This window comes from Bidens hawaiensis, unplaced genomic scaffold (assembly GCF_021521415.1).
Source record: "Bidens hawaiensis isolate Kalapana, Puna unplaced genomic scaffold, B.hawaiensis_p1.1 tig00002977_1, whole genome shotgun sequence".
Taxonomy (NCBI): Eukaryota; Viridiplantae; Streptophyta; class Magnoliopsida; order Asterales; family Asteraceae; genus Bidens; species Bidens hawaiensis.
Window position 1 is genome coordinate 2,066,698 of NW_027491160.1, and position 72,089 is coordinate 2,138,786.

Sequence of the window (72,089 nt, forward strand, 5' to 3'; positions counted from 1 at the left end):
AACACCATGCCTCTGTATCTAGAGCAGGCGAAAAAGCTCATCGAGCAATTTGACTGCTTCAGAATCATTCATATTCCGCGCAGTGAAAACAAATCTGCCGACGCGCTGAGCAAGATGGCATCAACCAGCTTCGATCACTTTGGCAAAGATGTCAGGGTAGAAGTAATGAGCAACCCGTCGGTGGGAGCGAAGTCTGTCCTTGTAACTCATACAACCCCTTCATCATGGATAACTCCATTAATGGAATTCTTGAAGGAGGGAAAAGTACCGGACGATCGCGCACAGGCGAGGAAGATAAGACACAAGTCGCAGAACTATGAACTGCTTGATGGTACATTATATCGACGCTCTTATCTTGGACCGCTCATGAAATGCCTAGATGCTGAGGAAGCAAGCTATGTGATCAGAGAGATACACGAAGGAATCTGTGGAATACATGCTGGGCCGCGCATGGTGGTTGCCAAGGCAATGAGCGCAGGTTACTATTGGCCAGGCATGTACTTGGACGCTTTAAAAGATATCCAAAAATGCAAAGCATGTCAGAGCTATGCGCCAAACACCATGCGGCCAAAAACAACTTGATTCCGGTGACCTCCGCATGGCCTTTCCACAAATGGGCAATCGATATTGTGGGTCCCCTACCGCAAGCGCAAGGGCGAGTAAAATTTTTGGTAGTGGCGGTAGACTATTTTACAAAATGGGTTGAAGCCAAGCCACTAGCAAAAATCACAGCCGAAGCGATGAAGCAGTTTATCTGGAGCCACATCATATGCCGTTTTGGCTTGCCCATGGAAATTGTGAGCGATAATGGCAAACAATTCACTGACAGGAAGATATCCAACTGGCTCAAGGAATTGCGCATCAACCAAATCTTCACTTCGGTATACCACCCTCAGGGGAATGGCCAAGTGGAGCGCGCGAACCAAAGCTTGTTAAATGGGCTGAAGAAAAGGTTGGAGGGAGAATCCCATTCTTGGGTCGAAGAGCTACCTAATGTCCTGTGGGCACACAGGACATTAAGCAAAACCAGCAATGGCGAATCCCCGTTCAGCCTAACCTATGGAACGGAGGCTATGATTCCAGCAGAAATTGGATGCCCATCCCATAGAGTACTCATGATGAACAAGATTGGTAACGAGCGCGAAAGAAGGTTGGATCTCAACTTACTTGAAGGGCGCAGAGAGGCGGCTATCATCAGTGAAGCCAAATACAAGAAAAAACTGGAAAAATATTACAACCAGCGCGTGAAAGAATGCCACTTCAGGAAAAATGATTTTGTCCTTCGAAACAATGAAGCTAGCCGCGCGATACCCCCGGGAAAAATGTCCCCCAATTGGGAAGGACCTTATCAAGTCTCGGAAGAATTGGGAAAAGGCGCATATGCTTTAAAAGATTTGAATGGAAAGAAGATCCCGCGCGCATGGAACGCGGCACAGCTTCGAAAATGTTTCATGTAAAAATTGTCAAGTTTGTAAACAAGGCTTTTTAAGCCATTATGAATAATGATACGCGCTATCTTCTCTTAATGTGGATTCTATTACCTTTTGCATACATGTTTCACACTTCCCTTTATTAATTTTGAGCAATATGACAACATTGTATTGACATCAAAACGAAATAAAACGAAGTAAAACATACATGCGCGAGCTTCAAGCTCAAACGCGTTAACGAGTCTTAACTCTAAAACGTCAGGGCCTTAGCCCAATAATATGAGCCTTAGCTCAGGGCCTTAGCCCAATAATGTGAGCCTTAGCTCAAATCACTCACAACATCCATCCTACATGCTGCGCAGCCTGACCATAAAAATACCTAAGCACAACTAAGGCAAAGCAAATGCCAAAACATAGTTGTTAAGGTCTCAGGTCGAGGTCGCGCATGAAATTGTAATGGATATCTGAGTAACACATATTGACACGTAAAGGCTAAAAAACTCATAATTCCATATAATAAATGCGCGATAACGTCGCGCAAAAGAGGAATAATGAAAACGCCAAGGCACGTGTCAACATAATCAAGATATGGCAAAATCACTTACAATATGACAAGGATTAAGTATAATAATTTCCTTACAACCTTGTTCTTATTTCAACGTGCAAGCATATCTTATATTCAACAAGCAAATATGCAATATAAAGAGATGAATGGGGAATGCGCAAGATGCGAAGAAGGGAAAAACAAAATTTCATTCCAAAGCATTGAAATTTACAAGTTTACAAGATGATGAGATACAAACTACAAATAAAAATAAAAAACATGAAGGGCTTCTCAAGTCTCCACGTCGACGTCAGCCTCTTCATAGTCCTCATCACCGCCCTCAGCATCTGGCGCAGCCCGCTCCTCGTCATCTCCAAACTGACCATAGTCAAGTTGTTCGTCCTGAATGGAGTCTTCTATCACAACAGTGTCAGGAGCGGATCCTTTGGCCACGCCAGAGCCGCTAGCAGGGGCAGCATTCCCCGCGCCATCATCGCTGCCACCAGCCCCTTCGCACTCGTCAAGTAATTTCTTTAGCGCGCCGAGATCGGGCTGGTCAGCAAGCGCGGATATCTGCAAATCATAAGGAAAAATATGAGTACAAAAAGGCTTGGAAAATAAGTCAAGGTAATCTCATTAAGGTTAAAATACCTGCGCAAGGATGGGAATGGGAGTATTCAAATACTTCTCCCCCATCGCGGCCATGTCCGCGCAGGCAACGTCGCTCTGATAAGGGTAGTCGGATGGGTTCTTCTTCAACATGCCATATTCATAGCCATCCTTAAACCCTTCAGCTCGACCTACCAAGCGCGCGGCAGCGTTGCAATCCATCACAAGGGCCTGAAACTCGTCTGAGTATTTCATCGCGTAAGCGCAACGAGTCATACCCTGTGAGATTAGCCATTGGCGATCCTGCGCGAGGGAAGCAACAGACGTCTCAAGAGCAGGAATCTGAGAGTTTAACAACTCAACAGTTTCCTTAGTCTGTTTCAGCTCTTCTTTGTCGGACGCTGCTGCCGCCAAGGCTTCTTCCTTTTCCGCTCGCGCAAGCTCGAGTGCTTCCTGGCTAGACGCTGCCGTCGCCAAGGCTTCATCTTTCTCGGCCTGCGCGGACGCCAGCTCCTTCTTCAGGCGCGCAACCTCACTCTCCAGCGATGATTTGTCAGTTATAGACTGGACAAGAGCTTGGTCACGCGCCTCCACGTCCAGCTCCAAGTCGCGCACTCTACGCGCGTACTTGGCCGCGTCCGCCTCGGCCGCCTGTAGCTTCTCCTGCGCAGCCTGTAGCTCATGCCCGCGCTTCACGAAGGCGGTGTTGGCACTTGCTCTGTTCTCACTGAGCTCTGCTTGGAGCTTCTCAGCTCTCTCTCGAGCATCAGAAAGATGCCAAGCAGACACTTTAGCCTCTTGCTTGGCTTCCGCAAGAGCATCACGTACATTTATGTAATCATAGCGAAGCTCTTGGGAGGCAGCAAAGAAAGCCGACCCAGCAAACAGATGATCGTTGAGCAAGTCATCGCGAGCGCGGCCCTCCTGAAACCTCCTTTCAGCTGGAGGCACAGAATGAGCCCAGAAGTCCTCACACACACCCATGGACTGAAATGAGCTGTCCTCAGTAATGTTCCATCTCGGGCGGTAAATGTGATCGGCTTCCTGCAAACACAACGTAATGATCTAAGTCATCAAAACACTAATATGGAAGTCCGCGCAGCGGAGCAAAAACGAACCTATACCTGCGGGGATGAAGCAGAAAAGTCAGCGCCAGCCCCACGAGAAGGCTGCGCCGGAAAATCTCGTGGCGCTGCAGGGCTGGCGCGGCCGCCGTCGGAGTCCTCAACGTCAAACTCCTCATCCTCCTCTGAAACAGGCCTTTTCTCCTGCGACCTAGAACCAAAATCAGTCTCGCGAGGAGGGCTGTGCGCAGGAGGAGGTGAGGGAGGTCTCGACGCCGCCAGGTCGGCGCGTAAAACGGCCTCCTGCTCCTTAGTAATCCCGATGAGGGGAGATTCAATGCTTGCAGGAGCAGGAGCAGAACCAACGGCGCTGGCACCGGCGCCAGGAGTGCCGCCAGCAGCTTGTACACCAGCTATGACTCCTATGAAAAAATCAACAAAAAGATATGGTTCATGACTTGATCTAAAAGGAAAAAGTCAGAAAATAAAAGCGCAATACATACCTTGGTGCAACGCCGTTCGCGAGTCAAACATCGCCATGAAGTCCATTCTCCCCTTTTTTGAGGGTAAAACAGGGGACTTCGAAGCGACCTCCGGCGCAGCCTCGGCATCTTGTTGCGCTTGAGGTTGATCCACCAAGGTCGCCGGCTCTACAAACATTTGAGTGAGCAAAGATGCATTAGTAATTCGATCAGAATCGCGCTCATAGAACCATAAAAGATAACCAAAGGATAAGCAAAGTATACCTGTCGAAGGCGCAACGCCGCTTCCCTTTTCCAACGCGCGAAGGGAGGAGGTAGTGGCACCATACCTCGTGTGGACAGGAGGTCTGCCCACTTTTTGAGGCAGGGAAGACAAGGAAAACCCCTGGGTTTTCTCAAATCCCTTCGCCTGAGTAGGAGGATCCTGAACAACAGGGGCATCATCTTTCTTCTGTTTCTTACTGGCCCCTGCGCCAGTTTTCCCTTTAGCCTTACGCTTTAGTTGGGGCGCCTCCTCCTCCTCCTCCTCTTCCGCGAGCTCCAGCTCGTAGTTTTCAAGCGCATCTACAATACGTGCAATAGAAATGTTAGCCAAATTTGGTATTATAAAGGCGTAAGCATAAGTACAAAGGCTTACCAGGCTCATCGCTGTCAAAGAGAAATCCCAGATCAACAGGGATGAACATGTCATCGAAGCGATCGGGGAAGCCAACCTCCCCAGCGCCCAGCGCGACGGAGCCACCCTCCATATGCTCATCATAGGCGGCGTGGACATACTCCTTGCTGACTGCACAAAACAAGTCAAATGATCAGCAAAACGAATTATATTCGCGCAGAAGTAATGCAAGGAGATTAACTTACACAAGCGGTCAACTTGGATAACGGGCTCAGTCGCGCTGTCAGCCCACCTCCTGCTCATACCAACCCCCACCAGCGCCTCCTCACAAATGTTCTTGGCGGGGGATGGTTCGGCAGTCAACTTTTTTACCCAGACGCCAGTTGGGTTCTTGAAGACACCCACATCCGCAGGCGCAGAAGAGATCGCGCGCATGGTCATGCGGATGGGGATCACACCAGCCCTGATGTAGAAAAACCTCTCAGACCAGTCATGAAGGCTCTTGAATGAAACAGTGCAGCACTTGACCTTCTGACTGCGAGGAATAAATGAGAACCAAGAATCTTGGATCTTGGGCTTATAAAAAAACTGAAAGCGCCGAGGGGTGGGCTCCTCGGGCTGAGATTTGCACATGAACTCGAAATGAGTCATGCGCACGAGTCCAAACGGATGGACTTGGGATATATGAATCCCATAAAACTTAAGCAGCGCACCCACAAACCTTGTCATCGGGAGACGAAGGTTGCAGTGGGTGAAAAAATGGCAATACAGGGATATATAGCCGGTGGGCGGGTCCGCCGCCGTTTGCCCGGCCGCCGGCAGCATGCAGCCATACTCAGGGAGAAAACCCTGAGAGGCGATAAGGCTGTCAAAATCGGACTGCCTCAGCTTACAGGGGATCTCATCCCACTTCTTCACTGCCTTGGTTTTCCCCACGTCCTCCGATGAGGCCTCAGCAGCCCTCTTCCCCTTGCCGGTCTTCTTCAACGTAGACATTACTAATGATTTCACACGGCGATGGCTGGGGGAGGTTGTGTTGTCTGAGCTATCAGACATACAACTGTAAAATCGGACAAAGGATGCTTCTGAAGAACAGAGATCTGGAAGCAGAAAGGGAATCGGAATAGAATGAAAGAAAGAAAAGAGCTCTGAATAAACAAGAAGATGAAGGATAAAAAACTCAAAAGGGCTGGCTTTTATAGGCCCAGGAGAGAGAAAAATTGGTGCTGATCGGACTTCACGCGCCCCCACTCGCAGGTGTAAGCCAACGCGAGCGCGACACGTGTCCCTGACACTGTGTGAGGGGACACGAAAAGAAACGATACAGGTGTTGCCAGAGTTCACGCGCCACCACTCGCAGGTACGGACCAACGCGAGCGCGACACGTGTTACTGACACTATGTGAGGGGACATGAAGGGCAACTGTAGCACCTCGAGCACACGAAAGGTCTGACACGTCTCCATCACTGACGCATGTCAGCAACAACCAACCACGTACAGGGACGATTCGTTTGCAACAAAAAGGATAGAATTTCGCGCAACGATGAGTAATAAGAAGAAAAAGACAAACCCCTACTAAAAGAGCAAACTGTTAAGTCTAATATCTATCTTGCCTCGCTCGCGCGAGACAAGACACACATTAGACTGGGGGGGCTTGAAGAGGTATGTACCCGCCTCAACACCGAGCGAGGCGGGTCAACCCACAAGATATAGACAAGAGGCTTGAAATCAAGACATTATGAAGGCACAAAGCCAAAACCTATGCGCATGGCGCATATCACATATGCTCACGCATATCACATATGCTCATGCATCACATGCTCACGCATCACATGCTCAGGCATCACAGATGCTCAGGCATCACATATGCTCACGCATCACATATGCTCACGCATCACATATGCTCACGCATATCACATATGCGCGTGGCGCATCCGCGCGTGGCGCATATCACATGCTCGTGCATATCACATCTGCGCATGAAACATCTGCGCGTGAGAATAAAGAGAAGACCTCGCGCATCCTCAGGATTGGCGCATATCACACATGCACATAATCAACCTCGTCCTTATCCAAATCAGGATTAGGGCAACCTTGATTGTGCACGTCAGACAACCTTCCAGAAGGTATCTTTTTAAGGAATAAGGATATGCTGATGTTGACAGCTGCCAATAAAAGGTTGACAACTCAGCAAAACCCATGTGCTACCACGTGATTATAACCAATGAAAAAGCACCAGGTGTCTGAAGGACACGTGGCGCAAAGCAATTGGAGGAGGCCAAAAAGGCCCTAATTAGGTCTGAGCCCTATCATTGGAAACCCTAGCACTATAAATACCACATCAACTCCACAAGGAGAGACACCCACTTACAGAGTATTCAGCTATATTAAGCAATACACTTCATTTTCCTTACTCTCATATATTATTATCTTCTCCTACAAACTCTTATTCTCACACCGGAGGGTTACCCCAAAGAGGACCCCTCTGTCCCTTTCTGAGGGGTAAGTTTACGGTGCTGTTCATTTTGTAGGTGGAAGAACCCAGATCCCAGAGAACCATCGGTGAAATAGCATAATCACACCCGAGGAAAGTAGATCGTCTACCAGTGAGTCGATCCACGTTTCTTCAGTTTTTATGTTTCACTCAAACTCATATTAAACCTAGCTTATTAATAATCTAGGGTCACTTGTCGAACCAAACTTGTCATGTCGCTCGCTTAAGCCGCTTCACATCTCATATCTACGCGCTTACTTACATGCGAGTCAACCTTTTTCTCATTTTATTTTGGGGGTAGCATGTATACTCAGGGGCGGACCCACATAGTGTGGATCGGGGTCCCGGGACACCAATGTTTTTTAAAAATGTATTAGAAGCGGTATATTAAATTTTTTGAGGACCCCATAAGATTTAGCACTTGGAACCCATACTATTAATGTTGATGTGGTCTGGTGGAAAGTCCCTTGTTTTATCTTTGAAAGGTCATGGGTTCAAGTCTTACAAGGCTCAGTTTTTGGTTTTTTGTGTTAATTTTTAGTGTTAATCAATCATTTGATTGCTAATGTTGCAATGATAACTTTGGAAACATTCAAACACCTCTAAAATACATATCATTGTTTTCAACTTTATGCATGGTTTTCTTTAGAAACATTCAAACACTTTAAAATATCAGTTTTATTTTTCACTAGTTTAAGTTAATGGTTTTCAACACATGCTTATGAAAGGGTGGATCTAGGTTCTATCTCAAAAATGTTTAAGAAAGGGAAAACAAAGTGTTTATGTGTCAACCCGACCCATTTTGACCCGTTCAGGTAGTGATGATTGAAAAGAAAGTTTTATTATGATATTGTTTTTTATTATGTTCTTCGCCTCGACCCGACCTGAACAACGACCGACCCGAAAAATTTGAACACCGAAAATATGGGACCCCATTGGCAAAAAATCCTGAGTCCGCCACTGTGTATACTCTCTGTCAAAATTTATTCATGTTTTTGTCTCATTTCCTCAAACTACAATTCAACATCACACGTCACTACTAGAAAATGAGGCTAGTGTAATATTTTTTATGCAACCCTTTTTAATTGTGTTGCATTTGATTTAATACAACTCCATTTAACATAAAGGTTGCATTAGTGGATCAAATGCAATCTTTTCAATAAAAAGTTGTAAATATTATTGTAATTGCAACTTTTTCATTTTAAAGGTTGCGAATTTTACTATGACATAAAATATGAATACATGACTATTACAACCTACTTTCTATTTTAATTTATTAAAGTTAACAATAATTATTTTTTATTTCTTCTATTTAAAATCAGTAATTGCTATAAAAAACAAACTTATTTTATCTTAATTTTAAGATTATTTTTCATGATCCTATTTTTGTACGTAAACACTTAGGCTTTTATCATATGTTAATCTATCTATTCTAATAAAGTAAAATAAATGTGGACATTTGTCATATTTTGGTTAATTCTTACAATTTTTTCCTCCAAGACTAATTTACCCTAATATATGTAATAAATCAACAACTATTCACTTTCCTTTTACATTATATTTATATAATATCCATATATTTTTACAAATATAAATATTAACATATTATTTTACTACATATTTCAAAATACTTGGTGAATTTCAAAAATCAACAACAAATCATGTTTCTCAAATAAAAATTGGTTCGAGTGTTTTATGAAACTTAAATTTGATATTATGGGTCAAAAGTTGGTAAATAGATTATTTGGTATAAATGAACTACATTTAGGTCAAAATTTGTTACGGGTCAAAAATGAAAATTTTGAGTATTTTTAAAAGTTTGAAAATGCAAAATAGATTTATCGTCAAATTTGTTATGGGTTCAAAGTGTTAACTTTGAAATGTCAAAAGTATGAAAGTTGAATTTTAAACATGATTCGGGTTTAAAATTTATTTTTAAGGGCATTTTTAAAATAATCAAAAGGTTCGGGATTTGGCAAACTGACTATTTTTCTCTCAACTATTAAAATATAAGAAAAGACTGCGAACACTTTCGACATACCACCCCATGCCTATTAATGCTTCTAGCTTTTATCAATTTTGAAATATTTATGTTAACATTAATTTTTCCTTCAATGGTGATCAGAACGTTGTATGGGAAGCATGTCATGGAAAACTATGCTCAAATGAAACAAAATATTCACAAAATTGGATGGGTTAACATGTTATTTTTTATGTTGTCATTACAACAAAGTCGAGAAGCCATCTGAAACTTATGAAAATCTTTTTAATGATGTAGCTCAGAAAAACATAGCTCTTGAAGAACATCCATTGTTACAATTTAATGTTCTACTTTCCTTTAATTAGTGGTAAATTGATAAATATATCAATAAAGGTGACGTTTCTTTTGTATTTAGACTGAGTGGTTAGAAACTTAGAACTACTATCGTATGAGAAGCTTTATTTCTGAAATTGGTTCATAACCAAAAGTCTTTCAATTATACATATATGACACCGAGAGAAATATTCTCGGGTACGTTTTTGCATGAACATTTTTTTATTAAGTTCATTTAAAAAAATAATTTTGTGATATAAATAAAATCAATTTATGTACATATTGTATAGATACAAGCATAGATGTAATACATTTTTTTTTTCATATACGTTATGTAATTATTTGTTTTACTTATAATTTTATAATTTGAATTATCTCGTGTGTGACACGGGCTCTAAAACTAGTATATTAATAAATATAAAAGTAATTATTTTAATTTCTTAACCTAAAATACTAACTTTATCTGGATTTATAATTTCCCTATCAAACTATCAAGTATATCAATTTTCATAAACTCAAGACGGTTCCATCTCCTTCCCAAAATGTTCCCTCCAACAAAAGGTTTTTTTAATCATATGCCTCATTGTGTTTAATATAGCAATATGGTTCCTGAACCTGTATTTGCTTACGCTGCAGAAGTGCTTTTGTTGTTTTACATAGATTCATTGTACAAGAGACATCAATTGTGCCAATACACAGAGGTAGAATATCAAGTTTTAAATACACCATATGATTTTTTCTATCTTTTTGTGCTTGAGATAGTGAACAAAGACTGTTTACCAGAAAGGAAATCATCTAAGCACACCATTCAAATGTCTAGTTGGAGGTGATATATACAGAAGATCGGGGTAGAATTGAAAAGAAGTCAAGAAAAACGATTCAAAAGAAAAACTTCCTTTCACGTGATAGATCTCACATTGCTCTTTGGCCAATAGTTAGGGAGTGTACGAGTTAGCTTACTGAAAACAGGTTTGCTAAAATGTTTCTTTAGTATGTTGTTAGTTAAATCGCCCATGGTTGATATCTAGTTATAGTCCGTTCAAAAAGATATCTAGTTATAGTTACTCCCAAAAATATACAAGTTTATTATACTAACATCATATTTTATTATATGTGAATAGTCTGAAGGGTTGAATTAGTACTCACCATTATTTCTTAAATTACTTGAAATTTGTCTCTGGTTTAATTAATTTAGCTAAGCAAGTGCTGATTTGAGACGAATATTAAAGGTCACATGTTATAAGGTTCGGTTCTACGAGAGCAGGGCATATACCTAATAGCATATATGCTATCATGCTCTACAGGTTTGACCCTTTGATCATGCTATATAGGTTTGACCCTTTGAACCTCTTGAGATATATATTAATTTAATTATAGATGCAGTTGTGGATTACAGAAAAGACTCACAAGCAAGGGTTACATTACGCCTAACGGGAATTCAAAGCGAGCCTAAAGTCGAAGAAAACACACAACTGCTTGAATTGCGAAAATAAATTGAACGGGCCATAAAATGAAAATAGTTGAGCTGTTGAAAGATTTTGATAGCCAACAAGAAAATTTTGAAACGAGGATGCAAAATATCATGGAAAAGCTTCCTACTAAAATACTAAATTACTTCAAGGTCTTACAGATGAGCATAAGGAGGTTTTCATTACTTTGTATAATTTTGATTGACAACTTGTTTTTTAATTACGTTGCTAGTAGATTGGACATATGTTAATTTGCTAGTAGATTGGACATATGTTAATTTGCGACTACGTTTATCCATTATAATTATGTTATTACTTTGTTGGTGTGTTTTTGAGATACTATTTCTTATTAATAAAATTTATAGTACTTTAAACAATGAGCCATAGAGTTGCATTTGTGTATAATAATGGTTGTATTAGAGTGCAACAAAGGTTGCATTTTAGTCTAGCATAAGGTTGCATTTGAGGTGGAAGAGATTGCATTTGTGTATTGAAAAAGTTGCATTTAACAGTAAAAAAAAGTTGCATTAGCATGTAAAAATGTTGCATCATAAAAAAGTTGCATTAGAATATAAAATGCAATGCTTTAAGAAAATGTTGCATTATCTAACAAAAAGGTTACACTGGGTCTAATGCAACTTCACCTAATGCAGCCCTTGATAAAATGTTGCATTAGGCTTATTGCAACCTTTTTAAGGGCTAATACAACTTTTTACTAGGGTTGCATTAGCTTCATTTTCTTGTAGTGTGTATTTGTGTGATTACTTACATGTTTAATGTTTATGCCTCATTTATTTATGACTATTTGAATTTGCCCAGACATGAAAAAACAAAGATGGATCTAAAGAAAGATCACGAGACACTAGAGCTAGGAACTCAGTTTGTCGTAGACATGTCACATCTGATAAACATTGAACTTTTGTGATTTTTTTCTTATTCCATATGCATGCGATATAAATCAATATAAAGAGATGAGATCCACAATTAACTCCTAAGACTGTGGATCACCATCGATACAAAATCACAATTGATTTCTAGAAATACGCATCATCATAGCAACCAAATCACAAAGATAATGACTAAATTAATGGTAAAATAATATCAATACTAAAAAATGAGGCTAATGCAACTTTTTAGAGACAACCTTTTTCAGTCGTGTTGCATTCGACTCTAATGCAACTTTGTTTAACATAAAAGTTGCATTAGTATATCTAATGCAACCTTTTTAGTAAAAAGTTGCAAAATCTTATTAAAACAGCAACATTTTTAGCAAAAAGTTGTAAATTATATTAGAAATAGCAACTTTTGTTAAAAAGGTTACATTGTTAAAACTTATACGCAACTTTTATTTTAAAAGGTTGCATAATTCAATGAATATGACAAAAAATAATCAGAGCAAGTTTTTATTTGTAAATAGTAAAAAACTTCAATTATTAGTTCAGTGATAGTTGATATTTAATAATATTTTTTTAATAACATAAATGGTAGGATTAATGTATAAATAACTGAAACCGGAAAATAAAGGATGTGCTACTGATACTAAAAGAAATAGTACAAGGATTGACTATTGATATTTAAAGAAGTGATCGGTAGGGCTGAGCACGGTTCGGTTATTAGGCGAAACCCAAACCGAAACCTAAGTAAGCGGTTATTTGAATATGCAAACCGTTCGGTTTTCGGTTTTTCGGTTAATTTCGGTTTCGATTCGGTTATTTTCGGTTTTTTGTCAATTATGTGTTGACATTGCAAAAAAAGAAATTAAAAAATGAAAATGCATATTTTAAGCTTGTATAACAACGTGTTAGAGTACCACAGTCCACATATATATTGAATTCAAAACACAAAAATAGTCACGTGTTACGTGGAACTATACGAATACAAAGTTGCTAAATAGAGTTTAACAATTAAAAAATATTAAAAGTTTAGTCCCGATCTTCATTCATCATCTTATTTATTTATCTAAAAAAATTTATTCCATTCCTCATCATCTTGATAATCGTTATCATCATCAATCGGTTCGGTTTAGTTTTTTTCGGTTTTTCAAAAATAGATAACCGAATCGAAACCGAAATTTCGGTTTTTCCAAAAACCAAAAAATTAACCGTCGGTTAATGTTTCGGTTCGGTTTTTCGGTGCGGTTTTTTCGGTTAATTCGGTTTCGATTCGGTTAATTCGGTTTTCTGCTCACCCCTAGTGGTCGGTATGAATTTTGATCAGCAAGACTCGAACCCAAGTATTTTAGGAGAGATGTGTACCAACCAATTTTGCTACTGATTTACACTAATAGAAAATTAGACATTTCAACCATTCCAAGTTGATTGGAAATACATTTTGCCTTGATTTGCAGTAACAAAATTCTCTAGGTAATCCTATATATCATTTTGCAATTACATATTTGAATGTGAACGTAGCATTATTATCGATAATATTTGTGTTTGAAATATAAGTAGAAATCTAATTTGGCAGCTAAATGGCTCGTGTATAAGCATTTAAAAGGGGAATCATTGAGATGTTCTTACGGGTTCTTTGTTTATGGTAAAAAATGAAACTGGACATTCAACCTCCAAATTTACTAAAGTAAATACGGTGAAGACTAACATAAAAAAGTAACTAACTTTCAGATTTACCAAACTAAACATGATCATTGATGAGTGGAGCAGTGGTATTTCATCCTCGATTCGTACAGTAAAAAATTGTTCAGCAATAATTTGATAATCCAATTCCGCTGGTATTGAAGTACAAAAAATAAATAAATAAAATAAAATAAAAGGTTTCTTGTGACCTGTGTAGCAGCCCCAACATGGTATTTTGCCTTAGAAAAAATTAAGACTTGGCCTCACCCCTCTCAAAAGCATAGATCAATTAAGTTCAGCTTCATTATGGTTTGAGCTTTCGCCATATTAGAACTTAGCAAAGTGTTATGTAACATGGCATAATAATGTGGTCATTAAAGTATCAAACTAAAAAAATCTGCATATTTGCCACAATGAAGATTTAGACTGCAACCTCAGTAGTGAACATTAAAACTTAAGCATCTGTTTAGATGATGAATTGCTAATATGAATATAACATCACTAACATGTTCAATTATATAGGATATACAAGGTTGTAGAAAACAACGGTACCTGTTAAAGATTTTAAAAAATCTAAAACAATAAATATAAATTAAAGCAACTGTGATTAGATCATCCAAAAAGCAAAGTTATTAATGGCCTTGACTGAATTTGGAGTAGGCAAATTAAATCCACACAAAAGTCAATCACAAGAAATACATTCATAGAAATGTAACTATACTCAAACAATAATGCAAGTTTAAAACAAAGCATACAACAAGGATAATGATGGACTTAAACTTGAAGTCTTTAACATAAAAAAAGTCAAGATTAATATAAGTCATTTAAAACGCATGAGGTCAATATATACTAAAAATCAAACGGAGTGGATCTAAGTTCACCCTTATAAATAGACAATTGTAATTCATCTGTAGAATGATTCAATATATTAAGTGTGTGCTACTTGTTGGAAATTTGGGCCCTGTCCTACATTACTCTCTCTAAATTTTATACACAAATAGTGTTATTTTGTGGAGTGTTTGCTTATCAGATCCAACAAAAGACTGAAACAGCATTCAAAATTCAAAAACTAAATGCAGGCAAGATTTCATCATAGCTTCAAATTCCCCAATTAAAAACCTAATATCAAAGTCAAATTCCTCAATAAAATCTGAGAAATGCATGTAATTCTGGGTCGTAAAGTTGAGTCCTTATATAATCTTATTCTACGTCAAGATCAATTTCAAATAAATAGAATAAGAAATTAAAGTTTACCTCCAACTTAAGCGAATTTTTATTCCCTGCGGTTGCTCGATCTTATTCAAATGAATTATGATTTTATGCTTATATTTTAAAGTAGCTTATAGCTTATTTTCTATTATTTGATGAACTCTTTTTAAGTGTTTGGATTAGCTTATATTCTACAAGTTGATAATAAGTTGTTAAATCCATCATTCTTTAGTTTGTTATAGTAATAAGTTGCTTTAAAATTATTAATCCATCACCATTTGAGGGCAAATGAGTAAATTACACCCTTACACAAATAAGTTTCTTCAAATAAGCTTTTTCAAATTAGCTTATATAAGCTTATAAGCATAAGCTTAAAAAGCTAAACCAAACATCAGGTTAAGCTTATTTTGTAAAAAAAGCTAAAAAAGCTATAAGCTTTGTTAAAAAAAGCTAGGCCAAACAGGGTTGTATTTGCTAAAGCAATTGTATTTGCTCAAGCCTGGAAGTTGTCTAAGTAGAAGCTATATTTGTTGATTATCTACATATTAGGCAATTTAAGGGATTGCAGCAACGAACAATGAAGAATATGATTGGTGTTTTAGAGGGGATATTTGGAGGGAAATCCATTAAATTGGGAGGGAATTTTTATAAATTTAGGATAATAACTTATTTTAAATAGAGGAATTAATATAAAAACTGATTTTGTTTTAGTAATTAAAGTATGTATATATATAAAATTATAAAATGTAAACTAAAAAAAAAAATTAGAGCATTTACAATCGATCCACTATATTTTGTGAGTGAGGTTTTTATAATATCGGGAGTGGTTTATGGTGTCATGAGTGGAGTACAAAGAAAATGAATTGATTTTTTTGTATATCTGAAAAGTTTCTGTAGCACATTATAAGTTTTTTAATATATTTTGAAAGTTGTGAGTGAATGAGAGAGAAAATATAATGATAAAGGTGTAAAAAATATTATTTAATTGAAAATAAAAGAAAAAATGTAGTAAATTTTAATGTAAGTTTAGATTTGAAGATATGGAAAGGGTTTGAGAATGGTATTATAGCCATGGATCCCCATTCCTAGTGGTTGAGGTGAGTCGGTGTTCAACGAATCGAATTTCGAATATTCAATTTATTTTAATTGAATTATTATAGTTTTGAAATTTTGAGAATGGATTTGAATTCGAATATCAATTCAAGAAAGAATTTTGAATTCAAAGCAAATTCAAACAGATTCGATTCAAATTCAGTTAAAAAAAATCTATTTTATATCTAATTTCAAGATCACATCAAACTTGAGTTTTTTAACAACAAAAAATACAAGTCTATAAAACAAATAAATGATTCAAAGTTATAGCATCCTAAATATTCAAAGTGGAAACACCTGATTTTATGAATTAATAACCAAAGTTATGAACTTCCAAATTTTAGTCTTTATAACTTAAAAAGACTTCTCAACTTTATCTTTGTATAAATACGTACATTTATAATAAAATGTATAATTTGAATTAGAATTTTAAATCAAGTCGATAAAAATATAAATTCATATTCGATTTGAATTCCATTAATAAATCGAACTCAAATGATTGAAAATCAAATTCGAACCTTCAAATTCGAATGCCAGCCGAATCGAGTTTATGTTCCTCGAGTCTGATTCGAATACTAAACACCCCCAATGTGAGACACAAAGACTTCTACTTAAAAAAGGAGAGGTTTTGACGTTTTTGGTTAAAGGCTCCCATGTTACAAATATAAATATATATATATATGGGTGATCAGATGGATCAGTACTCAGTAGCCTGTTAGTGATCCAAATGACCGCTAAAAAATATAAGAAAAATAGTTGTATCAATATATAAATTAATAATGTGATATGTTTAACACACACACACATATATATATATATTGGGTTTCAAGATGGGTTAGAGGATTTTTCTCACCTATATATATACACTGTGTTTCCTCTTGAAAGTGGAATATGGGTGATTAGATGGATCAGTACTCAGTAGCCTGTTAGTGATCCAAATGACTGCTAAAAAATATAAGAAAAATAGTTGTATCAATATATAAATTAATAGTGCGATATGTTTAATAAACATATAAAAATTAATAAAGATGATATTTATTAATGTATTTTGGTTATACGCAAATATTTTTTGGATATACGTCATATTTATATATATATGGTAATGACTTATCTAAATCCATTATGATCAGACTATCCACGAGAGAAACGCCCACCACCATCTTCTTTATTGACTGAAAAAAGTGATGGCCCCACCTCACTACACCCTCAACATAAATCACTATGAATTACCACCATTCACAACCATTAACCATTATTTGATCTTATGTTTGACAAAATATGTTATATTATGCAATAATAAGTGTTACAATGGGCTGCTTAGAGTCAGAATGGGCCAACATGAGAGAGAACGAGTCATCTACACCTAGTTTTAATACGAGTCAATATATTTTACCATTATCACTATTATTTAACCTATATTAATTATGTTTAGCCATGAATGACCATCAATTTACTCACATCAGCTATAAGCTATCATAATCGACCACCATAATGCTAACCAACCAATATTGATCATAAATGAAAATCAATGACCTTAACTGACACAACTATATTTCTTTTAACATCAATGATCATGGTTCACATTTAATCCCCGATAACAATAACTCCCCTTGATTTTTACATCGCCTTTAATTGATCCTAATTAACAAATAATGACGCTAGTTGACCTACCCAACTGATATCATTTACCCTCATTGATGTATGACCGATATTTACATTAGAGACTATCATTAACCAATACTAACACTAATCTCGCTATCTAATCATTATTAATTAATATTGGCCATAATCGATACTCCTTGACCCTTGTCCATAATCATCATTGACCGATAATGACATTAGTTATGCATATACGATTAATCATCACTGTATAATATCTATTATAGTTACCCTTACACAAGTTGACCTTGATTGCCCATGGTTGCCCTTAAGGCTGTTCATGAGTTAAGCCAAGCCAATGCAAGCTCGGGATAAGCTTAAATATTAACCAAACTGGTTTGGCTAGGTTTGAATTTAATTAAGTCAGCTAAACTTAGCTCGGTTTTAAACTAAGCCCTTCGGACATCCCTGATTGCCCTTAATTAACCGTAATTAGTCATAATCAACAACTATTGACCCTAGTTAATCGACTTTTACTTGTTTCTTCCCTTTAATTATACTATATATTGAAACACAAACAATTGTTTGGTGTCATAAGAAATATTTAGAATTTGTTATTTAAAATTTTTAATGCTTCTTTCTTTTAGTTTTTTTTGGGGTTTTCCTTTTTGTTTTAGATTAAAGTATGTTTATTTTATAAATATGTTTTTTTTGTTTGTTGGTACCCCTAACAAACCTAAACGACAAATCGAATTCGTGTCAAAAAGCCGTCGCAATGTTCGAATTTTACCAATTTTTGTTGTAGTAATTGATTTTTAAACATTAAAGATATTATGTATATCCAAAAGATATTCAAATTTATATTTTATTCATTTATGTAATGCTCGAAAAAAGTTAAATAAAGATTAATGAATATTTTTAAAGATTAACTATAGTTAATAATTGAAATTTGAAATTTTGGATAAAAGAAAATTAATGATTAAAGTATATGATAACATAAAATTAAATAGAAGCCTAATAATTGTTTCAATCTCTAAAACGTGTGATCAGCGGTTCATTGAGAATCCAAATACAAATTATATCAACCGTCAATTGTTCGCGTTACCAAGTTATTTGGGGAGTGAGTCGATTCTAGCATTGGATCGGAGCAGCTGTGAGTCCACTTGTCCAGGAATCGAACATTCGAGAGTTTAGTGAATCGAATTATTGTTGTTCTGTTATATGATTTATCAGTTGTTGATTATTTCTTGTATCCATATTCATTTGTTTGTATTTATAGAATGTATTGCTTATTGTTGTTCTTTGGTTATACTTCATATATTGGCTGAATTAGTTCATATTTGTTTAGAACCAGCAATGATTATTATTCTTGGCAACCCTATGGCTGAGGTATGGATATAGTTTTTTTTATATGCTGGACAGATGAAGTTGCCAGTAACATCGAACAAATAAAGGGAAACTAAAATCATAAATGATAAAAGGTGCCAACAATTACGGTAACAAGTTGACTACCAACCATTATTATTCTTGGTTCCTACTGTATCAAAAGTTCAAAAGAGATTTTGCAATCTCTACCTGTAATTTTACTGATTAATTAAGTTGTTAGGAATATTATTTATGCAGTTTTTTAGGGCTGAGTGCAAGAAAGTAACCATGTAAGTTGATCAGCAGAAAATTTACTTCAAATATGTTTGACGTATAACTGGGGAGGTTAGACAACACTTCTGCATATTTTCAATATCAACTCTACTCGGTTTTATGCACTTCTGCATGTTTTAACAACACTCATAACTGTTTCTGCATGTTTTAATAACACTTATGACTGTTTTTAATAGCGTTTGTTTATAAATTCAAGTTGTGTCTGGATTCTGGAAATGAGAGTTTGTTTTTTATGTTACAATTTAAGTTACGTTTTTTTGTCTACCTATGTTAACATTAATCGTTCCAACATGATCCATTGCTGTACTTTATTATGTTTAGAACATGCATTAGTACCATCTATTGGCAGTTCGTTAGTAAAGTCTATTCCTATTCATCGCTATTTAGGTTAAACACTAACAATTTGTTCGACGACCAGACTCATGCAAGTCGCCACACATTGGATGTCTTTAACTATCATTTCATTTGCTTAAAGTAATTATATTGGCATCTACGTGCCGTTAAAAGTAGTTTTATGTCTTCAACCAAAAAAATAATAGAAACCAAATTGAGAAATCTATAAAATCTGTATATCTTAACTTAAGGGTTCCAATTTTTAAGGGTGTTTAATTCATTTGTTTTACAGCAACAAATATGATAGGCTTACTGTAGTTTTCCCGTTTCAGTCTAAACTTCGAGTGTATCATACTATAGTTATCAGGCTTCTTTCCGGTTTGTATTCTTTTAGTATTTATTTCTATTAGTAGAACTATTGCCATGAAAATAAGCATTGACTTGTTTTTTTATTTCATATTGATTGATTGCATGTTTGTTCATATTGATTGTGTAATCATACCTATAACATATAGTAACTTAACTTTGTGTTGGTCATTGCATATTGGCTGGTCTTTCACTGCTTTTTTTTTTATTTAGATGCCTCTTTAATTTATCTCACATATATAAAAGGTGAAGCCAGATTTTTCTATCTATGATTTAGTATTAAGCTTGAAGTTGTATACCATCTAGCTTTATTAGGAGTGCAAAGCTGAACTTTATGGAGTGCAGGTTCTTAATTACTCCCAACTTTTTTGCCAATATAGTGTGTGTAACTGTGTCTTTCATATTAAAGTTGGTATCTTGGTATACAAATTACAGAACCTCATGACTACTACCGAGTTTTGTTTGACCGAGAACTTGTTCTTGGCTTGAAAAAGTATGCAATCTTTTTTAACACTGAAATAAATCTACTTGGATTTGTTGATAAAAATAATTTTGAGTAATTAATAATCCAAGTTGCATTTTGAGTTGTTTAATTTCTTTTATTTGTTTATTATATCTTTTTAACTAAATTATAATATTTCTTACAGGAAAAAGACGTCGTTCCTGTTGTCAATAAAACTTGAGTTTTAAATAGTATTGAACGGTCGTTTAAGGTACGCAAATGTAGGTTTAAGGATACACACTTGTATCAACATAAGGATAACGAAACATGATGTAAGAACATACCTAAAATTATTCGTAAAGATGATGTTTCACAATGGTTAAGGTTATGAAATAAGAGAGATGTGACGATAATTTTCTAGACAAATTATTTATTACTAGTATTTGCTATTTAGAGTTTTCTTATATTAATCTGTATCCAAAAGCGTTTTTTGTGGGCCAAGGAAATACACGTCTCAAAAAAATATGCACACAGCCAGCCAAAAAGTTTTGCTAAAATACTTGTCGAGACGGTAATATGTCTTGATTTTGCTTGTGTTTTGTGTTATTTATTGTTCACGAAGCTGATATTTTTTCCATTGATCTATGTTATCATGAATATAGAGAAAAGAACCCAAAGCGAGTCTTGAAGTTGTAAAAACACAATTGGTTGAAATGTGAACATAAGTTGAAGAAGACCATCAAAGGAAAAAAAAAGTTGAGCTAGAATGAAAGTTTTTGACAGCCAACAAGGAAAAACTTTAAAGCTACGATGCGGAACATTATGGAAAAGCTACCTACTAGAGATTTTAGAGACGAGTAGGAGGTTTTGGTTACTTTTTATAATTGTATTTGACAACTTTACTTTTATTACATTGTTAGTTTGATATTGAAAATATGTTATATTGCGATATACGATTATCTATTATATTTATGTTATTATTACGCTGGTGTAATCGAGATACTATTGGATATTAATAGAAATTTAGTGCTTCAAGATTGAGCTATTGAGTTGCATTTGCTTGTAAAGAAAGGTTGCATTTGTTATAGCTAAAATATTAAAAATGTTGCATTTGATATAAAGAAAGGTTGCACTTGTCTACTAAAAGTATAAAAATGGTTGCATTAGAGTGTAGCAAAGATTGCATTTGTGAGTTGGAAAAGTTGCATTTAAATGTAAAAAAGTTGCATTAGCACGTCAAAAATATTGCATTCTAAAAAGGTTGCAATTGAATACAAATTGCAACTCTTTCAAAAAAGGTTGCATTAGGTCCGATGCAACTTCACCTATTGCAGCCCTTGATAAAAGATTACATAAGGCATAATGCAACTTTTTAAAGGCCTAATGCAACTTTTTAGCGGGGTTGCAATAGGTTCATTTTCTTGTATAGTTTCCTTCAATATTCCCCCTCAGCTTGAGCGTGGACATGTGGTAACGTTCAAGCTGGATCTGAATGTCTCGAATAAGTATCTCGGTAAGCCCTTGGTGAAAATGTCTGCGTATTGTTGTGGTGATGGAACATGGAGCACTCTAATGTGCCTTATTCGAACTTTTTTCACGAACAAAGTGGATGTCCATTTCGACGTGCTTGGTACGCTGGTGTTGCACGGAATTCCCGGTTAAGTAAACGGCAGAGATGTTGTAACAAAATACAATTGTGGCTTTGTTTGTTAGAAGTCTTTAGCTCAAGAAGAAGATTTCTAATCCATGTGGCTGCTGCACCAGCGTATGCTACCCCTCTATACTCGGATTCCGCACTTGATCTAGATATGGTCGGTTGACGTTTTGAGGACCAAGAGATCAGGTTCTCACCGAGAAAGATACATACCCAACGTGAAGCGTCGAGTGTCCGACACCCCCCCCCCCCCCCTCAATCTGCATCCTAGTAGGCAACTAACGAGTGACTTGGTGAAGCGGATAACCGTAGACCAGATCGATGGTGCCATGAATGTAAAGTAATACACATTTCATAAAATCGAAATGAATATCTCTCGGCGCATGCATGAATAGGCAGATTTGTTGCACCACATATGATAAATCGGGTCGGGTGATGGTGAGATATTGAAGTGCTCCGGCTAAGCTTTGGTATAATAAACCATCCGATAGTGGAGTCCCATCGGTGGCACTAATTTTAGAGTTAGTATCGACGAGAGTGTAACATGGTTTGCAAGCGGTCATGTTAGCCCTATGAAGGATGTCTTGAGCATACTGAGTTTGAGAAAGGAACAAAGATTGATGATCTTGGGTAACCGTGATGCTGAGGAAGTGATGAAGGGATCCCAAGTCAGACATGGAAAATACAATGGATAGTTGGGAGATGAATCTTTTGAGAAGGTTAGGCTGGTTAGTCGTGAGAACAATATCGTCCACATAAAGTAGAAGATAGGTTATGTGGTTACCATTGTGGTAAATAAATAGAGACGTGTCACACATGCTGTTGTGAAAGCCTAGGACGTGATGAAAGCTGAAAAACGAGTATACCATGCTCTCGGCACCTGTTTTAACCCGTATAGTGATTTCTTTAGCAAACATACGTGATTGGGGTGAGCAAGGTTAACAAAATCGGGCGGCTAGTACATGTAAACGATTTCCTGAGGATCGCCATTGAGGAAGGTGCTTTTGACGTCCAACTGATGTATCGACCATGATTGTGACACGGGTAATGATAGAACTGTATGAATGGTAGCCGGTTTGATAATCGGGCTAAATGTCTCAGCATTCAATGCCAATGAGATTTTCCATTACACACGAGGAGAGATTTGTACCGCTTCAATGTTCCATTAGCATTAAATTTGGGATGAAATAACCACATTGAGTTGATGACCGGGCTGTTTACGGGCCTCAGAACTAACTCCCATGTATTATTAGCCTGCAAGGCACTAAATTCATTGTTCATGGCACATAGCCAGTTCTGGTCCGATAATGCTTTGGTATGTGAATTAGGGATGGGTGAGATGTTTGTTGTGACCGAGAGATTGTATCGGGGGTTAGGTTTGGAGACACACCGACTTTAGAGCGGGTTTGCATGGGATGATCATTTGTTGGAGGTTGGGGTGGTGTCGGGTTTGATTCTGCATATTGGTTAGAGGGGTTTTGTATGGAGGATTGGGTTGTTGGTGGGTTTGCATGAGGTTGGGTAGTGGTGGGTTTTGCATGGTTTGCATGGGATGTTGGGGTGGTGGTCGGTCTTGCTCCACAGGTTGGTTTGAATTTGGAGTAGTTGAGTTTAGGGTAGGTTGATTGATAGTATTAGTATTGGTATTATTGGCGGGTGTGTGGTGGGGCAGTAGGTTAGGATAAGGGAAAGAAGTGACGGTTAATGGGGTGGGGTCATCAAGGAAGGTGTAAGTAGCGCGGGGGAGGTTAATTCAGCGAATGGAAAGTTGTTTTCGTCAAAGATCACATGGCGTGAGAGGTGTATGCGACCCGTGACCAGATCATAGCGTCTATATACGCGAAAGTCGGATGGATGCCAAGAAAACGCGAAAGTCGGATGGATGCCAAGAAAACACACCGCACAGACCGCGGTAAGAGTTTGCTTGGTTGAGTGGTGGACATGTCGGGGTATCACGCACAACCAAAAATACGAATGTGATCATATGTGGGTTGGCGGAAATATAAGGCATAGGCGAGTGATGGGTAAGATGCTGTGGAGGTACGCCGCTGTGTGGAGCGCCTCAACCCAAAATTGGGGTGGAAGGCGGGCGTGAACTAGAAGAGCCCGAATGACATCGTTTAAGCGACGAATCATCTCTTCCGATCGACCATTTTGTTGGGAGGTTTGGGGACAAGAAAAGCGAAAAAAGAGACCATTTTTGTCAGCGAACGTTTTGAAGTTATTATTATTGAATTCACCGCCGAGCGGGGGCGGATTTAGGGCTTAGTTAGGGTGGGCCGGCGCCCACCGTACGCCTGCAGGAGTGCCGTTTCTGCAGGTATGAGTTTTCATATGACGAGTCAACAATCAACCAATGCCCACCTTCGGTTACCGTTAGTTACGACATGAATGAATACTTAAAGTGCAGAGAGAACGAATTGAAGATCTGTTGGTTCATAGTTTTCTGGGCGCCGGTGATTGAGATCGGGTGCTGCGTGTAAAAAGGGCGTGGGGAAGATGATGGGTTCTAGTAAAACATATATTTTTTTGACTTATTTTATTCATATGTTGGTGAGACTATAATCTACAACCATTTGGTTGAAAGCAATGCATCTTTAACATTAGATGAAACTAGTGATTGTTTTATTTGATAGTTTTATTTGTAACTTATTATCTTTGATTTAGGGTTTAATTTTTAACAAAATACAACTTAATTATGTATATATTCCGCTCTAGACCTCCAAAATTTATAGCCATCCCTGTTCTGACCCATTTTTTATCCAATCCATTTTGTGCCCCCCCGTAGCAAAAATTTCTGGATTCGCCTCTGCCGCTGAGGTCACATTGAAACGTTTTAATAGGTAAGTGAGATTGAGTTTGGATGAGTTTGTGAAATTTGGTGAACGTGTTAAAGGTGTCAGATTTGAATTTGAGTGGGTAAACCCAAACATAATGAGTATAGCTGTAAATCAAAACCATATAATACTTATAACCTGAATTACTTAAAATAGGAGATGTCCACAAATAACAATGAACAATGTCAAAAGGCATAAAAATACAAGAAACCGAATACATAGAAGCTAAACGTTTAATGTTTGACAATCGACATGAATAACAAAAAGACGAGTTAACATTTTTATTGCATGAAATACTAAAAGTACGTTGAAGAATATGGCTTAGCACATTCGCTCCGGGATGTCAGAGATGATCAGGCCATGGTGGATGAGTGGTGAATGATAACAAAGTAAATTCCGGCTTGGTGAAAGGGTATATATCTCCACTGCTATTGTGACGGGAAAGGAGCCGTTCATCCTTGAGGTCCTTCAAAGAAAATCCAAGGGGGTCGAACTCAGCGGAAACCTGGTTATCAATAGTAAATTTGTGTACAGATAATAAACTTTTGATAACATAAGGTGAGTGTACGATGTCATTAAGTTTGTAGGTTTTGTTTGGGAGGGTGTATAAGCCATTGCGGGAACCAGTGATGGGCAGGCGTTGACCATTTCCAACAAATATAGGACTTAGAGGTAATAAAGATGGGGTTAGTATAGTATCTGGATCGGATGTGATGTGAGACGAGGCCCATGTGTCCATGTTCCAGTGAGGGTCTTGATAGTTTAGACTCATGTTTGAGAGTGCAACACCAATGCCACTTGGTCAAAGAGCATTCCCATGTTGTTGATCGAAACCAGGAGGGGAGGGGGGTTTGAAGTGGGTTGTTGGTATAAATGGGTTTGATGTGGTTGTTGAAAGTGAGCAACTGGTTGTTGAGGGTAATGGGTCAGGTGAGACGGGTATGGTGTGGGTTGTGGTGTCCAAGGTGGTTGGGTAAAAGGCAGTTGGGAAGGGATTGAGTTAAACCGATATATGGGAGCCATGTTGGTTTGGTGTTGCTGTTGGCCCAACAAGTTATGAAATTGTTCTCCCCAATAACTAGATCCACGACCACCAGTGGATGGAGGTGGTTGGCTATGGCCACGACCTCTAGCTGCCTTTGTCGGGTCATAGTTCTGCTCTGATAACTGTCGGGATAAGGAGTGTAACATCTCGGATTTTTCGTATTTGTATTCTTTTAAATTTAAATCGATTCGGGAACGTAATTTGGATCTTCCGAACTATTTAAAACTTGTATTTATTGGTATTTAACTTAGTTTCACTTATTTTATAATTTCATAACTTTCAATTGTGCCAAATAGCCCTTAGAAACCATTAAAATCGCTTATAACGGCTAAAAATCGCATTTTCAGGAACTACGGGGACTAGTTTTGCCAATTCTTTCCTATTTTCGATGAAATTAACGAAACTTAATCTCCAAGAAATGTTATAGCTGGTCCAATTTTGTTTTCTTGGTGTCCAAGCCAAATTTTGTTAGTTATTGTACTAGATTTTCTCATTAAATAGCTTATTTTGTTTTCTAATTTGTTTTTAGTATCCAAGTCGCTTATTTTTTGCATAAATCGAGTAAATTAAGGTCCAAGAAAAGGATTATAACTAAAATACAAGTCCATATTGTTAAATTACTGATAAATCACTAAATTTTTGATTTATTACATCGATATTCTCATTAAAATCGTATTTTGTTGTTTAAACGAGTAAATCTTCCAAATATAGTTCGTTTTTGCTATCCTTATATAAACAAGACTTATAATCTCTGCCATAAACTTCCCTAAACCCTAAATAAACCTTTTTTGCCGTCACCTATCATATACCCTTGGTTTCTCTTTGGTTTTTGCATTATTGTTGAAGATACATGCTTAATTGGTTGACTTTGCTTATGTACCGACCTTTGACTTTCATTTCTCATCGATCCTTTCACTTTCCGGTGGACGAATTGCTTATTCGTTAGCTCGCTTATTCATATTTATATTCGTTCGTCATTAATCTAAGGTTGCTTGTATTGAAGTTAAAGTATGGACATTTAGAAAAACCTTAGGTTTTAATGAAGACGAACATGGATTTAAACTTATCATATTTATTTACTTGAATAGTTTTGTTGTATTTGGATATTGTGTGTATATTTGAAATAAAATAATTAATTAGATATTATCACTTTTATATTATGATAGTATCTTCGAGCTGTGAACAATCGGATCACGCCCCGACAATTTCCGCCTTAGGTTGGGGTGTGACAAGGAGACTTGGTTGAATCGGTATGAGCAGGGGTATTAGAATGCAAGAGTACCGTGTCATGACTGTTGTTGGATCTAGCTGCAATTCAAGTTTGTTCGTCTTCAATCATGTTCCGAGCAACCTCCCATGTGGGTTTGTTTTGGTTTATGATTATAGCGATGGTGTCGTATTCAATGGGAAGTCTGCGAACCATTTGTATAACTAGGCGGCTTTCATTGACCGGTTGATCAACATCGCGTAATTGCTCAGCGATTTCCGTCAAGGTTTGGCAGTAGTTATCAAAGGAATAACATGAGTTGAGGGCGGTGTTGGTTAACTTGGTTTCAAGGGTGACGAGTCTAGCGCGTTTGTTGTTGACAAAGATATCTTGGATTTTTATCCATGCGGCTCTAGCCGTGATATCGGTGTCAAGAACACGGGCGAGTAGATCGTCGGATAATGCGCTATATATCCACCGGAGAATGAGGGCATCGAGTTCGAACCATGCGGAGAATTTTGGGTCAGATTCGTCAAGTGGTTCGGTGCCGTCCATGTGATGGAGAACTTTGTAGGCACGGACATGGAGTTTGAAGAGCTTAACCCAAGATGAATAGGTTACTTTCTTGCCGTCGAGAGTTCATATTTTATTGTTGATGTTGGTGACAGTGTAACCCGGATGTAGGGGCTGTTTTTCCGATGGAGTTCGGCTGTTTATGGCTGAGGAATCATTGGAGGAAGACATAGTTTGTGGAAGTAGAAAACTATAACGGAAAAGAGATGGAAAAAAATTAAGTTTTGTTTTTGATTTTGGCTCTGATTACCATGATAAATATTGAACTTTTGTGATTGTTTTTCTTATTTCATATCCACGTAATACAAATCAATATAAAGAGATGAGGTCCACAATTAACTCCTAAGATTGTGGATCACTATGGATACAAAATCACAATTGATTCCTAGAATTATGCATCATCATAACAACCAAATCACAAAGATAACTACTACATTAATGGTAAAATAATATGAAAACAATTTCCTTCAAGAACATCAAATTGGAGAACAAGTAATCTACCCTCGTCCCCTTCAATTAATATCGTAAATGTAATTGTAGATTTTGGTTGTGAACATAGCCTTGTGACACGTTAAGTGAACCACACTTAGTTTTTGTGCTCCTTATATAATAGCATCTTTAATCGAGCTGATATTATTCGTATGTGTTAGTTAGGTACAATTTCATAATATAATAAACTACTAACAATGTCACCAACCATGCCATATAAATCGAGATTCACACTGTTCACAAATTTAAGTGGTTCTACTCGGTTTTATACACTAACATACAAGGCATTACTATTTATAAGGTAAGGGGTCGCAAGCCAAGATAGTATTATGAGACATATAAAAAAGGTCCCAATTCCAGTAATAAGAGATGCATGAATTCGTTTGTTGGATTGACTCTGCATCTTCTTTGTAGACAACGCGTGCCCCGCATCTTACAGCTTTATGATAGCTTAATCCAACAGTCACGATAAGATTTCCTTCCATAATATTAGACCAGTCGTCATGTTGAAGATGATTGTCATCACGCATTTGCACAAAGCTACTGAATGGTATAAAGCCAATCCACAAATTCTCATTAACAGATGTAGATGTTGTGAGAGCGTTATTAGAATCAACTGGTGATTTAGGATCACATATTATTGCATCCTTTTCATATCTGAATTGGACACGATGGTAAGGATGTATCGTCGGCTGTTTAAACACACCACATATTGCAAACCCCATGACATGGGATTGCCATTTGGGATGCAACTTCAATGCTATTTCATTCCCGTGTTGTTCCTTGAACCAGCTTGGAATCTGGCTTCCAGGGATAGCAATAGATAAAGCATGATCTACATAGGCCCATCTCTGTATTCAAAACAAAACATAAAACATTAATGGTTAGTTCTACAAACTATTGTAAGAGGCCAGAGAAACAAATGCGGAGAATTTGGTAATATTTTAAGATTTGTGCATATGCATATGGTGTTTTCAGTCTCTAGATGCACATTATTGCATCTCTCCTTTTACTTTTCTTTTAAACTAAGTGAGATATAAATTAATTAGCTACCTTAATGAAAGTTTCGTTAGACATCATATCAAGGTATCTTTTATTCTCTTGATTAAATAGAAGTTTCTGGCAATCAAGGAGCCATATCATATACAAGCACTCATGCTCATTTGATAAATCATCTATCTTTTCTAGTGAGCTGCAACGACTTGCCTTCACTACTTGTACTCCTGATGGAAGTGCATGCAAAATTTGAAGTCGGGTACACTCATCCAGCTCTAGGTGTTTAAGAGCTGAAATGTGGGAAATGCTTGCAGGTAACTGAGTTAATTTTGAGTTGTGGCTTATAATTAATTCTTCCAGGGAGGATAATCCATGAAGATTTTCAGGGAAATCTTCTTCTCCTATTTGTCTCCAACCGAGATCCAGTTTTCTCAAGGAGCACAAATTTGTCAGCACGTGAAAATTAATGGTTTCTACCTGCCCTTCAAAGGGAGTAAAGTAGTCATTAGATCCTAGCTGAAGCTCTTGTAAATTTTCCATGCTTCCAAACTCCTCAGGTAATTTCTGCAAGCCACGACAATCATGAAGACAAAGCTTTCTGAGATGCTTTAACTCATATATCGAATTTGGAATTTCTGCAAGACCCGTACATGCTTCAAGATTTAAAAATCTTAGTTTTGATAGATGTCTACTCGATGAGGACAGTTCCTTAATCCCGTGACAACCATGAAGATTTATATGTGACAGTTTAGACATACTTGAAGAGAATTTTGGGAATCTTTCTAGACTATAGCAGTTGATGAGAATCAAAGTTTCTAATGATTCCATGTCCAGTTTGGATGGGATACGGCTAAGTTTTGAGCAATTAAGCATATCCAACCGAACAAGCCTCTTATGAGATCCAATAGACTCATGAACCTCCACCAAGTTTTGACAATTTGACAAAAGTAACCTCTCGATGTTAGGGGCGCCTGAGACGTCTGGAAACCTTTCCAAAGATGATAAATAGCAGAATCTGATATATTTTAAGTTCAGCATAACCTGGTTACAAAAACATAAATTAATAATTTACAATCCAGGTTATGTATATATAAAATGAACACAAATAAAAATCAATGCAAAATTTATCTAGGTAAATGTCTAAGCATGATAGATCATGATTCATGACATTCTATGTTTCTAACAAACTCCATGTATTTACAAATTTAATACCTTTTGATCATCCCATAAATGCTTTATTTTTCCATAGGACAATTCCAAACCCGCAAGCTTCTGCATGTTTTCTAGTGGCAGGGAAGGAAATGGGTATTGAACCCAACAAAGCCATCGCAACTCATCAGGAAGAAAGGTAGGTTCACAAGAAGTGAAATTATGGTAAACATCAAGTAAACGAAGATTCTTCATGGCTTTAAAAACATCAGCACTAAAATCCAGCTTCTCTTCTTGATGTGGTTCGATTATTGCTTCAATCCTCTTTAGTTCCTGGAACCAAAACAAAATTGTAGTAATTCTTGAAACCTTTTTTTATTTGTTTATTATTATTATTATTATTATTTTTTTGCTTCTAGATAGTAGTAGCTTTTATAAAGGAATAGCTTTAATACCTCCTCTTTCTTGATAACATCAGTAATTTCTTGATGTTTCCATAGCCTACTGTTCGAGTAATCCTTACAAGCTATTTTTTGACCCAATTCTTGAATGAGGTCATGCATATCTATCTTTCCATATGTAACAGTAATTAGAGATTTTTCGATAAGAACCTCGATCCCTATCACTGGGTGAAAACCAAAGCTATCAAGTTTTCTAGTCACGTCTTTTATATCTTTTCCCTTGAAGAAACATGCAATGTCTAGAAATATCTTTTGCTCGAGAACATGTAGATTATCAAAACTAAACTTCAGTGTGTTGGTAACCTCAGTATATTTTGTTTTGTCAAGTCTAGCTAAAGCACTTTCCCAGTCACTTATTTTATTTCTTCCTCGAAAGAAAGAGCCTAAAACTTTCAAAGCAAGGGGAAGACAACCAGTAAAAAATATTGCACGATTTGATAAGTCCTTAAACTCATGTGGAGGATTATTCTTTCGAAAAGCATGTCTACTAAAGAGTTCAATAGCTTGATCCGTAAGTAAAAGAGCAGGTTTGTATATGTCATCGGCATATGATAACAAATGCTCATCTCTAGTGGTTACAATGATTCTACTTCCTCGACCAAACCATTTGCGTGCCCCAACTAGGTATTCTAATTGAATGGAAGCATCTACATCATCAAGGACGAGAAGAACCCTTTTATTCTTTCATCTGAGTTGCATCATATTGGCTCCATGCTCGAGATCCTGAATCATCAACGCTTGCTGCAGTACTAGAATATCTTTAAGAATCTTTTCTTGTATCAAACATATATCTTTGGTAGTAGAACTATTTTCTCTAACATTTATAACGAAGCTACTGCCCTCAAACTTATATGCAATTCTTCTAAACAAAGTTTGTGCGATAGTAGTCTTTCCGATCCCCCCCATTCCGATTATCCCTATCATACGTGCCTCTTGTGTTGCTTCTATGCTCAATAATGAATTTAATGCTTCCACGTGAGACTCTATACCTACTAGAGCATTATCCCTGTGACTAGGTTGTATATTGAGTAAGATCTCATTAACAATCTTGTTGATAAATATAGATTCACCCCTGTGTATAAAGAGCATTGCAGAAAATGTGTAAATCAACGTAAAAGAAATTTGAGTAAGTATAGAATTAGGAAATTATTAATGCATACTATTCATTTATATATTTGTTTTCAAATATTGAGTATCGATATCTTCTATTTCTTAACCCAATTATAAATACAAAATGTATCGATATTCTATTTCTTAAATACAAAATATATTGTGATTTATTCATCATCAGTCTCCTATGACTCACTTGAATTGCATAACCTTTTCTTCTTGCTTGCACTTTCCTCTTCAACATCTTAAAAGAATACCAATTCCTTGTTCCTTAACACGCTATGACAATCCTCAATATCCAAATATTTTACTTAAAGCAACCTTAAACTTGTTGATTCCAATTTATGCAAAAAACTTCGATGTTTCATCTTGAGGATGTCAGAAGAGTTCTGTGCAATTAGATTTGAGCTAAGTAGATCAACTTGTTTTGATAGGATATACCAATAGCTACTGGACTAGTTCAGTTGATGAATAGAAGAGCGCGCACTTCGGCATGTATTTTTTTAATTGGAGCATGAGCCTAATTTTTGTCACCGAATCATGTTTTGGAGATAAAGGTGAAGGGGGTATGCCCCCTTAAAGGTTGAAAAAGTTTTTTAGTGTTATAAATGTTTGCCAGGCAAATGCCCTTTTAAAAAAAAAAGAAGAAGAAGCAACAGGTAGCGGTGTTGTCCACTACGAAGCCAAGCATATTGTAGCGGCATGTCAAGCACCATGGCTTCCAAAGTTACTGCATGAACTGTTTCAAGAGTAGCAAAGAGGTCCATGACAGTTTATTATGACAACATATTGATGGATTTGAATATGAGATAAGTGAAAATACGATAGATTGGTTCTAAGTATTTTATTGAATAACTTGAACTTGCATACAATCATAGAGATATTCAATCTCTTAAATTGATAAAATAATAAAACGGCTATAACCCTAAGAACCGGGCTTAGCTTAACAACCTTGACCAAACGTTTTATTCTTAAAAAATAAACAACTAAGGCAAATAATCAGGAGCACATAATCAGGAGTCATCACGTGCAGAAGAGTTTGAATCAGTTTTCATCACCCTCCCTTGATTCAAGCTCCATAACACCTAGCCAATGTCTAAAATAGACAAACTTCTCTCGAGTTAAAGCCTTAGTAAGTACATCAACTAATTGTTCATTAGTGTTGCAATATTCCAGCTTGACCTGCTCTTGGTTAACCATTTCCCTAACAAAATGATGCTTGAGCTGGATATGTTTTGATTTACTATGCATAACCGGATTTTTGCTCAGGTTGATCGTGGACTTATCAAGATAGTGGCTGCTTCTTGTTTAATACCAAGATCAGTCATGATCTTCCTTATCCACAAGGCTTGACAAGTGGCAGAAGTAGCAGCTATGTATTCTGCCTCAGTACTTGAGAGAGCAACAGTTGATTGCTTCTTCGAGCTCCATGTAACAGCACCACTTCCAAGATTAAACACACTTGCTGATATACTTTTTCTATCATCACCACAGCTTGCCCAATCACTATCAGTGAATCCGGTTAAACAAACTTCACTTCCATTAGCATACCACAGCCCAAAACTTGAAGTTCCTGCAACATACTTAAGGATTCGTCTAGCTGCTCCATAATGTAACTTAGATGGAGTCTGCATAAACCTTGAAATCATACTAACCGCATAAGCTAGATCAGGTCTTGTGTGAGTCAGGTAGATCAGACCACCAACCAGACTTCTATAGGTCACTTCATTGCATTTGTCAGCTTGATCTTCAATAAGAAGTTTTTCACTAGTATTCATTGGAGTGACCTCATAGGCACAATCTTTAAGACCAAACTTCAGCACTAAACCCTTAGCATACTTTTCTTGACTTAGGAATAACCCATTTCTGGTTTGCTTTACTTCCAATCCAAGGAAGTGTTTCAAAAGGCCCAAATCTGTCATTTCAAACACTTGCTTCATACCATTCTTGAACGATTCAATAAGATCAGGAGAGGAGCTGGTACATATTATGTCATCAACGTAGAGACACACATACATATCTCCCATTTCTTCATCATTTTTCACATATAACGTTGGTTCATTCACACTTCTTTGATATCCATTGCTGAGAAAATAGCTATCAATCTTTGCATACCAGGCTCTAGGAGCCTGTTTTAACCCATACAAAGCCTTTTTTAGCTTGTATACATGATCTTTCTTGCCTTTTACTTCAAACCCAAGAGGCTGCTCCACATATATTTCTTCATTCAAATCGCCATTAAGGAAGGCAGATTTGACATCCAACTGATGCACATTCCAACCTCTTTAAGCAGCAACACACAACACAATTCTTATTGTTTCAAACCGTGCTACAGGAGCAAACGTCTCTTGGTAATCAATATCATGTTGTTGAGTGTACCCCTTAGCTACAAGTCTCGCTTTATACCTCACCACTTTACCATCAGGCCCTACTTTAGTATTAAATAACCACTTTAACCCAACCACTTTCCTGTTACTAGGAAGTTTCACCAGCTCCCACGTCTTGTCTTTCTCTATTGACTGCATTTCTTCACTCATTGCCACTTGCCATTCTTTCATGAGAATGGCTTCTTGATAAGTAGAGGGGTCGGTGGCATTTAGTGCAAATTGACATGCATAGAAATCTTCATCAACATTAATCTCCTTAGCTTTATCATACACCTCACCGAGATCTTTCAGACTATGTTGTCTATGCAGTCTAGGAGAATGAATATATGGACTGGTAGGGTTGCTTGAATAAGGTGAATTGGTTGAAATGGATGGATCATTTGGTTGGGAGGAGACCTGAGATGAATCTGATTGAGTGTTTGTTTGTGATTGGGTAGGTGATTGAAGGTTAGGAGATTGAGTTGAGTTGGAGGAAATTGATTGAGTAGAGTTTTGTTCATGAGTTGGTTCATTTGAGGTAGGCTCATGTGAGGTAGGTTGTTCATAAGTAATTGGGAAAGGGTCGGTGTAGTAGGTTTGTGAAGTATTGTTTGATGAGCTGCACCAGACCCACTTTTCTTGTTCCATAAAAATAACATCTCTTCGAGTAACAAACTTCTTAGTATCAGGATTATACAACCTGTAGCCCTTACTTTGTGTTGAGTACCCAATAAATATGCACTTTTCAGATTTGGCATCCAACTTCTTTCTAAAATGAGAAGGAATAAGACCATATGCCACACACCCAAACACTTTTAGGTGATTGACAGTAGGCTTTCGGTTGCTCCAGGCTTCAAGAGGAGTCTTATTCCTTACAGCTTTAGTAGTGGCCAAGTTAATCAGATGAACAGCAGTGGCGACTGCCTCGGCCCAGAATTGATTTGGCAGCCCCATTTGTTTCATCATACTTCTGGTCATCCCCATAATCGTCCTGTTCTTTCGTTCAACCACACCATTGTGTTCTGGTGTGTGAGGAACAATTAGTTCCCTTTTAATCCCATGTGATTCACAAAAAACATTGAATTCATTAGAGGTGCATTCCCCACCCCTATCAGATCGTAGTACCTTAATAACATGTTCACTTTCTTTCTCAACCATTGATTTAAAGATTTTGAATTTTGAGAAAGCTTCTGATTTTTCAGTTATAAAGTATACCCAACACATTCTTGTGAAATCGTCAATAAATAACAGGTAATACTTACTTCCCCCCAAGCTAGTAGCTTGCATAGCTCCACAAATATCTTCTGTATGAACTAGTTCCAAGGGCTTGGTAGCTCGCCAAGACTTGAAGTGGAATGATTCTTTGGCCTGCTTTCCTACCACACAACCTTTACATCTATCTGCTTGTTTTATGCTAGGCAGCCCTATCACCATCCCTTTATAATGTAAAGGCTTTAAACTTTGAAAGTGGTAATGTCCATACCTTTGGTGCCAAAGAACAGATACTTCATCAAGGGGCTTCTGAGCGGGTTTAGTGATGGTAGCTGCTTCTTGTACTGATTCAGCAGCATTTAACGGGAACATATTGTTGTTTTGAATAGGCACTTGCATGAGTATTTGACCAGAAGTCTTTTTTATTGAACACTTGCCATCATCAAATAGAAGGGAGTATCCCTTCCTCATTAACTGACCAACACTTAGAAGGTTGTACCCCATTAGAGGGGCATAATACACATCATCTAGAAATCGTGTATTCCCACCAGGTGTGACTATCTTCACAGTTCCTTTTCCTTCAACTGACAAAATCTTTTTGTCTCCGAGCCTAACACTCAGTGTAAACCCTTCGTCTAGAGAGATGAAGCTATCTTTAGACCCTGTCATGTGATTAGAGGCACCCGAGTCAAGAAACCACAAATAGGATGTGTTGTTATTATCTTCATTGTCTGCCATGAGCAGCATCCCATCATCAACACAAGCCATGAATAGACATTGATCATCTTCTTGGTTATCTTCAGAATCGGCTGCAACATTGGCATTAGAAGGTTCTTTGAGGTACCAGCAATCCTTGACATAGTGACCTAGTTTGTTACAATTTGTGCATTGGGGTATCTTTCCCTTGTCTTGACTTCTACCCCTACCTCGACCTCTAAATGAGAGTCTCCCTCTTCCTCTAAAGGAAGAGTTGTTCTTGAAGGATCTTCCACCATCTTGCATTACCTGCAAAGCTTGTTCATCATTGGGGCTTTTTTTCTCTAGTGGAGATCGGTTGTTAATTCTCTCCTCTTGGGATTGAAGGCATCCCATTAGCTTGACTGGAGTGAGTTGAGATAAGTCCTGACCAACCTCTATGGAGGGTACAACATAATCGAACTTAGGAGTTAGGGTTTTGGATAATAGGGATCAAATCAGATTGGCTCTGATACCAATCTGATGGATTTGAATATGAGATAAGTGAAAATACGATAGATTGGTTCTAAGTATTTTATTGAATAACTTGAACTTGCATACAATCATAGAGATATTCAATCTCTTAAATAGATAAAATAATAAAACGGCTATAACCCTAAGAACCGGGCTTAGCTTAACAACCTTGACCAAACGTTCTATTCTTAAAAAATAAACAACTAAGGCAAATAATCAGGAGCACATAATCAGGAGTCATCACGTGCAGAAGAGTTTGAATCAGTTTTCATCACACATCAGCCATATTTTTAACCAAAGCATACCATGGGAGAAGCAAACACATTGATATCAAGTTTCACTACATCAAAAACTTGGTAGAAAGCAAGCAAATTGAATTATTAATGTCTTGCATGTTAAACACAAGAACAAATATATAGTAGATATTCTCACAAGCACGTTGGCTTGGAACAGTTGACTAATATTTGCACAAGAATGAGAGTTGCAACACTTTGAAATTACGAGGGAGTGTTGAGAAGTATTTCAAACTATAATTATTATTGAAATAGGAACTGCTTGAATTAGTGAGGTTGTTGAGTCATAGACTTGGTAGAATTATTCTTTAGGAATTGGTTCCTTGTTTGCATTTCATAATTTGCTATTTAAACAAAGTTAAACTCTTAAGTGTTTGCAATAAATGTGTAATTGTATTGTCAATTGTAATTAGGGTTTGTACAAGAGATGTGGTTATATACTTAACCCATATTTATATAATACTGCCTCTAACATTTGCCTAATTACAGTGTGTCTAGTATTCCCCTGCATGCTTAGTCCAAGGAATGACTTGTAGCTTAGAGCATAAACCGTAAATCTATGTGTTGAAAGAGTTTTTTTAAAGATGTTTGCAATTTAATCTTCCGTGGACATGAACTGTACATGTAGCTTTCCTCTTAAAACTTGTTCTCTAATTAAGTGATACAGTCAACTCCAATATTCTTTGTTCTTGCAAGAAATACTGATTGAATTTGCAACAAGGTAGGTTGTACCAAGATTATCACACCGAAGGGTTGGAAAATCTTATATGTAAGCCACGAGTTCTTTCAATAATGTTTATAAAAGGTTTATTCAACCACTGTTTCGGCGAGAACTTTGTATTTTGCTTCTATATATGACCGAGAAATTGTTTTATGTTTTCGTGCAATCCAGGAGACGAGGTTGGAACCCATATATATAGAAAATCCCCCCCGGTGGATTAACGATCATCAGGGCAATCAATCTAAGAAGGCACAAAGAGATGAAGTCCCTTACCATTGTGCATCAATAAAGGCTAGAAGATGGGAGCTAGAGTTTTAACGAAAGAGGAGATTGTGATATGGTACCTTTTAAGTATTGGAGCCTTGGAGGATGTGTTTTGAAGCTGCCTAGTGATTCTCGGATGCAGCATGCATGTGTTGGCATTTAGTTTACAACAAATATGATGTCTTGTATGGACAAATATGCATATTAATGTAAGGCTCCAAAAAGTTGTAGATATTTCGATGGTTCTGGTAGAAGAGAACTATCTCCAGTTGAAAAAGATTAAGGTGGTGTTTGTTTTCTGAAAAAAGCTTCGCGGAAGCTCTTTTGTCTACACTGTGCAGACCACTCGCAGACATGAGCTTCCGCAGAGTGTTTGTTTTTTCGCAAACGTTTCATAAAGAACATCTGCGCATGCCCTTCTTGGTGCAGATGTGGTTCAGCCTCTTTTTACCTCTTTTAACCTATTTCTAACTTTATAAACCATCGTTCTTCTTCACAAACTCTCAACCTAGCCTCCATCCCTCGCTCCTCTGCTGGCCGTCGCCCCTCCACCAGCGTCGCCCTTCCATATAATCCACTGATAGAAATCCAACACTCAAGGCATAAACCTATTGTACCCGGCTTCGCTGCCGCTCATCTTTGTTGCTCTCTGCCACCGCCGCTACTTATCTTCTCTTTCGAACTTTGACATTGACTGTGAGTGGAAATAACAGCCTTCGAATGTTTTATTTGCTAAAATTTTCTCGTGATGAGATTGAAATTAGTAATTAGGTTTTCATGCATGTATTTGAAAGATGAAATCAATGTATGTAGCATTTGATTATTCACATTGAAAAGACCTAGGTTCGGTTTTTGCTTGAGGAGATTGAATTATTAACCCTAAACTAGAGAAGTGTAAGCCAAAAGGGCATGCCATATGAGGTGTATAAGATGGAATTGCTGAGCAGTTAATGCAAAGTATGGAATGAATAATTTAAAAAAAACTCTTATTGTGGTTTAATAAATATTACTTCAGTGTTGTATAACTACTATTTAAAATTGCACATTGAAAAACTCTTTTAAGTTTAAAAAAATCGGTTTATTTATTATTTTACCAATTTGCAAAAGTTGAAAAACAAACAACCTTCTTATTACAGACTGTAGACCTTTGATCCACCTTTTCTTCTACAGAGGTCAGCATATATGGTTTGCAAACTGCAGACATTTTACTTCTTAAAAAACAAATTACGCATATACCACCTAAGATGTTCTCATGAGGATGAAACTTGTTTACATTAAGTACAGCCAGTTAAACGAGTTCTGGTTCAATCTTCATCATCATTGTACTCAGTAATCCCACCAATAGCAAAGCTATGGTAGGGTCTGAGGAGGGTAAGATGTAGACAGCCTACCTCTACCCCGTAGGAATAGAAAGGCTACTTCCAGGGAGACTCCTGGCTCGATAGTAGTTTTGCATCAAGCCATGGACATAAGACACATAACACTCAACCATCGGCACACCAGCCGATTGGTGCATGTACCCTTGTCTTTCGGCTGTCAACACCACCACATGATGCCTGATTAACCTTCCGCCACTTTTAACGTTATTTTCACAACATTAGTAAAATAACATCAAAATTAGTGCAATTTCACTTTTGTCCACCCGAGGGTTCACACATATATACATTATATGCACGCACCACAAGCAAGGTGTAAAATAACCAAGAAATAAACAAGAAACGAATGTAGTTGACTGCTACTAGTATGGAGATTAGGACCCACTATTAGGACAGCTCATCTTAATGATCAAAACACTTGACTATATCAAACAAACATAAACACCCTTGAAAATAAACTAACACACATTTATTAAGAAAACTCACTATACACTAATCGAAACTCAACCGTCTTATACTTTTTTAAACCATTTGTAGTTTGTATGGATGGGGCGGGCTGGCTGATTATTTTATGATTTATATGAATGCAAACTAACTCATGAATTCATCAACGAACTGGGATAGACACTAACCCGCTGTCTGCCGAGATATGCCAGCCAGATAAATTAGTAGTTGAAGTTAAAGCTTCTCTCCATTTGTTCACTTTATCCTTCATTCCTTTAAACTTCTCATCATGTTGCTCAAACGCCTTTGCATATTCTCTTTTTTGTCCTCGTACATCAGATGGATCTACATGGTAGAACACTGGTAGGATCGTCTGCCCCACCTTATCTTGGCATTCCATGATCTTAGCCAACTCATCTAAACACCATGAAGAGTTGGCATAGTTTTTTGAGAGAATAACGACCACAGTCTTGGAATCCTCTATGGCTTGCAGAAGTTCTGGAGATATCGGCTTCCCCAAAGGAAGCATCTTGTCATCTTTGAATACATGTATTCCTTTCTGAACAAGAGCATTATAAAGATGATCAACAAAATTGTGCCGAGTGTCTTCACCTCTGAAGCTTAAGAACACATCATGTCTCCATGATCGTGTAGGTACAGAGGAAGATGAAGATGGAGAAGACATTGATTTAGATGCCATTAAAGGTCTCAAGATAATTGCATAGACAAATCGCAAAAAGTCAACACCCAAATGGAAGTGATGGCTTTGCATCTCCAGCATGGGTACATTTTGTATTACTTGATGTGGTCCTCTGTTAATTATTTTATTATTGGTATTATTGGTGTAGTGTCAAATTGGATGATGAGTTTAATAGTACTAGGAAAGGTGTGTTTAGAATAGGTCAAATGCTAATATGTAAATGATATAGTTTTATTAACCCGAAACATCATATACATAATAAATTAATTAGTATAACTAGTGGGAGAGCCCGTGCTTTGCGACGGAGACACAATGGAAATTAGTATGAACGGTTGACATCCTGTCTCAGAAAGACTGACTTGGTATGTTCGTTAAAAAAAAATTAACATAGACTTTTCCTATTCTAAAACTCTTTATTTATTCATTTAAGATATATATATATATATATATTCCTAACAGCTCCTTAAACTTGGAATTATCATAAATCCATGATCGCAAAATCTACAAACTTTAACTATCACATCTGACATATTCAGCTTCATAAATACTAGTTGATCCCGGTAGAAAAAAATTCTACACCTATATGGTTGTAAAGTGTAGTATGTTGTCCACCTTTTATTAAATTAGTCATAAATAATAGTAATGATACTCTCGTTGTTCATGGAAAACCGATTAATACAATATCGTATAATAAACAAACAATGAATGAAATACCCATGAACTTGGGAAATACACTTTTGTATGAACGTGATGATAGAATTTCAAAATAAGTCTTCATCTTTGTTCTTTATTGCAAAATGAGTAGATCATCGTTGATGGTTGTGATTGTGGATTCGGTGTTCAACATGGTTCACTTAAAACAAATTTCAACTCTCCCCATTGAGAATTTGTGTCTCCTAGAGTACAACAGTCGAAACATAATGCACTGTTGTAGCTGGCTCATTCGTCCGAGGTATCAACGGGTAAATGTTGTTCTTCGTTATTAGGAAAGAAAGAAAAAGTAGAAGAGGGTGGTGGAACCATTTAGAGAATTCCCCGTGATTATATTAGGGAGTTTATTCATTTTAATCAAAACGATGTAGTTTTAACGGATTTCGTAACTAAATTAGATACATAACAACCTCCTATTCACTTTCCCCTTTCTATTAACATCGATCTTTTACTGACAGTTCATCTCAATGATCAAAACCAAACTTCAGTGTGTCGGATATCTCACTGTTTATTTTTTCTAGTCTAGCTAAAGCACTTTCCCACACACTTATTTTCTTTCTTCCATGAAAGAAAGAACCTAAAACTTTCAGGTCTAGAGGAACACCACCAGTCAAGCATATCGCACGATTTGAAAGGTCCTTGAACTCATCTGGAGGGCTATTCTTTCGAAAAGCATGCCTAGTGAAGAGCTCAACAGCTTCATCCATAAGTAAAACAAGAGGCTTGTATTTGTATTCAACATCTGATAGCAAGTGCTCATCTCTAGTGGTTATAATGATTCTACTTCCAGGACCAAACCACTTATGTTCTGCAGCTAAGTACTCTAACTGGCTGAAATCATCCACGTCATCTAGGACAAGAAGAACCCTTTTTTATTCCTGAATCTATGTTCTATCATCTCGGCTCCGTGATCAGGGCCCTGAATCATAAACCCTTGCTGAACTACTAGAATATCTTTAAGAATCTTTTCTTGTAACAGGCATATATCTTTGAAGGTAGAGCTATTTTCTCTAACATTGTTAATGAAGCTACTGCCTTCAAACTTATATGCTATTCTTCGAAACAAAGTTTGAGCAATAGTTGTCTTTCCTATTCCTCTCTTTCCATGTATCCCTATCATGCGTACCTCCTGCGTTGCTTCTATGCTCATTAAAGAATTTAATGCATCCACACGAGAATCTATACCAATTAGATTAGTATCCCAAGCATCAGGTTGTATGTTGTGCAGGATCTCATTAACAATCTTGTCGATATGAGCAGATTCACCACTATATATATATATATAAAAACCATTGTTAGCAAGTTAATTACAAAAGAGACTATAAATCTGCAAGAACCCACTAATGTAGCTAATTACCCACAAATGAGGATATTTATAATCCATTGTTTAGAATAAACTAAACTACTTGATGATTCAAACAAAGCATAAACGCCGTAGAAAATAAACGTACACACATTTATTTAGAATTTACTAAGTATACTCTTATGTCTTAACTATTAATCTCATATCTAACTTCTAAGACACTCCAACCTCTTATATATACACTTTGTAATAACTTTTTAGTGTCTGTTGGGGGGGTTTTGCTTATTATAAAATTTATACAAATGCAAATTTGATGGCTATCAGGAACACAAACACAATCACAAGAATAATGTATCGAATGTAAAAGAACAAAAGGGTGGGTTAACCGTGGTGTTGATTAATCTTGGTACCGTGCATTATCTTGTCATATTTACATAAATTATAGCAGGTAATTGCCTGATAAACTGTTGTGACGGTTTGCTACCAAATTACAACCGTTTGTAATGGTATTGCATAATGTTTATAATCATAAGTTGAGTTACAATAATAATATAATCAACCTAATAATGTTTATAAGTTCTAATAAAACTTACTCATGAATTCATCAACAAAAGTATATTTTAAATACTAACCCGCTTTCTGCGGAGATATGCCAGCCAGATAAATTAGCAGTTGTAGTTAAAGATTTCCTCCAGTTGTTCATTTTATCCTTCACTCCCTTGAGATTCTCTTCATGTTGCTCGAAGGCTGTTGCGAAGTCTCTTTTCTGTCTTCGTACATCAGATGGATCTACATGGTAGAACATTGGTAACACCTTCTGCCCCATCTGATCCTGGCACTCCATTATTTTGGTCAACTCTTCCAAACACCTAGAAGAGCTGGCATAGTTTTTTGAGAGTATAACTACTGCAAACCTCGATTCTTCAATGGCTCGCAGAAGCTCTGGAGAGATCGATTTCCCAGAAGGGAGCATATTGTTGTCTTTGAATGCATGTATTCCTTTCTGAACAAGAGCTGTGTAAAGATGATCAACAAAAGTGTGTCCCGTGTCTTCACCTCTAAAGCTTATGAACACTTCATACATCCATGATCGTGTTGGTGCGAGTGAAGATGTCGACGGAGAAGACATGGATTTGAAGGTCTCAAGATAATTGAACAGGTAAAACTCAAAAGGTCATAAGTACTCATAAGGAAGTGATGGCCTTGCATCTCCAACAAGGCTATATTTTTATATTACAAGTTGATGTTTTATTCTGTTAATTATGTTATTGGTGTACTGTTCAATTGAGTGATGAGTTTTTTAGCATAAAAAAATCAAAGTATAAAATGTAACTAGATACAATTAGTGTACGATTTGTGGGTTAACAGTTTGAGTTGATTATTGATGACCCCGAATGATGTACATCAACCCTAACATGATGTGCAAGTACCTAAACCGGTCAAACAAGTTAGCATGTCAAAATGGGTTGACAAGTTGAATTTAATAAACCACGTATATTTATTCATGTCAAAGACATTAATTTTAACCAAAAATACTTAAAACCATGTAACAAAAATGATTTATGTAATCCGGTTATCTAAATGGGCTAAGAGTATAGGTGGTAATATGAGTGGGTTGGGTTGGATTTGGGTGATGGGTCAGGATGGGTTTTTAAAAAAGAGGGTTAGGATGGGTATGGGTCAAGATGGATAAAGTTAATTCATCTTGACCCAAGTAAATGTTAAAATGTAAAGAGCTTCAAAAACCTCTCAAAAAAATATTCAAAAAATTTAATAAAAAATTAATAACTCAAAATATAAATAAAAAACGCAAAAACTAAAATAACTAAAATGTCTCCCCCGTTATCCTCGTTCATAAAAAAAATAAAAAATAAATAAGTAAAAAACTCGGTTTCGACTCAGTTCTGGGTCGGTTTTTCGGTTCATTTTTGCTTTTTTTTTCGTGTTCAATGTTTTTGGTTTTTGTTCGGTTTTGATTTCTCAGTTTTATTCAGTTTAGGATATGTATGGGTCAAGATGAATAAAGTTAACCCATCTTAAACTAAGTAAAGGTTAAAATACAAATGGTTTCAAACCCCTCAAAAAAATATTCAGAAAAATTAATAAAAAAATAATAACTCAAAATATAAATCGAAAACGCAAAAAGTAAAATAACTAAAGTGTTTCCTCCGTCATCCTCGTTCGTAAATAAATAAATAAATAACTCGGTTTTGTCTTGATTCAAGTTTGGTTTTTTCAGTTTTTTTTTCACTACGGTTTTGCTTTTTATGATTTTGGTCAGTTTCGGTATATGTTCGGTTTCGATGATTTCAGTTTCGATTTCTCGGTTTCTATTCGGTTCCGTGGATTTTGTTTGAAATAAAATTGGATAAAGCTTGTTTTTAGTCCATTCTAACCCCTAAACAAACCAATTCTAACCTATAATCAAAAGTCACTAGCATTTTCCTAATCCATCTTGACCTTCTTGCAAAATTCTTTTGATCCATCATGACCCATCTCAATTAAAAGTTATCCAAATTGACCCAAAACAACCCATTTGGGTTTGTTTTGCCACCCTTAGCTAAGAGCATTCTCAGCCCGTTTCCTAAAAATATGTGAGGATGATTTGTAAATTATATGTTATGGTTATGAGTGGTTGTGAGTAGAGGAGGGAGAAAATGTTATAAGAGAAAGTTAAATTTGAGGTTTCACTGTTTATATCGTATAATTTTTTAATATTTTCTAAAAGTGGTTGTGAGTGAAAGAAAGAGAAAAGATAATGATAAAGGTATACAAAATATTATTTAATTAAACAAGAGAGAAAAAAAACAGTAATTTTTAGTGTAATTATATGATATATATGGATATAGGATAGGGAATGGGCTGGGAATGCTCAAAAGGAGTTGGTAACTCAAAACAATTTGGTTGTCTTAGTTTATATTTAATCTAAACTTAATTATTCTTTGTATTTTCATAATTATTGTAGTGAGGATCAAATACAAAGTCATTTTCCTTTTGTCTAAATAGCCTAGAAAGGATTCTCATTTTATCGGTAATCGACTTAAAACAAACTCCAATTGAACTTATTTTAGGGATGCTGTAACCGACTTGGGCTCCTTAAAGGGGTGGAGATGTATGTCCAACGACGTCGGGCCGGTGTGCTAGCGAAGGTGTTGGCTCCCTAAGGGGGTGGATATGTAAGTCCTACATCGGTGACTAACATCGGTGTAGATGGAGAACGTAGTGTTAGAATATTCGGCCTAATTTGGAAGCGCTCTAATCATGGAGAAACAGCAGCAGTCAAAGCTTGACCACTATAATCTTGCCAATAGACAGGCTGCCATAATCTCCTCGTTATCAATCAGTTTAATATATTTCCTTGTATAGAGTCCTAGGTTCTCTATATATGGGTTGTTATTGTCTCCTTGTAAAAAGAAGAAAAAAAGAAACTCAATAAATAAAATCTCTGATTACCAGTTAACATGGTATCAAAGCGCGTTTGATCCTGGAAATTCCGATCCGTCTTCAACAAGATGACGGATGCTGATACCCAAAATAATCAAGTTCTCGATGAATTGACGATGAAAATTGCTGCACTTCTAAGGAACAGTCTCGGAACACAGCCAACAACAGCCAACTCCGAGAACCTTTCTTTAGGAACTAAACTGGGTGGAGATAACTATTCCATATGGGCAACACTGATGAAAAAAGCAATTGGAGGTAGGGGAGAAGTTCTCACATTACAGGGGATCCACCACATCCTTTAAAAACCGATACAGAGTATTCACATTGGGAACAAGATGACCAGTGTGTTTTCACCTGGATTATCCAAAATCTTGAATCCAACTTGGTGAATAACGCCTCACAATATCCTACTGCAAAAACCCTATGGGATAATTTAGCCACCACATACGGATCCGGAACCGATTCACTGCAGGTGTTCGACCTCTATAAACGGGCGAACTCCCTCAAACAAGGGTCCAATACTCTGGAAGATTTGTGGAGTAAACTACAAGGCATTTGGATGTCTATCGATAGAAGAGAACCGAATCCAATAAAGGACTCGGAAGACATTTAGATTTATAATAAGAAGACCCAAGAACAAAGACTTTACCAGTTACTCACGGCGGTCGATGGCAAAATGGAACCAATCAAAAGAGATATTCTAAAGAAAGAACCTCTCCCATCCGTTGAATCTGCATATGCCACCATCAGAAGAGAGGTTTCCAGAATGACCATCCTAAAATCCGGACCCTCCGATAACGATTCAACCGAAATTGGGTTGGGTTTGGCAGCCAAGGACTCACAACAAAGAACAAGGTTTCGACCTAAAGAAAAAGAAGATAAATCTAAACTGTTTTGCACTCATTGCCAGATGAAAAGACATACTAAGGAACAATGTTTCAGGCTAGTTGGGTATCCAGAATGGTGGGAAGGCGGTCAGAAGCTGAAGAACAGCCAACGCTCAAGTGCTGATGGAAAAGGTGCTTCGGTAACAGGGGGAGGAGAGTCCACCGGAAAAGAACCACAGGGAAGCGGCGGCGGTTTTGGAGGAATGGCTGCAACAGGTGATGATGGTCCAATAGGTACAGGGCTCTCTTCTAAAGTTCTTTTTGATCGGCCCATGTCCCATTCTAGAAAGCCAAATAACTGGATCTGGGACTGTGGGGCTACGGATACTATGTCATACGATTGCAAAGATTTTTGTAACTGGGTGCCACCGTCAAAATACCACATTGAAACCGCTAGTGGAGAAAAAATTCAAGTCAAAGGGGGAGGATCTATCACTTTCTCAGAGAAAATGAAAATTAATAATTGCTTATATATTCCTTCTCTTTCCTCAAAATTATTATCTATTAGCCAAGTCACAAAACAACTCAATTGTGTGGTACTTATGTATCCAACTTTCTGTGTTCTACAGGACATTCGTACGAAGGAGATCGTTGGGCGTGGTACTGAACGGGGAGGTCTCTACTACGTTGATGAGGTGGTTCACAAGGGACATGCCATGCTTGCTCACGGGACAACCGAAAGACAACTATGGTTATGGCATCGACGTCTGGGTCATCCCTTGTTTGGTTATCTTAAATTTTTGTTTCCTAGTCTTTTTCTAAATAACTCCGTTCAGGAGGTTTGTGAAACTTGCATTATGGCAAAAATTCATAGGGCCTCGTTCAAAAAAAATGATACTAGAGTTGATCCTGTTTTTTCATTAATTCATTCCGATGTCTGGGGTCCGATTCCAAATAGTACCAATAGTCGGATAAGATACTTTGTTATTTTTGTGGATGATTTTTCACGAATGAATTGGGTCTACTTCATGAAACATAAATCCGAAGTTTCTGAAATTTTTGTTAAGTTTTACAAAATGGTTCAAACTCAGTTTGGAAAAAAAATTCAGATCCTTCGCTCCGATAATGGAACAGAGTTTGTGAATAAAACAATGAAATTTTTCTTTCAAGAACATGGCCTTATCCATCAAACCACGTGTCCTAACACTCCTCAACAAAACGGAACGTCGGAATGAAAAAATCGGACACTTCTTGAAAAAACTCGTGCCATTATGATTGAGTCTCATGTTCCGTTGTCTTACTGGCCTGAGGCCCTGGTCACATCGGCTTACCTTGTTAACCGCCTCCCAACTCAAATCCTACGACATAAAACACCTCTAGATATTCTAGCTACCCAAGTTAAAGTCCCATCCATTATGACCTTACCTCCTAAGGTTTTTGGTTGTACCGTGTTCATTCACACACCTAAAATAGATCGAAATAAATTTAGTGTGTGTGCCAAAAAATGTGTCTTTATTGGGTACGGGGTCCATCAAAAGGGCTATCGTTGCTACAACCCTGTTACTCGTCGAGTTCATGTCACCATGGACCTTGACTTCGTGGAGTCGGCTTATTTTTTCAACAACCAATCCAGTACTCAAAGGGAGAAACCGGGTGAGTCACTTGATTGGTTCGATTGGCTGCTATATCATAGTTTGTCTACGGATGTCACAACAGAGCCGGTAGATGGCGCTGCCGAACCTGCTTCATCCAACATGGGAGAGGATGAACCAGATAACCCAACAGCCAATGAGTCTCCTGAAGACGATGTCCATCCGGTCGAAGTTACCGAAACCATACCAATTGATGAAGAGACAAACAATGAGGTAAATGATCTAGAACATCATGATAATTTACAAAATGATACTTCTGATCATAATAATCCAGAAAATCATCTTGAGGAGCAGCAAAGTGTTCTTCCCCTGAGAAGAAATAGGGGAATCCCTCCAAACCGGTATTCACCAGAACGAATCTCTCGCACCTCAAAATACCCGGTTGCAACTAACAGGGTGAACGTTGCCAATATAGCAAAAGCTTTTTCGGCCACGATACTTTCAGAAAAAATTCCTAACACGGGTCAAAAAGCCAAAGAGATAACCGAATGGAAAGAAGCAATGAACAAAGAAATGGAGGCTTTGAAAAAAAATGGCATGTGGGAAAAATGTCCTTTACCACAAGGGAAGAAACCGGTCGGATGCAAGTGGGTATTTAACATCAAGTATAATTCTGATGGCACCATAGAACGATACAAGGCAAGATTGGTTGCCAAAGGGTATACACAGACATACGGTACTGATTACTCTAAAACTTTTTCCCCAGTTGCTAAAATTGACACTATCAGAGTTCTTTTCTCTGTAGCAGCAAACAGAGACTGGCCACTTCATTAATTTGATGTAAAAAATGCTTTTCTGCATGGAGACTTAAAAGAAGAGGTGTATATGGAAGGCCCCCCAGGGTTCTCAGATGACTTTCAGGAAAACGAGGTGTGTAGACTAAAAAGGGCTTTGTATGGGCTCAAACAATCTCCGCGCGCATGGTTTGGGAAGTTTACTATGGCCATGAAAAAATATGGGTACAAACAAAGTAATGCCGACAACACCTTGTTTTACAAAAAAAGAGGAAAGTTGATTACATGTCTCATAATATATGTAGATGATATGATCATAACAGGGAGTGACCAAAAGGAAATCAACTCCCTTTAGAGAAATCTCTTCACCGAATTTGAAATGAAAGACCTTGGGGGATTAAAATATTTCCTAGGGATTGAAGTTCTTAGGTCAAAGGAAGGGATCTTTATCTCTCAAAGAAAATATATATTAGATTTGCTTGCCGAAGTGGGCATGGTTGACTGCAAGCCCAGTGATACTCCCATGATGGTAAACCATAAACTCAAAATAATAGAAGGAGGCAAACTAGCGAATAAAGAAAGATACCAAAGGCTAGTAAGGAAGCTGATTTACCTGGCTCACACTCGACCCGACATCGCGTATGCTGTGGGAGTTGTTAGTCAATTTATGCACAACCCTCAAGAAGATCACATGGAAGCGGTTATGAGGATCATTAGATACCTAAAGGGCACTTTTGGGAGAGGTATTGTGTTTAAGAGAAATAATCACCTTGACGCCGAAGTATTCACAGATGCTGATTGGGGAGGGAATCCTAATGATAACTTTACTCTCCTCGGAGGTAATTTGGTAACATGGAGGAGCAAGAAGCAGAAAGTTGTTTCCCTATCAAGTGCAGAATCAGAATTCAGGGGCATAGCTAAAGGGATTACTGAAATTCTTTGGTTGAGGAAAATAATGAAAGAAATCGGAGCCCCCTTCGAGCGTCCGGTTCAGTTAAATGTGATAATAAGGATGCTATCAAAATCTCAGAGAACCCAGTGGAACATGATAGAACCAAACACATTGAAATAGATCGTAACTTCATAAAGGAAAAGATTGAGGATGGTACCATTAAAATTCCATTTGTGAAGTTTGAAGATCAGCTTGCAGACATTCTCACAAAGGCAGTTGGAACAAAAGCATTTGAAACAATTTTATCCAAGTTGGGTATTGGAGATCCCACTACACAACTTGAAGGGGAGTGTTAAAATATTCGGCCTAATTTGGAAGCGCTCTAATCATGGAGAAACAGCAGCAGTCAAAGCTTGACCACTATAATCTTGGCAATAGACAAGCTGCCATAAACTCCTCGTTATCAATCAGTTTAATATATTTCCTTGTATAGAGTCCTAGGTTCTCTATATATGGGTTGTTATTGTCTCCTTGTAAAAAGAAGAAAAAAAGAAACTCAATAAATAAAATCTCTGATTACCAGTTAACACGTAGCCTTCATTATAAGGGGGTGGAAACATTCTCTACCAAGACGCATTTTGTCAGGACTAATAATTCATTGGATGAAAACAAAACCGTGAGTACTGGATGGGCCATCCATCATGGAAAAACGGTCAATACCTTGGCAACTGGGCATGGTTTACTTGGGTTGTTAAAACTTTTGTATACAAAAATTAATGCAACATTGATGGGAGAATTTGTCCATTTCAAAAGTGAAGGCTTACCATAAAGTGTGATTCAAAGCTGGCCGTTGGATAAGAATCCAAGATTGATTCTCAGCCCTTCGATAAGCCTATAGTGAAGTTTAAATCTGACCGTCTGATAAGAACCAACTTTTAATCTGAACCCTAAGATAAGAAACAGTTATGGCTTTTTTTTCTTCAATCGTCTGCTTCAATGAAATCGACAGTTCCAGAGCGGTTACATTCCGTTTCTCACGCTGCTTCTTCTTCCCTATAACTCCCTCCCACTCACAACATCTTAATTATTTATTTCTTTGATTAGAAGGTGTTGCCGATGGATCAGCTTAGCTGCATTTTTGAAAGGGCGAACCATGATTTTTCATGGGTATAGTATATTATTGTATATGTTTGATCATTGCTATGCAAATACGTATAGCTAATTGTGCCTTATTGTTTGATCATTGCTATGCAAATACGTATAGCTAGTGTGTCGGTTACACGTTAAGGAATGCTGCAATTTCTTCTATTTTGACGATAACTTTTCATGTTCGTTTGTTTAAAATCTAAACGAACAGTTCACAAACATGAACAAACATAAATTAACATAACCGAACCATGATAAACGAACATAAATGACCACATATGAACAAATGTAAATGACTAAATAGACGCACATAAATGAACACGAACGAACAAATATAAAACCATTAAGTATATGACTCATCCATATAGTATTTCATTATTATCTTTTACTATGTAAACGAAAATAAATAAACATAAACGAAATAAATACATAGACATAAACGAATATTTACGAACATAAACGAACGAATGAAACATGTGTTCATGTCCGTTCGTTTAATTAAACGAACACATTTTTTTCTTCATGTTCCTTCGTTTATTAAATAAATGAACTTTCGGTTTGTTTACAGGCCTATATATAACAATATTAACGTATGCAGTTTTCACTACTTTACATTGAACCATAACTCATTTTACATATAAGGGAATAATATATTTTTGTGTAGGATCCAAAATTGCTTAATATGCTATTTGCACAATGTTCTAAACTTATGCTTCAAGAGCTTTCCTTTATCTTTGATGGGTCTGCAAGAACAGCAGTTGAAGCACATGATGACTTAAAAGCTACTTTAGCTCCAGAGGTAAGTTTGGTTTTATGACAACATTTATATCTTAGTTCAATTATATAATTTTAAACTAGTCATTGCAACCAGCAATTTTTTTTTTGTTCGCTATTTCACAAATAAATTATTTATTAATTTCAACTAATATGTTTCAATTTTCATCACGTTTTTTAATAAATAAATATGTTTAGTAACAAATTAAGTTTCTTTCGTTTTCTGTTTCGATCACTAAAATCAAATTAGTATTGTTTGTTTATTTGGGGCCTGTACGAACACAAACATAAGTCTGGCAAAATGGGCGGGTCGGGTCGGGTCGGGTGACGCGTCAAAACAGGTTCATCTCATACTTGGTTTGGTCAAATGGGTTCGTGTGAAAATGAGTTCATGTTAAAACGGGCCACTTTTTAAAAAAATTAATTTAGTTCACGTCAATACGTTCCATTAAAAAAAATTAGGTTCAAGTTAAAGCAGGAAGGTTGGATTGGATGTCGGGCCAATACGAGTTCGAGTGAAATGAGTTCGTATGAAAACGGGCCACTTTAAAAAGATTAAATCGGTTCGGGTCAAGACGGGCCACCTAAATAAACCAACTTGGTTCGGGCCAAAATTGGCTACCTAAATAATCAATTTGGTTTGGGTCAAATTGAGCCGCTTAAAAAGTCATTTGGTTTGGATCAAAACGGGCCACTTAAAAAAACAATTTGGTTTGGATCAAAGCAAGCCGCTTTGATTTGAAATCGTTACAGGGATTTGAAAAAAAAAACAATAATGGTAACTTTGTAACATGATGATGAAGTACATAATTTGCAGAAATGACATAATTTGCAGGTTTATTGTGGCAAATAAATAATGGTAACTTTGTAGCACGATGATAAATATCATCAGATGGCTAAGCAGTGTGCACTTATCTATACTACTGTATATGAAGAATGCGTGTCTCCAATTTATCAATGCCATGCACAACTCTGGTCAACAATCTTTTTTGATCCACTAATTTAGACACCCAGTTTTCATGTTTTCTAAAGCAAGGTATTCATATATGGTTTTCCAACTTATTTGCTGATTATTGTGACTTGAAATCAGTTTTTAATGTTGCGATGAATATTTTTATAGGTAAATACTATAATGACTAATTAGTCTTCTTTCTGTCGCAGCTGCAAATGGAATACCTTCTATCCCGTTAATGCAAGTGAGGTATTGTGTGATAGATATTTGCATTAGTATTCTTTATTCTTATCAAAAATTTTATGCGATGGTTTTGTCATCTAGATAGCTTATTCTTATTTTATGCAATGGTTTTGTCATATGGATCGCTTCTTAATTTCTTCCTGAGGCACTCAAGTTGCAGCCTTTATATCGTATGTTTTTTTTATTTTCAATAAAGAGCTTTTGAATGCACAATTATGCTTTCACCTCGCAAGAAAAGACAACAGAAAGAGGGGTAATATGGTAATTTTAGAAGCTTTCATGCCATCACGTTACCATTTTTAGTTAACGGGTAAAGATGAGCTAACTTAATAAACGGGTCAAGCTCATCATTTGTAGTAAACGTGCCACACTCATCATTTTTAGTAAATGAGTCAAAAATATCATTTTCTGTAATTGGTTCAAAATTATAATGAGTAAATGGGCCAAAAAAATCATTAATTTTAACTATTTTTGTCAAAATTTGTTTTAGGAGATGGGTCGACTTTTTCTTTGAATTTTGACTTTTGGTTAGTCAGGTGGCTTAAATTACAATGGTTTTTAACTTGATCTTTTTGTAAAACGTATAACTATTTTGTTGTAACACATAAATATATAAACATGATATATGAAGTAATAACTTCTATTTAATTGCTATTCTTGTGAGCCCGTACCCCCCAGGGTTTAGGGTTTATATTGGACCATATATGTTATTAATTTAATGTAGTTGTCACATTCTTGTGTTGATATTCCCGTCCACCGTACAGGTAAACCACTAGTTATTTATAAGTAGTTAGTTAGCACACATTTCAAATTAAATTAAACTAGTATCTCGACCCCTCGCGTTGCGGGGGGTTGTGAAACCATAACCGAAGCTCAGATCTTGGTGAAACTGCGCAACCGCAGAGGTTGTTAAACGACAGCCGAAACTCGGATCTTGGTGAACCTGTGTTTTGCGCTTGGTTTGTGTCTATACAATTGAATATATTCTTTATGTAGTGCATTGCTCTTTATCAGATTCATTTTACATTCTTGTTGCCAACACGATTCTAAAACATTTGCAAGCACCCCAATCCTATCAAGGACTCCATATTAGAAATAACCATTGATGAAATGAGAGAACACAAAGTTGTTTAGCAATTGTAAGTTTTTGTGCAATACAATAGCAAAGTTGCTTGCTAAACTAATATTTACAATACACAAAATATTACTACATCCTAGTACTTGCTGTTGCATTGGGTAATATGTTAAAGCATGTTGCACGAAACCTCAAGTATTGCATTCATATCTTCTTCCTTAGCATTCATTAACATTTCTACAACCCAATTAAAAAGTAATCAAATTGCTACTAAATATTAAGATTGAAATCAAATATCAAAATTTGTCCCCGTTTCATTTGATTTCTTTTCTACTAAATTAAACAAAGTTTTCCTCGCGAATCTTGTCTACTACGGAATCGTTTCGGACCATTTGTCGGAATCTCTCAAATTAAAGAAGAGGGACAAAATAGGCTGCACATTGCTGGTCCGCCGCCGCCATAGCCACCAATAAATGGCCGCCGGCAACAGCAGGGCAACACCCTAGAAATCACAGGCTTACAACTCCCGGTCTCTCTTTCTGTGACCATGGCCGCTGCCATAGACAACTGCAAATGGCCGGTGGTGACTCTAATGGTCGCTGCCATTGAGAGAGAGAGAGAGAGAGAGAGAGAGAGAGAGAGAGATGAAGTTGGCTGTGGCAAGGAAAAGAAAGATTAAAAAAAAAGTATTAGCGTTGTATGTATGTATGTATGTATATGTGGGAATGGATGAATGTACCATGTAGCAGGTACCAAATCACGTAAAACCCAAATCTCTTATTACAATCATCTATGCACGATGTACTGATAGGTAAAGCCATTTTTAGAAGAAACAGTAATTATGAGTGTACAACAAAACTTGTAATTTAATATATATATAATAATAAGTTTTGCGTTGCATTGAATAGAATAAAAAAGGGTGGCGGAAGTGAAATAGAAATATGAGGCGGATTGAATGAGCATGTTGAGGTCCGGGCTTCACTCCTAGTTAACTTCCAACAATAACAATAACAATAACAAGCAGCCTAGCTAGAAGTAGAGGATAATACCAGCTTGTGTTGTTTGTTTATCGATTGAGCTTGAAACTAACATGGGAAGGTCCAGTTGCTTCAAAATCATTACTGCATGCGCCCGCAACACTCATACAGACGCTTCTTCTTCTTCTTCTTCTTCTCAGGTATTATTATTATTATTATTATAAAAATAAAAAAACAAAGGGTCGGATAACAGAGGATGGAGTTTCCGCAAGAAATCAGCAGGACAAAAAGTGCTAAGCAACACTGTTATAACTGAAATATCATCTCCTGTGCTTAAGAGTTCAGAACCTGTTATCAACAACTCTGAAGCACCTATCGCTTCTTCTGTTTCTGAGGCAAACGAATGCACAGAAGAATCGCCTCGAGTGTCCACTTCAACTACCAAGAGCAGTAATGAAGATGATGTTAAATTCGATTCCAGTTATGATGAATCATCTGTCGTTGTCATCCAGGCTGCTGTTAGGAGATTTTTGGTATGTATTTACTTGTAGATGTAGCAGTTTTGACTTGTTTACTTGAATGGGTCTATTTGGGTTGTGTTTTATTCCAACGGGTCAAATGGGTTGAACTGGTCAACGCGTCTATTTGAAATGCATACATCCCACTGAATTGTTATATTTGAATAGTTAGATTATTATTGTGATACTATTGTTTTTGTATTCAAGGCCAGCGCATAAACAACCTATGTAAGTATAAAACTGACCAAAAAATGACAATAAGCTCTAAATGATGGTTTTTGTTATCATGCTCTATTAATGTTTAGGCCCAAAGAGAACTAGTGAGGCATAAGAAAGTCGTGAAATTGCAAGCTGCTGTACGGGGGCATTTGGTTCGTTGTCGTGCAGCTGGAAGTTTGCGGTGCATTCAAGCCATTCTTAAGATGCAAGCTTGTGTTCGGGCGCGTCATGACAAATCTGTTGAAAAAACTTCAATCTCAAAAGAGGTAAATGTTTAAAGGTTAACCTTCAATTGCTTATCTAATTGTCAATAAAGATAGTTCCAATCTCTCTTAATGATCGGGTCAACCTTCCTTTATCTCTATATTTGTATTTTTCTTTGTATTGTTGGTCTTTGTTGGAATGTGCATTATTATTGTATGCCCTTTCTGTTATCTTCCAGGGAGTAACCAAGCCACGCCCGGCATATATCTCCATTGAAAAGCTACTCAGTAACCGATTTGCTAAGCAGGTATGGAGCTTTATATTTTCTGCTTTGTTTTCTGAAACTGTTTACCCTTTAATAGTACTAACAGTTTAACTTTTATTAAAGTTACTGGAATCTACACCACGGACCAAACAAATCAACATAAACTGTAATCCAACAAATGATGATACAACTTACAAATGGTTGGAAAGATGGACCTCCGTGTCATCTCCCCAAGTTATGGAGTCACATACATTAAAACCCCAACCGAAGAAACCCATTGATACCAAAAACCAGAGTGAAAACATGATTTCTGGACAAAAGCCTGCTTCTCTTTCTAATGAAAGTAACCATTCGAATACCGGACCTAAAGTGGGTCCCACTTCATCTCCCCGGAAGCACTCATTGGAGGATGATCAACCCAAACGCCCTGCAAAACGAGCTGCCACTGAACCAGCTGATTCTGAGGGGAGGAAGTCTGCATTTGGGTCAAGAAAGGTGAGTAATCCAGCGTTCATTGCGGCTCAGTCAAGATTCAAAGAATTGACTGTTAAGAACAAGTCATTGACTTCAGTCAGTTCTTCCAATCAGGAACACGTTGTGAAATCGCCGGGGGACTCGCTAGTCTATGAAAGTTTAAAAGTTGGTAAAAGTCAAACGGTTGACTCGGAATGTGGAACCGAACTTTCAGTCACATCTATGCTCGACTCACCAGACCTGTCAGAGGTTGGAAATGTTGAATCTGAAAAAGAAGCCAGAGTTTTGGATAAAGAACATGCACGTATGAACACCGAGTTGACTCAGTCCACTCTTGATCCATCAGAAAAACACGATTGCAACACTGATGTATCACAAGTGAAACAATCACCAGAGGAGGACACTGAGTTGACTCAATCCACTCAGATTCCACATCAGGTTGGCAAATCATCCCCAGAACCATCTCGCAGAAGTCATGTAACAGCACATGAAACGCCTTCTAGCGAGATGTCGAATAACAATAAGAACAAAACTGACAGAACAACATCCGGTCAAAAGTCAAAGTCATGGTCCAAGAGTACAAAGTCTCCTGTAAGTTCGGGTTTAAGAACCAGTTTGGATCGTTTACCTCGAGAGAGCAAACCAGGGAGGCGAAGGAATTCGTTTGGTTCACAAAGTTCTGATCAGGAACCGAGAGATAGCAGCAGTAACAATAATATACCGAGTTACATGCAAGTGACCGAGTCTGCAAGAGCAAAAGCTCTTGCAAATAACTCTCCAAGATCGAGTCCCGATGTGCAAGTTAAAGAAGGCTATATCAAAAAGAGACACTCGATGCCTGGTGCAGTTAATGGCAGGCATGATTCACCTCATGTCAAGCAAACCTCACCTCAGGCGCAACCAACCACCAAAGGAAATAATAATCCAGGTAATATCTTTTTAATTCTGCATTATTTTTAAAGGGCAAAATGCATTAAAGATTACCCTAGTAGTTTTGATTTTAGGTCATGTTTAACCTTATAAGCAGATAAGCTGTAATTAAGTGTCAGTTTCTAACACGGCGCCATAAATTGTCAACATGATCAAACCTATCACTACTTCATCTGCCATTGTCATCATTTTGGCATGTAAATTAAATAATTAATAATGTTTGATACTTTTTTATAGATTTATTTTCAAAGTTATTTGTGGTTTTTTTTGTAAAAAAGAATTAAAAGTGGGGCTGGATCCGGATATTTTTTAAGGAACCCTATAAATCATAGTTACTAATTTTGATTAGTAATATTCTGTCAAATTTTGAGCACCCGTATTAGTTTATTTGAAGTTATGAACGCAATTTATATGTTTATGTCAGTTAATCAAATAAAATTTGAACAATCATGCCATAATTTAGTGGAAATGCAGGCATGTGAATGCTAATGTTTTCATACTTACCTGTAAAATATGTGAAAGTGCAATGATGTTTATATTTCATTTTAGCTTGAAAACAAGAACTTGTAGTTGTACTATTATATGATGAAATTCTTGTTTGCCACATATCTTCTGCTGATTGTTTATGTGCTTGAAACAGAGAGGAAATGGCAGAACTAATTTAAAATGGCGCCGAGGTATCCGGGCATTTTTTTTGTCTCCTTAGTAGCATGACTGCTTTGTTTAGTTCTTTTTTTGATAGCCTGCTTTTGTATTTGTTTGATTTCTGGGTAACTAATCTTGATTAGAGTTTTTGAGTCTATCTTAATGAAGTATACATTCATTAGCATGTAATACGTTTTATTATTTTTGATATATTTTAGCTACAGAGGTGTTCGGATCATTTACATCATTTCTCTATATTTTTGAGTGTTTGGATCGTTTACGATAGTCATATAACTGGCATTTTACCAGGCAAGTTGAAGTATGAATTTTTACTCGTATCGTTTAACATAGGAAGCCAAAAGGACACTTTGTCGTTCGTTTTGTGTGAAGATGAAAAGTCATTGTATTTTGATGAGCCACCAGTAACTATTTCCCAAGGGAATGATTTTACGACGACACAAGCATCCATGTTTCAGTTGCATGATTTCATTATACAAAATATACAAATACATGTATATAGCCTTCATCTAACTCCATTATAATCTGTAGCAAATCGATGACCGCTACTGATCATACGATCAGGTGAACCCAACCAGCCAAAGCTGATAACCGTCATTCCCAAAATCCTTTATTCAAAACCCATATATACATTCATTTAAAACATAATTATCTTTCTTCACGCCGTACAGAATTTGGATTTGAAACCATATCCATCATCATCTTCTCGGGCGAGTCTTCCCAATTCGAGAATGTTTTCAAGTCAACCTACAAAAGAGTAGCAAGGTACCCAATAGTCAACAAAACTTGGTCGCTTCGGACCCACAAAACCGAAGCAATGGAAACAGTCCAGCTCTCTATGTTGTTGGTTCTAAAAACTGGTGCTCAGTTTGGTCTTGCCCGAAACTAGAACCAAACAGGACCTTACTAAAACGAATTTAATTTAAAGTTACCTTTCGCCTTTGTTCAGTAAAAAGTTGTTCTCTCTTGAGGAACAAATTTTGTGCTTCCTTTATCTTTTCCCCTCCTAATCCCCATACTTCCCACCTCCAAAATTTGAGCTTCAGTTGCCAAGTACCCCTACAAAAAACCGAACACACGAATTGTAAATTATAGCTAAGCTTCAGTGCATTTGAACGACAGTTCTCTCAACGGGTATCACTAATTTCCACCCATTTATTTGTGACTTGATCCATTCTGGGGCTTTTCAAAAAGCACGCAGCTCACTCAAAATAGGCTCGTTTATAAACGAGCCGAGCACGAGACAAGGTAAGTTGACTCGTTGGTCAGCTCATATAAATTATAGACTAGATTTTAAAATACAAATATTCTAATTCGCACGCACGCATAAAAAAATTAAAAATGCACGAGTTGGTTGAGGCTTTTGACGAGTGGAGGTCGAGCACAACAGTTCAACTCGTTAAGATAAACAAGTCGAGCCCACTCTAGGTCGGCTTCTCGACTTGTCTACATCGCTAGTTGATTTAGGTTATGTTTGACAGATAAAGCAAACAAATACTGAATACAAAAAAGGTCGAACGGGTTCATATCATCCATCTAAATGTAGGACCAACAAAAAACCGAATCAGAGTATAAAATTAGCAATAAACAACAATAAAGGTGTGCATGTCAAGAATGTACCTGATTTGGGAAAAGGGCACCGGGTTGGTAGGTTTTATCATACGCATGATGACGCACCGTAAGCTTGGAGAAGTCTTCATCCATGAAAACTCTCTCATTCCCAATGGACCCACCAAAAGCAATCCCCACAGGCTTTGGTTTTGGCTCATAACCAGGTGAATGCAAGTGACTGTATACAAAGTTCTTCTCTTTGCCTGCTCAAGAAGCATATCCACTCGGTTCTTCAAACGGGTTGCATTTAATTTAATAAAGGTCAAACAAGTTAGGTGAAACCGGTCAAAAGTCACCTAACGTGCATTTGAATGATTACAATGCCATAGACAATTTTATTAGCTTAAACCAGGGGCGTCGTTCAAACCGAGCCAAAACCCGAAAATTTGGGTTGTAGCTTTTTGAAAAGCGTTCGTTTCGGTTTTTACAATGGGTCCGGTTGGGCTTCGTTTTTTCAATTTTACCAATTCTGCTTGAAAACTTTGGGCCAAAAAAAGGTCCAAAATAATGAATTTGGTCGTAAAACCGAAACCAAACTGAAAAATCTGTTTCTTAAAAACATGTGACCAAATTATCGGTTTTTTATTGGGTTTGGTGCACACCCCTAGCTTAAACATATGGTTTTTGTAATGGCATATATCATCAGTTATATACAAAACATTGACAAAAACGGGTTGGTCGATTGGGCAAATGCGACCCATGACCCATCACACCCGCCCATTTTGGCGCAATGGCACCTCTAAATATTTATGTACCTGAAGATGTAAGATGATTAAAAACAGGACTTATAGCATATAGACTTCCAGATGTTCCATAAAAGGTCTCCTTGTTCTCAAACCCCTGGTTAGTAAGTGCACCAATTGACCAGCTATGATCTTCTAACATAGCCGAAATAAGCACAAGAATTGGACCATTATACCCTTCAACATTTGACCAAAATCTGCTTAAACCTTTGCCATGAAGAGAAGACCTGTAATACATCAGTTAGTTTGTTGTAATTATCTCTGCCACAGTTAGAAGACATGATTTGCATACGCTTCCTTTGTAATTATCCTTATAGAATATATAGTTAATAAATAATACACAATACCTACAGGGTTTTCATTATTCTATAGCTTGTAGTGATTACAAGAAAGTAAGAAACTAATGTTAATAAACTTGAACAAACCAATTTCATATATATATGATAATGGTTGTAATTTGACATAACACAGTCTAACTCAAAACAACAAAGCTTGCTCAAAATCAACTCATTTCTAAACGAGCCGAGCCTGAACCAAGGCAAGCTCGGCTAGTTGGCTCAGCTGTTAGGCTCGTTTAACTTAAAGCTAAAACTTTAATATCTTTATAAGTTATAACCCAAAAGTATAACTAAAATTTAAATATATAATAATCATAAATTTAGTAGCTTATTACTTATGCATAATGTGTATCTTAAAAAATAACCTTTTTATATATATCAAGAAGTGTAAAAATATAAAATCACCTTTTTTAAAAAAAAAAAAGAACACGAACTGGGCACGAGCTCAACATTTCAACTTGCTAAGAAACGAGCTGAGCTGGCTCATCTTGGTTGTAAACGAGACATGCCCGAGCCCAATTTAGCTCGGCTCGGCTTCTTTGCCGCCCTACTATAAAGAGATAGGCAAAAATAGGACACAAACCGATATAGAAGTTTTTCTTTAACTTCATCAACATCAGGAGCAAAACATGTTTTCAAAATTTCGTCACGCATTGTACTTCTGAGGGTTAGAGAAATCGACCATGCCCTGCTAGGTGTCAAAAGATAATTAGTCGATTGAGCTATTAAACGACTATCACCAACAGACGATGATGATGCTTCCAATACATCCTGCCATCAATAACAATCCGAATTAGGTCCAACTTATAATAAAAATACCAAATCCATTATATCATCATGTGACGTGACAGCACACCAGTACCTGCTGAGAAGCACAATTAGAAAGTCTTAAATGAACAAACTGCACCAAACATTCCGGAAGATTTGGCACGGTTTTCAACACCCAAACATGAAGCTTCCCTACAGGAACTTGTCTATCAGACCCCAAAACACCATCATCCCATACATTCAACTCAGCCCCATTTTCAACACACGAAGAAACGGCCGACAAAACTAAATTATTCACATCCGGAAGTCCAAACGCCACGTTCTCTTTAACCAACTGTTGGTTTTTTGAGCTCCAAGACATAGCCCAACACATCCAAAACAGCATTAGCAAGTCTGAAGGAAGCAGGTACCCGTTAATCTTATAATCTGCATCAGTAGACTCGATCTGTAACCCTGTTGTGACACCTGATTTTGAAACAGCTGATATTAAAATACTTTTAATAAGTTGTTTAATGAAGTTGATGTGGGCATCCGACCGCAACATTTGGTGTAACCGTTAAAGAATGATATCCAGGTTAGACCGTCTTTTTGCGATACGAAGAAGTGATCTAGTATCGAATGGCCAAGATTGTCGAGTAATGTAGGAAATGTTTCTGGTTTGAAGGGAGTTGATGGAGAGCTTAAAGCATTCCTGGAAACATAATAATAGCATTTCAATATAAAAATTGGTTTTTTAATAGATTAGTTGTTATTACTGGTATCATCATAAGTTAAGCTAGGTTAGGTTAGGTTTCCTAAGTAATTATAAAAAAAATAGCTTACCTTTACAGAGGTGATGGGAATGGTTTTAGTTTGAGGATCAGAGAGTTTTAAAAGGCTTTGTGGAGAAGAGTAAGAGCGGCCAGTGATTCAGCTTCACGTTGCTCCGGCGATGCTACTTGTTCCGAGGCACCCATTTCAGGGAAGGAAGATATATTAATAATAAAAGTTAGTTCCGGTAAGGGGCGGAGGGACAGGTGCCGTACTACAAAAGATACCCTATTGTTGATTGACCTGGAAGGAAGAAACACCCTTTGGTTTGGTTTGGTTTGGTTTGGTGGTGGTCGTAAGTAAGGCCGCTTTGAACGAAACAAAGAAAGTATTGTTTTTGTTTGTACGGTGGGATGGATGTGGGAAACTTGTTCCATGGCCGACGATAACCACAATTGTTTCCTCCACTTCTTCTCTGTTTTTGTTTTATATTTATACTAGCATAATAACCCGTGTTACACATAGATGAAAAACATATCAACAAACAATATAAAATATAAACTACGTGTTCAGTCAACACAAATATTTGGCATAAGTTTTTTACCCTCAGATGTTACAAAAGATGTTAAACTATGTCTATAACATAAAAAGAAAATACTTTATAAATAAACAATGCAATGAATAAGAAATAATATAACATAAATGAACCATTAGACCTAAAAAAAATAAAAAACACATATTAGTAAAAGATTTTATAATATTAATTGAAAACTAAATTTACAAATACATACCAGCTTTAAACTGTATCACATTAAGTTTCCAAAAATCTCTTTGTAAACAGCTTTATTTAATTTTTTTAAATGTTTCTAATTGTTCTAAAGAACGTTTTTTTTCTTTTTTCTTTTAGAGTGTTTTTTATAAATAATTTTCAGAGATATCTATATTTTTATAGCATTTTTCATGTCATTTCTTAATAAATAAAACTTAAAGAACATTCAGTTTGATCACCATTCACCGGCTCTTCTTCTTTCCTCAAGAGTAAATTAAATCATTGACAAGGTGGTTATTAATTGGAATAAATAGACTTAATCATGGAGTTAATTGCATTAATTTGAATAAATAGATTTAATTGTAGAATTAATTGAATTAAATTGGAATGCTAATTTTAATTTAGTGGATTAAAAATAATTGTAAATATGTCGAAATGTGATTACATGGAATCCTATGTAAATAGGCTAGAATAAGGACATATAGAGATAATCATCTTGCTTTAATATATTAGTAAGATATTTTTTTTCTTTTCAACGCCGTCAAAATCAAAATGATCCCATAAATTTTATAAAACTAGCGTTTTACCCGGCGCGTTGCGCCGAGCAGGTTGGCTAAACTCGAGCATCGGTAAAACCCAAGCATTGTAGGTCCTAGTTTGAGGCGGTAAGTCAACACGAATTCGGTCAATTTTGGATATGCATGTTATGGCATTGGAACTAAACCAAAAAATAAAGTAAAAACAATTAAAAAACTGAGGTGGACCAACAGGGTGACGTCGGTCCGTAAAGCTCGAGTTTAGTAACACCCGAGCATTGTCGATCTTGGTTGTCGAGGCAATGAGTTATATTTTAAACTTCAAAAATTGGTCGATCTTTGTCACGCTTGCTACGATACCAAAACTAAAAAAAGTTAAGTGAAACGGACAGGATTACAAAACTAACCGATCCACGCCAAAGTTAATGTTGTAAGACAAACCATTCTACCATACACAAACACATAATTAACACAATTAATAAAAATAAACCATCATTTGCAACCGGGTACCATGCGAATTTGGTCGGGTACCATCACATTCGTTACACTGCCAGAACTAAAACTTGCACCCGAACGGTTTTCGTTATGTTTGTTATGGTACCGAAACTACAACAAATGGCATCAAAACCCGAGCCTTATTGGTCCTGGACGTTGATGCGGTGAGTTTATGCGAATTTAGTCGGTTTCCATCACGTAAAAAAACAAATTTGGAGTTCGATAGATTTCCGTTACGTTCGTCACGCCTACCAATACTAAAACGAAAAAGTTCAAATTGATGCTGACCAGTTTGGTGCCGCCACTTGTCCCAATGAGTGTTTAGCGGCACCAAACTTCTCTTTTACTATATACTAGTGATTTACCCGCTTGTTGCGTGGTAAAATCGATCAGCAAAACCCGGGTGCTGCGGTGATGAATAAACGCGAATTCAGTCAATAGTAGCCACGTTCGTTGCAATATTGGAACTAAAACAAAAAAAATAAAGAATAAAAATTGAGGTAGGCCAATGGGGTTGCATCTGTTGGTCACGGACGACAGCAGCTAGTCAACACGAATTTAGTCAGTATTTGCTACGTTCGTTATGGTACCAGAATTAAAACAAAACGGAAAAAATATAAAAAATAAAAATTAAGGTGAGCAAATTAGGTGACGTCGCGGTCGGTCCGAGACGCTTAGCCAGCGACTCTAGGACACTGTCAACACTCATATAACATATTATAATTTTTTTGCTACCATACTCAAAACAATGTTTATTTGGTCGGTAAACCCGAGCGTTGATAAAACCTGATCATCGAAACATTGAGTCGAATTGTATTCGGGCGTTTGTGGTGGTGATTAGGTAAAACCAAGGTGCTGGTAAAAAACCGGGATTTTCAGCGATGGTCAACGCGAATTTCATAGATTTTGTTTACATTTGTTACGGTATCGGAACTAAAATAAAGTCTGGCAAAACCCGGCCGTTGGTAAAACCCGAGCGTTGTAGGTACTGGACGTTGCGCGATGAGTCGGAAAAATCCGAGCATTGTTAGCCCTGGACGTTGTGGCAGAAATCAACACAATTTCAATAAAACAAAAAACATAATGCTTGTTACGTATCTAGAAAAAAAAAGAAAAAAGTTTAACCAATAAAAAAATTAAAAACAAAATTTTGGACCATTGAGGTGATGCCACTTGGCCTAATTAGGGTCTTGCGGCACCAAATAAAACACAGATTCTTCAAATTAATATATTTTTTAAAAAATGTAGCTGCACTGATACAACTTATTGTATAAAAATTTAATTAATTTAAAACGACGTTTTTCAGTTGGTAAAACCTGAGCATTGCGATGGTGACTCAACTTATATTCTGCCGATATCGGTTACGTTTTATGGTACCATAACTAAAAACAAAAGATAAGTTCGTGAAATTGACAAATAAAATGACTATTAGCATATGCATATAAAAGAAATTACAATATATAAAGCGGCGTTTACTCGGATAGTAAAACCTGGACGTTGATAAAACCTGAGTGTTAATCAGGGTGTTGTCGATGAATCCCAGGCGTTAGTAAACCTTGAGCTTTGAAACATGGAACTTGGTAAAACCCGAGCTTTAGACGGCAAGCAGACGCAAATATGGTTAGTATTTGTTACGTTTGTTGAGTATAAGCATAACTTAAAAAACTAAAAAAAGAAACATATTTTGAAAAGCAAAAAAAAAAACACAATAAATAATCAAAGAAAGTCTTGTGGCACCGACAATTTCACATTTACTTCTATACTAGTAATTTGCGGCGCGAACCCGGAGGTTGCAGTGACGAGTTAATGAGAATTCGGTCGGTACTGACTACGTTCGTTACGTTATCAAAACTAAACCTAAAAAATATATTCGTCAAATTAGCATACTTAGAATAAAACCCAAAAAACCATAGCGGCACTCTTATAACGTATTATAAAAACAATTTAACACATTTAAAACAATGTTTATTCGGTCGGTTAAACCTGAGTTGCGGTGGTGCAACGACAAGTATTCGGTAGGTATCGACTATGTTCGTAGCGGTACTATACCTAAACCCAAAATATAAATTCGTCGAATTAGCATATAATAGCTAACGTATTAAAATAAAATATTTAAAGCGACGCTTATTTAGTCGGTAAAACTCTGGTGTTAGTAAAACCCAAGCGTTGCCGGTCCCAGGCGTTGAGGAAGTTAGTCAATGCGAATTCAATCAGTTTCGATTACGTTCGTTATGATACTGGAACTAAAAAAAATGAGGTGAACCAATAAGGTGGTGTCGATTCGTAAAACCTGGACATTGGTAAAACCCGAGTTTTGTCAGTGCCCGCATTGAGGCGGCGAGTCTATACAATATCGGTCAATTTCCGTTACGTTCATTACAATATCAAAACTAAAACCGAAGGAAAATTTTTAAAATACAAATAACATGGCCCGGTGACAGAGTGACAATGGCCCAATTAGATGCCTTACGGCGCCATCTTTGTATTTTACTCTATACTAGTTATTTATCCACGCCCTGCGCGGTTAATTAAGTCGGTAAAACTCGGACATTGCAGTGGTGAGTTATCGCAAATTCGGTCGGTATTCGCTATGTTCGTTACATCACCGACCATAAACCTGAAAATAAATATATTGAGAATAAAAAAATAGAAAACAAAGTATACGTCACGATGTTTATTCGGTCGGTAAAGCCCGGACATTGGCAAAACCCGAGCGTCGAAACTCAGGTGTTGGTAAAACCCTTGCATTGGTAGAGCCCGAACATTGAGGCAGTGACTCCACGCAAAATCGGTCGGTCTCCGATACATTTGATATGATACAATAACTAATTAAAATAGCATAAAATAACAAGAAAACATTAAAAAAAACCTAAAGTTAACAGCCCCCGGCGTTAGAGATACGTGAATTCGGTTAATTTTCATAATTGCTGAGCCCACCGAAGAAATGAACGTAACTTTAAAAACCAACATATATTTAAAAAAAAAAGAAAAAAGAAAAGCTGGTAGAATAAAAATGCAAGTAGCTAGAAGCCAATAAAAATCCAACGGCCATGGATTCGAACCTGCATCACGAAACTTGTAAACTTAAGTCAAATAAAACCAGCCAACTCACCACCAGGCACTCATGTGTATCTTTATCAAAAACAAATCCTAAATAGATATCCATCCGAAATCAAAAACCAACTTGTGGCACCAAACTTCACTTTTACTGTATATGCTGTATAGATAATAGATAATCGCCTTCACTCTTTTCATTAATATTTAAAAAATATTAAAGACTGCATTTTACGTTGTATTCAATATATTGTTGTTATCAAAGTAAGAGTGCGTTTTGACGGAGCCAGAAATTCTTTTCTGTGGGTTCGGTAATTTTTCAATGCTAGGTTTTTTTCCGACGTTTTTTTGGGCTCTAACAGGTCGGCCCCAAAGTCATATTAATAAAAAATATATTATATATTATAATTGTTTCTTATGCATATTCATACTTTGGAAATGATTCATAGCATCTTCAATCACAACTCAAAAAAAGAACTCATTTTCAATATAAGAAACGCGCACATCATATAAGTTGTCACCTATCTAATTACACAAAATCAAAGCAAGATTCGTCTTGAGGTATAGATTGATTGAAGGCTCATCAAAGAAAGAGTCAGTCGACCGATCGTTGTTGTCATCTGGTTGAAGTGCGGCAGGTAAACCGTTGATTGAAGCCTTGAGGCGAACTGACAAAGGCGACGAGGGGATGGTCGTTTGGTTGATAGAAACATAATTTATCGATCGCTGAGGCGATGGGTGTTTTTTTTGTTTTTCAATTTAATTTTTTCTTAGCTATTATGTTTAAGAATGCTAATTGAGTTGGGTTTACTAGACAATTCTATGAATAATTTGGACATTTTTTATAATCTGTATATAGGCTATTGTTGGCCCATTTATAATGTTTGTTAATAATTTTTAAAGTTTTTTATATTTTATAAAAAACTATTCATTACTAAAAAATTTTAACTAAAATTTTTCATAACTAAGGGTTCGAATAGTTTTTTTAGAATGACATTGGATTCGCTTACCGAAAAAAATAGGTTCGCTCAATGGCTTGATACTATAGGCTATATATAAAATTGTGGCTCCGCCACTGTTTACAATGCCGTACAATGTATTTACCAACATGACAATTTTAGTTGATTGTTATAAAATATGATCTCTGTATCCAAATTCGCTTTATTTTTAATACAAGAAGAAGAGCGAAATATTAAAAAGTATAGAAGAAGCAAACAATGTATTAGGATTAGGAATAAGACTTACAAAACAAGCGAGTCGGGTCATCTAATGGGTCAAGATGGCTAGTTTAGAAAATATACAAAATTAGTTTACGTCAAAACATATTTTGACGAAACTGGGTTCTGGTTGAAAAGGTTGTTTTGCAAAGAAAAAAAGTTTTAAAATGAGTTCACCCGGTATACTTGTTTTTATACCAGCTAGTGATAACAACGAGGTAGGTGCAGTGGTAGGTGATGAAGGTGGAATGGAGTTAGCGATGATAGTGGAGGTGACAGTGGTTGCAACAACGAACAATGACAGTGGTGACAATAAATGTTTTGGTTGCGAAGGTGGGGGTGGTGACTAATGACAGTGACAGCGGCTGCAATAAATATTGGAGATTAAGAAGGCGGTGGCATGTTAGGGTAGGCTTCAGCTTACCGAGATTTTTAATTTCTTGTTTTCCTATTCTAACTTAATTTACCGATCTTACTAACCACAACAAATCTATAGACAATATTATTTCGATGGTTAAACTTTTGTTCGATATTTCGCTTGGGCGAAGTGGCAGATCTAGAACAATATCTCTGGAGTAACGCTTAAATTTTTTTTTTATCGTGTTTCATACAATGTAAACGAAACAAAATTGAAACACGATAATAAATAAATTTAACACGTGGGTTGTAGATTTTTCCTCTTTGGTTTTTGAAGCTTGAAATCGAGCCATCACATAATTTTCTTTTACATTATCAAATGTTTCTCTTTCGACCGTGCAAATTAAAGCATTGTTCAAATGCTCACCGCCCATTTGATTGCACAAAATCGTCTTGATAAGATTCAATTTAGAAAAACATCTTTCAACGTTTGCGGTTGCAACTGGTAAAACTGACACTAGCTTCACTATTCGACAAACCAAAGGAAAATGGCGTGCTTTTCGGTTTACCGAACATTAAAGGTAGTGTCGGTTTTAGCGTTTGCAACTAAAACCGTATCAAGACGAATTTGCACAATCGAATGTGTTATTAGTATTTGAACAATGCTTTAATTTACACGATCAAAAAAGAAGCGTTTGATAAAGTAAAAAAAAGATGTTGTAATGACTCAATTTCAAGCTTTCAAAACTGAATGGGAGAAATCTGCACCCCATATGTTTAAAGTTATTTATTGTCGTGCTTTATTTTTGTTGTTTACATTGTATAAAACATGGTAAATAAATAATTTTTGAACTTTAAACTAAACAACGAACATAAAATAAATATGGTTAATGGGTCAATAGGTAATAATTGGTTTGGGGTTTAAACTTTGGTTGAGCTTTATAACTTTTAATTTTGTTGGACTTTAAACAAATAGGGATAGCATTATATTTTTTCAGAGGTAGCGAAATACAAAACCGACAAAATGAAAAAAATTGCACTATCGACGAAAAGTTAAGGGGTAGCGAAGGTTACCCATACTAAACCTATAGGTCCGCCACTGTTTGGGCACGCTATCCTCCATGCTCCTTGGTCATGACTTGTGGACATACAGAACTATTTTCAGTAACAACACAAGGAGAGGTTGTTGGGTGTTACAAGTTGGAGGATTTAAAGATAGGGTATGTACGGAATTTAAACCTAACAAAAAAGAATTAAAGTAGGCTAACGTGTCACGTTGACACGACTAACGTGACACGTTAGCCTACTTTAATTCTTTTTTGTTAGGTTTAAATTCCATACTTATTCAGATTAGTCCATTTCTTTTTTGTTAGGTTTAAACTCCGTACAAAGCTATGTTGAAAATCCTTCGATTTGTAACACCAAGCAAACTCTCGTCAAAATAGTTGCGTACGTCCACAATTATAAATTTAATTTAACAAAACAACTAACACCATAATATTTGAACAATAACGCAGATGTTTAATTTAATCCTATTTCACCCATTCCCTTAACAACCTAACCACACAACCAGGAACAACCGAACTAATTACACTCTCTCCTTCACATCCACACAATTCACATAACAAATATTTATTGTTTTTAAAGTACTAATTACCCATCCATCCAATCCAATCCAATCCAATCCAATCCAATCCAATCCAATCCAATTACCATCCGTACACTTATTCATTCCACCATGAGCCCTACCCCTAATTTCCATGCAAAGCAAGAACAATACGATCAACCACCACTAAACACGATCATCCACTCTCTACCACCCTCCCCCTCCACCGCATCATCCGACGGCCCGAAGGCCAAACCGCAAGACCCGCCGCCCCCTCGGCCCCTCATCATCTACACCCATTCGCCCAAAGTCATCCACACACAACCCGCGATTTCATGGCATTGGTTCAAAAACTCACCGGCTACACCCGCCCACCAACCGAGGACACGCAAGCAAATAATGTCGACGATAACGAGTCCACATCCGTCGTGACCGAGGAGCATGGAGGCAGTGTGAATGATATTTCCCCACCACCTTATCGGGCGGTGCCAGGGTTTGATCCTTATTTTAACCCTACTCCGGTTTTCCCAACAAACCGGAGTACGGATTTCTTGTGCACGCCTCCGTTTTATAATCCGGATTCGTTGTTTATGAATCGGAACTCGTTGTCTCCTGCCTCTTCTTCTACTTCGACGTTGCGGGCGCTTAAGGATTATCGAGATGTTTGATCTAGCTTGTGGAGGTTGATTCGATACTTTGGTTTTATTGAAGGCTTAACTAAATTAATAAGTTGGAGGTTGTTTGTTTGTTTGTTTATTCGTTTGTTACGGGAATAAAGAGATCAGTTTTGGTTTGGTTTGGTTTGGTTTGGTTTGGTTTCACATCATGTGTTTGTTCATTTGGTTATGGATTATATATTCTGAAATTCCCAATATAAGTTGGAGATCTATGATTTATAACTTTTTCTATATAGGCATGTTAAAAGAATGTGAATTTGAAAGTCCTTTTCCATTTTAATCAAAACTTTTGTACCTGTTGAAACCAAAAAGAAAAAAAAAACAAACATAGCAAGGTTGTTTGCTATATGATACAGTTGTAGAACCTATCATGGCTATGTGGAAACTTAGTTGCATGCATCAAATATCAATCAATATATGAGCGCTAATTTTGCTAAGATGTTAATCATTTTAATTATGTCTCAAAGGGGAGTGAAGTGTTAACCGTTGATGGTTCTATATGAATAATGCGGAGTAGATATATTGCCTTTCAGTCTATGTAGTCGATATCACCGATATACCATTGATATATCGGTTATCGGTCCCTTGGCGATATATAATTCAGAATATCGGTATCGATAATATTAACGATATTGACCGATATTTGATCGATATTGGACTAATATTTGACCAATATATCACCGATATTCCCGATATCAGTGTTTTAAGTATTAATTATCAACTTTTAGTTTTCAATGTTATTGTTTTAAGTTTTAATCAATTCT

The 72,089-nt window shown here is 36.9% G+C and overlaps 3 protein-coding genes and 2 pseudogenes across 5 annotated transcripts; 1 reads left to right on the forward strand and 4 right to left on the reverse strand.

The window, feature by feature from the left end:
- Positions 1–27,146: 27,146 nt before the first annotated feature.
- LOC143621908 (uncharacterized) lies at positions 27,147–27,593 on the reverse strand. The gene has a single exon (XM_077093191.1). It carries the CDS (start codon positions 27,591–27,593, stop codon positions 27,147–27,149), a length of 447 nt encoding a protein of 148 aa, XP_076949306.1.
- A 790-nt stretch (positions 27,594–28,383) lies between these two features.
- On the reverse strand, positions 28,384–44,901 carry LOC143621909 (TMV resistance protein N-like; annotated as a pseudogene). The gene is made up of 7 exons (XR_013151614.1): positions 44,824–44,901; positions 43,048–43,556; positions 41,791–42,380; positions 30,701–31,190; positions 30,309–30,578; positions 29,154–30,137; positions 28,384–28,951 (listed from the first exon to the last, which is right to left on the reverse strand). The product of XR_013151614.1 is annotated as a TMV resistance protein N-like (transcript).
- LOC143621837 (toll/interleukin-1 receptor-like protein) lies at positions 31,236–40,435 on the reverse strand. Its single transcript, XM_077093142.1, has 2 exons — positions 39,890–40,435; positions 31,236–31,778 (listed from the first exon to the last, which is right to left on the reverse strand). Exons 1-2 carry the CDS (start codon positions 40,399–40,401, stop codon positions 31,391–31,393), a joined length of 900 nt encoding a protein of 299 aa, XP_076949257.1. The 5' UTR covers positions 40,402–40,435; the 3' UTR covers positions 31,236–31,390.
- A 10,466-nt stretch (positions 44,902–55,367) lies between the features above and the next one.
- On the forward strand, positions 55,368–57,810 carry LOC143621838 (protein IQ-DOMAIN 32-like; the record flags this gene model as incomplete). The annotated part of the gene is made up of 4 exons (XM_077093143.1): positions 55,368–55,664; positions 55,955–56,134; positions 56,311–56,379; positions 56,461–57,810. Coding segments are annotated over 4 exons (1,857 nt in total), but the record flags the coding sequence as incomplete, so codon positions are not given.
- Positions 57,811–59,048: 1,238 nt separating this feature from the next.
- On the reverse strand, positions 59,049–62,524 carry LOC143621839 (uncharacterized; annotated as a pseudogene). The gene is made up of 6 exons (XR_013151604.1): positions 61,959–62,524; positions 61,680–61,867; positions 60,771–60,985; positions 60,025–60,218; positions 59,337–59,463; positions 59,049–59,151 (listed from the first exon to the last, which is right to left on the reverse strand). The product of XR_013151604.1 is annotated as an uncharacterized LOC143621839 (transcript).
- Positions 62,525–72,089: the final 9,565 nt, after the last annotated feature.

Coding starts and splice junctions, on each gene's coding strand:
- LOC143621908 (XM_077093191.1), bottom strand. CDS start 27,593: ATGGACGGCACCGAACCACTTGACGAATCTGACCCAAAATTCTCCGCA.
- LOC143621837 (XM_077093142.1), bottom strand. CDS start 40,401: ATGGCATCTAAATCAATGTCTTCTCCATCTTCATCTTCCTCTGTACCT. Junction 31,779..39,889: donor CATATCTCGGCAGACAGCGG/GTTAGTGTCTAT, acceptor CTTTATACACAG/GGGTGAATCTATATTTATCA.